Raw genomic sequence first — 72,089 nt, forward strand, 5'->3', positions numbered from 1 at the left:
CCTCCTCAGAGCACTCTTAATATCCCTGTTCCTCAGGCTGTAGATGAAGGATTCAGCATGGGAGTGACCACAGTGTACATCAGAGAGGCCACTGCACCCTTTCTAGGAGAATGTGATACAGATGATCCAAAGTACACTCCAAAGGCTGTTCCTAAAAATAAGCAAACAACTGCCAGGTCAGACCCACAGGTGGAGAAGGCTTTGTACTTCCCACCTGAGGATGAGATCCTCAGAATGAAGGAAATAATTTTTTTAGTAAGAGAAAAAGATCCCTGCAATGGGGAAAAGGCCATAGATGACAATAAGAATGTATTTGAAAATGATATTAGAGTAGGTATCCGAACAGGAAAGATTCAGAAGTTGAGAAGGTTCACAAAAGAAACAAGAAATTTCCATATTCTTGAAGCTGGTAATTTTTAAGATCATCAAATTGTGCCACTGGAAGTCCAAAAGACTCAGCAAAAATGACACCAAAACTAAGAAGCCACAGAGACGAGGATTCATAATGACTAGATAATGTAGGGGGTGACAGATGGCCACAAACCTGTCATAGGCCATCACAGTCAGAAGCATAAAATCCATACAGACAAAAATGGCAAAAAAGGACACCTGTGTCAGACAGCCCACATAGGAGATGACATCATTGTGAGTCTGAATATTTACAATCATGTTAGGGACTGTGGTGGAGATGAAACCAATGTCAGCCAAGGACAGGTTGGAGAGGAAGAAGTACACGGGGGTGTGGAGGTGGGGGTCAGAGCTGACAACCAGAATGATGAGCAGGTTCCCAAGCACTGTGACCAGGTACATGGATAGGAACAGTCCAAAGAGGATGGGTTGCAGGTCTGGATCCTCTGAGAAGCTCATGAGTAGGAATTCAGAGACACGGGTTAAATTTTTTGTGCTGTATGTTGCTTGGACATCATTTGGAAAGCAAAGAGGGTGTTAAAAAAAAGAAAAAGAAATACATTAAACAGGCACCCCTCATCTGGAAACATTTGAATCCAACTATGCACAAGCAAGATGCTCACACATGAAGTCCACATACCTTCAACATTAATTCTCAATAGTGAATCACCTGGTCTCTACATGCACTTTCATTATTACTTTCTCCATCATTCACCCATCTTTCCATACACACTTTGGAGACATTAAACTGAGCAATGTTAGAAGTCCAGGAGAATAGGAGAGAAGGAGTTCATGATCACAATAAAATACAGCTTACTCTTTAAAGAAAAATTAGGGAATAAATAATGACCTTTCTACAAAGGAAATTAAGAGGCGGTTTGATACGCCTCATTTTTCTCTCAGGACTTTAGTCAAAGTCTGTTGACAAGATATTTAAGACTATGTTAGAAGAGCATGTCCAGACAACTAGATCAATGGTGATGGATCAAAACCAGAAAGCTGTATGTGCCCATTTTCTGCAAGGGTTCTCATCACTCTTTGATCTTTTCATTTGCCACTTGTATGGATTTAAGTCTTCTCTTCAAAAATTATGTAACATAAAATAAAAATCCTTGTTTTGGTGAACTTCAAATTTTGATATGTATGATTGAGTCAGTGCACATAATCAATCATAGCATTGACCACAAATGTGGCATTAGTGTATACTGTACCTGTCAATGATTTTTAAATCATAGACTTTTAAAAATCTCCTTTGAATCACTTTATTATGTTCAGGTTTATTGTATCAACCCATATAATAAAAGCTAAATGTCTGTTGTAGGAAATAGCCCTTAACTCTTTCTTTTTTCTTGATTCTGAATGCCATCTGGCCTGATAAAACTGCTTCATGGTTTTGGGATCTCAACCCATCAAGTTCATTTTTTATGATCTAAGCACCAAGGAAAGCCCTGAAGCTCTGGTTTAATTTCCATACTTTTTCTTCTTCATGGATTTTCTGGTCAGTCATTGATAACAAATTCATTTCAATTATATTATTTATATAACAATTGCACTTCTGTTCATTATTTATCATTACTCTTTGTGATTGAACTGCATATAGTACAAAATACAGCATAATAAGGAATAATATAACAACTTCTTGGAAATTTTATCATTTGTACAATGAGGTAATAATTACCTACCTTGTATGGTTATCATCAGGATTTTTTTTAACAAACCTTTCACATTGCATAACTTGTACTTCTCTCCCATTATTTAGTCTATTTGTGCATATTTTAGAATATTCATACTCAGTGATGTCAGACCAACACCAATTTTATCAGCATATCCACATGTAAAGTTCTTTTCTTATACCACACCTGAAATCCAATGTCTAACAATATCCTGGCATGTGGACATGCTTCATGAATATTACCTACTCTTATTGTCCATAATACCCATTACCTGTATTGAAACTTGAATCTGATAATACTTGTGGAAGAACTAACATTGGAGAGATGTATGAATCATTACCTTAGAAATTTGAGTCTTAGAATCTCTGCCTTTTTCCATTATCTCGCAAACCTGCCTCCAGACACACCTACTGTCTTGAAATGGTGAGCTATGATTTTCTGTTGCTGTTTTCATGTCATAATCATCTACCATACAGTTTTCCTTTACAAAACTGCCTTATGTCTGCTTTGAGATTGAGAAGGCTGTTTTCAAGCATGGAGGAGGTTCTGGAGGAGGCCCAAGAGCATGATCTGTGCTGAATGATCATCAGCCTCCCATAGTGTGACCTCTCTTGTGACCTGTGGCTGTTCTTCCATAGTTCATGCAACAGGTGTCCCCACTGATCTGCCCTGTGATCCCCATGAACCCACGAGAAAGAGCACAGTGGGAACGGCTCTCTTTCTGCAGTGACAGGGAAGAGTGGCTGAGTGGCTTGCTGATGGGACTGCCTGCCAGGATTCTGTGATACCCTGTGTCCATGGTCAGACAGCGCAAATGCAAACAAGGCTTCACTCCTATCTAACAAATGAGTACAAGTTTCATAATTGTAATGCACTTTTTCATTTTGTATAATATAGTAATAATGTGGACATATATAACAAAGGTGAGAAGGTGTTGAGAGCCACAGCCTGAGGGGCCCCAGCAAACTTCCAGCTGCCAGCAAACTTCCAGCTGCTGGCTGATGATTGGCTCACAGCGGCCCCAGCAACATCTAGCTGATTGGCTCCTCGGCCCCAGCAACATCTAGCTGATTGGCTCCTCTGCGGTGATGCTCATTGGACTGTTTCCCTGCCCTTTCAGACCACGGAGCTGCTCATTGGGGGACTTTTTTGGCTCCGCCCACATGACCCAGCCAATCGGCCTCAAGAGCAGGAGGATTGTGGGAGGTGGAGAGAAGCTTGGGTGGGAGAGAGAGGCTTGGGGAAAGCCGGTGGTGGCAGTTGAGGCTCTGAGGGTTTTTTCCTGAGAGACTATTTTGTTTGTCGTGTGTGGTTCTAAAAATAAAGTTAGTTTCTTTTGACAAGTGGCTCCTGATTGTGCCCAGCCAGACTGCGGCATTTGGTGGCCCGTACGGGGAGCGACTGAGGGTAAGTGAAACTGCTCGCCCCTGAGGGCAGGGCGAGAGGATGGGTAGCCATTTTAAGATTCTTCTTTTGTTATTTTGCTTCACTTTTGTTTTAAGTTGCCTGTCCCTGGAGATGAGTGAGACGGAAGAAAAACCGCTCACATCTGAGGAAAAACTATTTACGTCTGAGGAACAGATAGGGAGAAAGGATGGATGCACATGTCAGGAGGATAGAAAGGCTATAATGACTTTTTGTTGTTCCCTTTTTATTTCATTCTGTCTCGGTTTTGTTTGGCGTCATCTTGTTGGGTTGTATTATAGTAGAAATACGGGATCAGAAATTAGTAAAAAACAAACTGAAAGAGTGTTAAGTAAATTGTTAGAGGAAGGAGGCATCCCAGTAAAATCAAGAGCAGTCAGGGCATACGTTGATACAATACAAAAATGTAGCCCATGGCTTTTTAAGGAGGAGTTGTTAAATATATCACAATGGAACCATCATGGTGAAGATTTAAAAAGAATAGAAAAGAAAAGCCCAGGGACTCTGCCAGTTGGCACATTGCCATTGTGGACGTTCATATCTTGTTTGCTTAGTCCAAAGCCTTCAGTTCAGACAATGGTAGAGGAAGGAGAAGACATAATGATTCAAGTAAAAGAGAAGGTCTCTCAAGTTAGTCAGACAGAGAAAGAAAGTGTAAAACAGAAAAAGCCATCAGGGGGAAAGTTACAACAGGAGACTGCTACTAACACCTTTCTATCACCAGAGGGCGAAAGTGTCCAACCAACAGCGCCACCTCCATATGCTGGGAGGCCCCCAACCCCCACAGTTGATAGTTGGGATCCTGAGACAAGGTCTCAAATATTAACATGCCCTGTATTTGAGGCAGGAGGGCAGCGATTTTACCAAGTTTTAAATTTCAAAACAGTGAAGCAGCTAAAAGAGGCTGTAACAACCTATGGTCCTCAAGCACCCTTCACTGTAAGCTTGGTCGAATCCATTAGCAACTTGAACATGACGCCAGCAGATTGGGCTAATATGTGTAAAGCTGTGCTAAATGGAGGACAATACCTGTTATGGAAGGTTGCCAATGAGGAATTTTGCAAGGAGACGGCTAGGCGAAATGCAGCAGCTGGTTATCCTCAGAGAAATCTAGATATGTTGTTAGGAAAGGGACCTTATGAGGATCAGCAGCAACAAATTGCATATGATCCTGGCGTATACGCACAAATTGCTGCAGATGCAATTAAGGCATGGAAGACTTTACAAGGACATGGAGGTTTACAAGGTCAATTATCTAAGGTCATACAAGGAGCTAATGAACCTTATGCTGAATTTGTAGATAGGCTTATTCAAACAGCTACCAGAGTTTTTGGGAATACAGAACAAGCAATGCCATTACTAAAACACCTGGCTTATGAGCAAGCAAATCGTTGGTGCAGAGATATCATTAGACCATGGAAACATGAAGATTTAAACACATATATTAAATTATGTAGAGACATTAATGAACAAGAGCAAGTCGTGGCAGCTGCAGTAAAACAGGCTTTAGATGCCAGAGACATTAATGAACAAGGGCAAATTGTGGCAGCTGCAGTAAAACAGGCTTTAGATGCCAGGCCAAGAACATGCTACAATTGTGAACAAACAGGACATTTTAAAAGGAATTGCCCCATTGGAGGAGGGTTTAACAAAACTAGGTATCAAAGGAGTAGAATACCAGGTATTTGCCCACGATGCCGTAGAGGGAGACATTGGGCTAATGAATGCCGTTCTCAAACCACCATAGAGGGTACTCCATTATCAAAAAACGAACAAGGACCAGGTGTTTATCCACAATATCGTGGAGAAAGGCATCGGGCTCCATTGCCAAAAAACGGACAGGGGGGCCCAATGCTCCGGGGCCCAAAACCACAAATATACGGAGCACTGGAGGAACCCAGCAACCCCATCAGGGTAGTGCCCAGGACACATTGTCCATCAGATCCCTCATCAGACAAACCAGAGGGAGCGCAGGGTTGGACATCTGCGCCTCCGCCAGAGCAGTACTAACTCCAGAGATGGGAGTTCAAATCATTCCCACAGGGGTGAAAGGACCTCTTCCCAAAGGAACAGTAGGCTTATTATTGGGACGCAGCTCTTCTACTCTAAAAGGACTTATGATAAGTCCTGGGGTAATTGATCCCGATTATGAAGGTGAAATAAAAATTATAGCCAGTTCTCCAAAGGGTATATCAGTAATTTCACCAGGAGATAGAATAGCACAGTTACTAATAATACCCAGCCTACATGATAAATTTTCCAGTCGTACTGTAGAAAGAGGTTCCAAGGGATTAGGCTCCACAGGTGTAGATTGGGCTATGCTTTCTTTAAATTTAGATTCTCGCCCCATGCTAAAACTAAATATTCAAGGACATGAATTTAATGGGCTACTGGATACAGGTGCAGACCTTAGCATCATCTCTCGTCAAGAATGGCCAAAACATTGGCCATTACAACAAGCCACTCAAACGCTTCAAGGCCTTACCATCACCAACTTTAGTCCTTTTCTAAACCTCAGAAAACACTCTTGAAGGACCCATTTTGTACTGTTGTGGGTGGAGAATTCTGTGTGAATTAGAACCAGTGTGGGTGGAGAGCACATTTTGAATTTCTGATCTCCCCACCTGAAACAAAAGCTTGAACCCCACAACCCCAAGGTTGAAGCTGCATGCTGGTGTCCTCCCACCTGGCTACTCTGTGGTGAGTGTCCTTATGTGAGGTAACACTACTTCCCCAGTCCTTCCCACATCCAAGACCCCCTCTGCACTTACTGGACCATGCTGCTTCCCTGCAGGGTCATGACCAAGAAGTGCAGGTCCTGAGACCCTACCAAGTGTGGAGCCCAGGGAAGGCTCAACTGTGTCCACAAGAACAGATGGTGTGTTCAGGAGCTTCCTGATGCAGACACCCCAGGAGGAGAGACGGCTACACAGGTCACTGGACGATGCCATCAACTGAAGGACTACAAGCACAGGCTGAGTGAGGACTATTATATGACCTTGGAAGATCCAGGGATTTCCGATCATTAATGGGGAAGCAAAGGAAAAATGAATGCTCATATAAGTTTCTGGCCTTAACTCTAATTAGGAAGAAGTTTATATATTCTATTTTCTTTTATTTCTTTGCTGTTTAAGATACATCTGTGATTAATGTCCATTTTATTGGGGTAAAATATAAATACAAAAATGACCATTTGAACCACATTAAGTGCATTTTTTGGTGACATTAATTGCATTTGCATTACTGTGCCATGATCACTATCATTCAAATCCAGAAATTTTCCATCTTCTAGAATTTAGCTGTGTACCCAGGTGAAAAAACTCACCATTCCTCCCACCCCAACCCAGTGATCACCACTCTTCTGTGAAGCATTATGAGAAGAGAGTCATTCAAACAAAAAGCAAATACTCAGGGAAGGGGCATTTCCATGACTGGATTTAATTATGTTGTATTTTCCAGCCTGCATTACCATCGGGTGCCTCAGATCCTGAGAATGCTAGCAGCCTCCTCAACGGTGGAGTAATGACTATGTTCCTCTGGCTTAACTGAAGTATTCTGAATACAGGTGCCTACTGTACAACCATGGAGACCAGCACACCTTTTCTACACTCCAAAGGTGCTTGAATTTGCCCCTATTTTATACTTCCAAGTCATGGTAATGGGGAACAAACATTTTCTGTTTAATTTGTATTCAATTCAACTCTATGAGTAGAATCCATCTCAGTTGCTGGTTCTCAGTGACACTAACAACCTGTTCTGTGTTCAAGAAATGATAGGTAGATCTAGCAGCACTGATGCTAAATTGTGAATCTCTGGGTCTGATGCATGAATTTTTTTAATGTTTTCCTAATATTAGGAACATTCTAAGCAGAGCTCCAGAGACCTCAACTGCAGACACATCTCAGGTACACTCTGACCTCTCATCAGTTTCTTGAATCATAATAAAATCCAAGTGTGATTCTGGGTCTTCTTTTCATGTTGAGTGGGCTCATTGTAAGAATGCAGAGGATGTGGGCAGCTCCAGGGACACCCTGTGGGGAAGGTCTGTGTCCAGCTATTCTTACCTACTTTTTCACTGATTCTTTTTCCTCTTTGAGCCATTCGCCCATGTGCCCTGTGTCTCAACTCCACAGTGCAATTCAAATGTGGCTGCAGTAATTCAACCTAAAAACCTAGCATGAGTTACACACACAAAAAAAAAACTGTGTCCCATTTTTGTAAAATAGAATAAAGTGCCATGTAGACCTTAGGGAAAACCTTGCAGATGAATTCAGATAATCTGCATGGAACACTGTTCAACACCTTGCACTCAGGAATCTCTTATTAGGAATTCATGATGTTGTTTATGGTTGATCTCCTCATCCTCATCACCTTCGTACACCCGTATAATGCTTAGGAGAAGTATAAATGGAGTGTATTTACTCCCTTTGTGGAGGAAACTTTATGGGAAATAGAATCATTGAGGCAGGAAAAGAAACGCTTTGCATGAGATTTTGGTTACCATCACCACAACAGTCTCCCATGTGGCTACTCAAACATCATGTTCATCACTGTGAGGAGGAGGTAATGCTTAGGACATTCCCTTTTCAAATCGTCATCTCCCACAGAACTTACTGGTTTGCCCTGTGTATCTGGTAGGTCATTACCCAGGAGAGCAGCCCCAACACACCTCGCTAGCAGGAGTACCATGGCCCCACTCAGGATGAATGTTGATGCAGTTTTGGATAGCAAGTTCTTGATGCAAATAATCATTTGCAGAAAATAGATGGAATGTGAGAATATTAAGTTAAGCAAAGTAAGTCAAATTCAAAACGTCAAGGGTCACATACTTTCTTTCATTTGTGGAAGATAGAGAGGAAAAAGAAAAGAAATGTGGGGCATTATTGTATGAAAAGCAAAGGGAGGTCAGTAGAGCAGAGAAAATGAACCAAGGGGTGGAAGAGGGGAGAAGATTGGGGGAGTGCTGGGGAGTGACATCACAGAATTCTGTTGTTATATTGTGTGCGTGTACAAAAATGTCACAATAGATGCCAACACTGCATACAATTAAAATGCACCAATAAAAATGTAAAAGAAAAAACTACATAAATCCACTTCATCATCAAAAAATTATAATCACTGTTCTTGATAACTAAATCTTGTAGGAGTTTTAATGACTTCATATAAAATTTCAGTTCTTGGCATCTTTGCCTGATACTATTCTCCTGCACATCTCTGCCCTAAAAGCAACTACTCTCAGAAATTTTAAGGGTGGATTTTCCTGTCGTTGTCTCCATGTCTGCATTTATTTATGTATACATAAATAGTTTTCTTAAGCACATGCCTAAAGAGTACCTAAATCTCACCTAGGGAATATACAACAAAATACGTATTGCCCTGCAATGTGCTGATTTGTTTCAACATGTAGTTTAAAGTTTCCCTAAAAAGTACATACATCTACTTTGAAGGCTTTAAACTGCTATGCAACATTACCTGAGAGACAAACATTACTAGTTTTTTTTTTAGTTCATTATTACAATAAACATTGCAAAATCCTTGTGCACTGATTCATAGCATATAAGTGAGATTTCATATAATATGTGGATACACAAGAATTGTATGACCTCTATGTTAAACACCTTTCTGTTACTGTGACAAAATGCCAATGAAAAAATCACATAAAGGAGGAAAAGCTTATTTTGTCTCATACCTTCAGAGATTTCAGTCCATTGTCAGCTGGCTCCATTGCTGGGAGCTGGAGGTGAGGCACAGCATCACAGAAGAAGGGAATGGCAGGGGAAATCTGCTCACCTCATATCAGCCAGGAAGAAGAGACAGAGGAAGGGAGGGAGAGAGAGAGAGAGAGAGAGAGAGAGAGAGAGACGAAAGGAAAGGAAAGGAGGGACAGAGGGAAGGAAGGGAGGAAGGGAGGGAGGGAGGGAGGGAGGGAGGAAGGAAGGAAGGAAGGAAGGAAGGAAGAGAAATTGGCTAAGAAAAAGTTGCATGCCCCAAAGGCCCTCCCACAAGAACCCCCTCCCTCCAGATATGTGGCCCCTCCTACAGTTTCTCACATCTCTCTGAAGTCCACTGAGCTCTGAATTCATCAGTGGATTAATCCACAGATGAGGTCAGAGCTCTCATGGACCAACCATTTCTCATCCAGCATCTGAACACAGCCATGCTTTGGACCAAGCCTTCAACACACGAGTCTTTGGGAGACAGAACAGATTCAAACTGTACCCGTTTCCAAACAGATATTCATATTCAATGTTCACACAACTACAATTTTGAAAATTCCAATTAAAAGTCCCCATTTATCTCTCCCAAAGAATGACAGCCATCAATCTGCTATTAAATATCTTGATATATAAAATCCAATAAATTACAAAAATATTACTAATAATGCAGTATTTACAGATTTATTTGTTTCATTTTATTGCATTTTCCTAACTACTTATCAAATGGAGGCCAAAAGTCCTGAGATTAGACTATTCTACTGAGGAGCCTCCTCAGGGCATTTTTAATGTCCTCATTCCTCAGGCTGTAGATAAAGGGATTTAGCATGGGGGTGACCACACTGTATATCACTGAAGACACCACATCTTTCTTGGGTGAGGATGACACAGCTGAACCAAGGTATGCTCCAATGCCTGTTCCATAAAATAAGCAAACAACTGAAAGGTGAGACCCACAGGCAGAGAAGGTTTTGTACTTCCCACTCAAAGATGGGATCTTCAAAATGGAGGAAACAATTTCATAGTAAGATAAAAGGATCCCTAAGACTGGGAGAAAACCATAGATGGCACCAATAAAATACTTGATCATGTTACCAGAGAAGTTGTCGTAACAGGAAAGACTAAGGACTTGAATAGGGTCACAGAAGAAATTAGAAATTTCCACCTCTGTGAAGTGGGTAAACTCTAATGCAATCAGAATATGAAGCTGGGATTCAAAAAGAGCAAACAACAAAGACACCAAAACTAAGAATCCACACAGATGAAGGTTCATAATGACTGGATAATGCAGGGGGTGACAGATAGCCATGAAGCGGTCATAGGCCATTACAGTCAGAAGCAGATTATCCATGCATGCAAATATGACAAAAAGAGACATCTGTGTCAGGCAGCCCACATAGGAGATGACGCTGCTGTGAGTCTGAATGTTCGTGAGCATCTTTGGGACCGTGGTGGAGATGAAGCAGATGTCAGCCAAGGACAGGTTGGAGAGGAAGAAGTACATGGGGGTGTGGAGGTGGGAGTCAGAGATGACAGCCAGGATGACAAGCAGGTTCCCAAGCACCGTAACCAGGTACATGGACAGGAACAGTCCAAAGAGGATGGGCTGAAGGTCCGGATCTTCTGAGAAACCACAAAGATGAAATTCTGATATGATTGTTAGATTTTTTTCTTCTATATTATGTGTACACCTTTTGAAATAAATGGGAAAAAAGAAACATATAAACAGGCACCAACAGTTCTGTATGTATTTTGAACTCATATATTCACATATTAAGTATTCACACTTCTGGATTATACCCTTCAGCAGTATTTCTCATTGTGATAAACCCAACCATATCGGAACTCTCATACTATTGGTTTCTCTGTTTTCCTGTTCCTTCTACATACATCTGCTTTACAGACACTCAACAATGTTATAAGACCAATAATATAAGCCAGATGTGTTGGTGCAGACCTGTAATTCCAGTGACTCAAGAGGCAGAGATAAATTCAAGGGCAGCCTCAGCAATTTGGCAGGGCTTTAAGCAACTTTGTGAGACCTTGTCTTAAAATTAAAAAATAAAAATGGCTATTTATGTGACACAGTGGGCAAGTGCCCTGGTTTCAATCTCCAATACCACACACACAAACAAACAAACACACACACACACACACACCAAAAAAAAAGACTCATAACATTACACACAAGCTCCCAATCACAGTAAAAGACAGCCTGGATAAAGAATAATATCATTTATTCTCTGCTTCTTTTAAGAAAGAAATAAACAATAAGCAATAGCCTTTTCACTTTCAGAAGAAATAATCATTAAAAAGTAATTTAAGTAGCACTCAAATGTATCTATTTTTATCTAAAACCATGGCATGATACTCCTATACATAGAATATTTAGAAAACATTTACAAGACTTAAGACTGTAGATACTGATATGAAATTAAACTTGATAGCTCATAATCAAAACTGTGTTATGGGCCAATTTCCTCCCAGTGACTTCTCATTAATCTTGGATTTCTGATTTCCCTCCTTTTTGCAAGTAAATATCCACTCAAATGTAGTTTGCATTTTAGGAATACTTATTTGTAATTCCTATTCTTGGATTTGATGAATTTCAAATTTTTATAAACATTTTTAGAAAATACACAAATGTATAGCATCCCTGACAGCAAATACAGAATTAGTGCACACTGCACTGGTCACTGGTCAAAGCATAATGAAATGTCGAGAATCTTTTTGAACATTTTCATCAACACCGATTCACCTGCACCCCTCTATCAATGCAGCACCACATCGGTGGTAAGGACAGATATGTGGGACTTTTCTTTCTAGATTCTCTGTTCTTTAGTGAGCTGGCATCACTGTTTCTCTGATCACAAAGTGAATCCTTTTCAGGGAGGACTTTGACCCCAGGTAAAGCTCCAAACTCTAGATTTCATTATCAAACTTAATTCCCTGGGTTTTGATCAGATAGACATATTCATGACAATTCTTCCTGAAACATGGATTGCAGTTCATTTACTTCAACAACCTGAAGGAAACTCAGGTTCATTATTTCATCTCCTTTCATTATGATATAGTTTGGAAACAAGGCAAAGGAGAAAAATGCCCAAAATAATGTAAGCACATCTGACAATTTTCTCATTTATAACATGGTGACAATATTTTCCCATTTTATATACTTTATAATCTTTTTAACAAAACTTTTTAAATCCCTGGGTCTAGGAGTGTGACTCAATTGTAGATAACTTGCCTGCCATGTAAGCAGTGGCTTTTAATCTCTGAATTTTTTATTATATTTACCAAATATTAACAACATACAGGGCATCCTTTATCTGTTTAATCCTTTCTTGATGCAGTTGCCTCAATTACAACTCAACTCAGAAGATAAGGCCTAGGCTAAGAGAGTCCGTACCCTGTTCTTTATCACAGCAATGGAAACTTAGCCCTCAGGGCTCAAAACTGAATTCTCCACCTCTGGGTGACATGTACCCCTTCTGCTCATTGTTCCCAACAATCCAAAAGAGAGCAGAGGTACAGAGGTCTTAGCTACAGGCCCACCCCAGGTGCTCTTTAAAATTCTTTCTAGACTACTGAGTAGTAATGAAATCAAGACCTGAACTTCAGAATGCTTTTGAGATCAGGTTGATGTCAAGAATGAGGAACGTGTGTACAGCTGCAGAGATATCCTGGGGTGGTGAGAGAGGATCTATACTGAATGAGTGTCTGTCTTCTCTTTCTCTGAATTCACCCTGTGATTTCAGACATTCTTCCTATAATTGTAGCACCAGATGCCACCCACTGATCTGTCCTGTGCTCCACCAAAAACCTCCAAACTGAACTGCACAGTGAAGGAGGGTCTCATCCTGGAGTGACAGGGAAGCGGAATGTTCACAGGGGACAAGGCCACTTGGCAGTACAAGGCCTGCCAAGGCCATCCTGCCTAACCTGCTCAAATGCTCTGTCTCTAATCAAACCTCAATTCAAATAAGACTTCAGATTATCAACCTAAAATCCTACAACAAATTACATAAAAATATTGTGCTTCTTTCTTTCCTGAAAAATAAAAGTAATGTGGCACTTTTGACATTGGGAAAACTATGGGAAACAATGCTTCATACAGTTCATACTCCATCATAAATTGATACAATCTATATAGAATGCAAAGACAGAGTCTGGAGCTCAGAAATATAGCAATAATAAGAGAGACAGAGTAGAGGCAGAAGTCAGGAGAAGGGAAGAGGGGGGACTGAATGGAGGAAGGGAGGATTGACATTGATCAAATTATGCTATATACATGTATGAATATGCCACAATGAAACCCACTACTCTGTGTCATTAATATATGCCAATAAAAATATTTAAAAAAATAAATTTTGATCAGATAGACATGTATTTGAATCCTGGATATTATTTTTTTCCAATTCTGCCAGAGGGGTTAATTAGTTAAGAAGATTTTATCATTTAAAACCACTCAGCATGTATAAAATGCCCACACCCATGACTGGCACACAACAGTGCTTAATTATTATTAAACAAAAAGGTGAATTTCAGTAGTAAATTTAATAAAGCTAAAAATTTGTAAAAGTCAATTAATATTGGCTCATGATGTGATGGACACTATCCTCATCCTCATCATCACCTTCATAAATGTCTTGGAGAGCTTAGGAAAGAGTTCAGTGAGACCTACTTTCTGTTATGGTCTGAGAGCTGTCCATGGGAAGTAGAACCAGGGTGGGAGGAAAGCAAGACTCTGAATGAGATTTCTAGGACCCCTCCACAACCAAGATCATAAACTTCACAATCCTGGTAACTGAAATTTGACCCATTTTTCCCCCATCTGCTCTCCCTAAATGCATGTCTGTCCTGGTGATGAGGAAACAATGCTTCATACAGTTCATACTCCGTCATTCGCCTCCCTCAGCACTTACTGATTTGCACTGGGACTCTGGTGGGTCATGGCCAAGGAGTGAAGATCCAGAGCCCATCTGATGCCTAGTACTCAATGAAGCCTCAGGCTCTGCCCCAGGATTTCTATCCATGCAGTCTCAGATAGGAGCTTCTTGAAGCAGAGCAACCATGGAAGGAAGAGGCACAGGGATGGAGCCCAGTGGACTTGGAGCCATCAAACTGAAGGGCTGCAGGCGCAGACTGATTGTTGACCGTTATATGACCTTGGAAGCCCAATGCACAGAGCTCTTAATTAGCCAAATTAGTCCAGGTTACCACAAACTCTAAAAGTCTCCTCATATCAGTGCCAGCTGAGGAAGAGAAAAATCAGTATCCACAAAAGCTCTTGGGCTCTTCCCCCACACCAGAGGAAGCTCCTGGGTATTATCATTTCTTTCATTATTTTTTTCCTTTGCCTTGCTCCATTTTTATGATGGTGAAATTTCATTCCCTCTAAAAATGGCAATTTTCCCCATTGCCAAAGGCACAGATCAGCAGCATTAATCACACTCACACTGTGGTGCATCCATCACCAGCATCTGTAGCCAAACTGAAAATTTCTACGCAACATAAAAGACTTGCCATTCCTCCCAGCCACAAAATTGGCTCCCAACATTCTCCCATCATAAAGGATGACAAATTGAAGTCATTATGCAATAATGTGACTGAAAGGCAGGCTAGATTTCCAGGTTTATTTTTGTAGTTTTGTTGCCTTTTCCACCCTACATTTAAACTGATTGCTTAGGTCCAGAAAGTTCTGCTGTGAAGCCTCCTTGAGACACTTTTTATGTACTTGCTCCTCAGGCTGAAGATAAAGGGATTCAGGACATGGATGAGCAACATGTAAACGACTAAGGCAATATCTCAGAGATTTTGACAAAACTGAACCAAGGAACACTCCAATGATGGTTCCACATTATAAGCCAACAACTGATGAAAGAGTCTTACAGGACAGAAGCATTTATGTTTATCAGCTGATATGAGAGTCTCAGAATCAAGGAAACAATTTTTTTTGGAAAGATAAAAGACTTCCTAAGATGCGATGCAAAAAAAAAAAAAAAAAACGTGGTACAAAAAATAATACCTGACAATGTTATTAGAGAAGGTATCAGGTCAGGTGTGATTATGGAGTTGAGAAGGATCACTGAAAAACCTGGAAATTTCCACATCCATAAAGTAGGGAAGTTATAATCAAACTGTGCATCTGGGAAACCAAAAGGTTAACCATGTAAGACACCAAACTAAGAAATCACAGAAGTGAGGGTTCCTGATGACTGGGAAATGCAGGGCAGACAGATGGCTACAGTTCATAGGCCATGTTACTCAGAAGCATATCTCATATGCTTTCAAAAACAAGGAAAAAAATCTGTATAATACAACCCACAAAAGAGATTATTCTATTGTGGATTTGGATGTTCACTGTAATCTTTAAGACCTTGGCAGACCCAGGACAGGTTGCAGAGGTGATGGCAGGATAAGGAGCAAGAACATGGACAATCCAAGGAGGGATGACTAAACATCTCAACCACCACAGGTGCCCAGGAGTAAGAATTTTGTGACATGTGTAAGATTCTCTGTTAATGCATTGTTTGACCATATTCTGGGAAAATAGAGAGTGTTGGATAAAAGAACAAATAAACAAACACCCACCACTCAGTATACATTTTGAATTCAGGTATTCAAAGAAGGTATTCACATACCGTGGTACATACACCTCACAATACTTCTCAGTTGTGACTAAACAAATCTTTTTAAAACCCTTGCATTATTATAATCTGGCTTGTACGAAGGTGTCCAAAAAAGTGCTAAAATTCATAAGGAAGAATAAAAGACCCAGAATTCCCAAAGCAATTCTGAGCTAAATGAGCAATGTTGGAGGTATCCCAATACCTGACTTCAAATTATATCACAAGACTATCATGACAAAAGCAGCCAGGTCCTGGCCTAAGAATATACACGCAGACCAAGGGAAGAGAAGACAGAAACAAACCCAGACAGATAAAGTCATCTGACCTTGACAAAGGCAAACAAAAGGGCCCTTGTAACAAAAGATGCTGGGAAAACTGGAAATCCGTACATAGAAGAATGAAACTGGATCCCTATCTCTCACCTGCACAAAAGTCAACTCAGAATGAATGGGAGATCTAGGAATTAGACCAGAGACTTTGCAACTCCCAGAAGAAAACACAGGCTCAGTGCTCCAACATATGGGTTCAGGGGTGACTTCCTCATTAGAACCCTAAAAGAAATAATACCAACAATTAATAAACAGGATGGCATCAAATGAAAAAGCTTTTACACAGCAAGGGAAATAATTAAAAATGTGAAGAGAGAATCTTCAGAATGAGAGAAAATCTTTGCTACTCTACCCTACTCTACTACTTAGTCTCACTCCAGTTAGAATGGCAATCATTAAGAATGCAAACAGCAATAATCACTGGTTTGGAGGTAGGAGAAAGGAACACTTGCACACTGTTGGTAGGAATATAAATTTTGCGCAGCCACTGTAGAAATCACTACAGAGATTCCCCCAAAAAAACTATGAATGGAACCACCATAGGACACAGCTATACCATGTCTTGGAATTTATTTAAAAGAACTAAAATAAACCAATAAAAAATTCAAAAAAACTAAAATCAGCATATATAGTGATATGACAGTGCAACAATTCACAGTAACCAAGTTATGGAATCATGTAGGTGTCTGTCCGTGGATAAATGGATAAAGAAAATGTAATGTATGTGCATGATGGAGTTTTATTCAGTCATAAAGAGGAATGAGATAAAGCCATTTTAAGGGACTTGAATGGAACTGAAGAGCATCATGTTAAGTGAAATATGCCATATATGGAAAGTCAAGGGTTATATGTTTTTCAATCATATATAGAAGCTAGAGAGGAAAAAAAAAGTAGAAGGGTGCTCTTTTGGAAATGGGAGGGGTTGAGAAAAGAGATTAGTGGGAGGAGGACGTTAAGGCAAGAGGAGGTACTGTGGAATGAAGTCTATGAAATCTACATTGTAAATAATAATGATAGCCTAAAAGACCAAAAACCACATAACCATTTTTAATAGAGGTAAATGCATTTGACGAAGTTCACATGCATTAGGATGGAAACCCCCCAAAATGAGATACAGAAGGAATGTACCTCAATGCAAGAAATGCAATATAGACGAACCATAAGTAATACATACTTGAACAGGAGGAGGTGAAAGCTTTTCCTGTCATTTCCAGACCAATACATGGATACCCACACTTGCCACCACCACTGAAAACACCTCCAGAAGGAAGTAAAGATAAAGAAAGAAAATCCATTAAAATTCTGGGGGGAGGGATGATAAATTATCCTGTGTGCAGATGACAAGATTTTATGTGCAGAAAGCTCAAGAGATCCACTGAAAGAATGAATATATGAATCCAGCCAAGTTACAGAATACAAGGCTAATATTCACCAATTGGTAGCATTTCTATACAGTAGCAGTGAAGTGCCTGGAAAGAAACCAAGAAAAAAATAACTATAAAATAATAAGTACAAATGGTCTCTAGGAAAGGGGAAAGATCTCTGTGTTGAAAAGCATAAAACATAGATGAAAAACACGGAAGTGAAAACTAAATAGAGAAATGCTATGTTCTTGGATTAGAAGAATTAATATTGTTAAAGTGTCCCTAATATCAGAAGTGATTTGAAATTTTAATGCAATCCCCATCAAAATCCAGATTATATTTTTCAATTCCATAGAAAAATATTTAAATGCTCTTAAAAATCACAATCACTAAAGCAACCTGGGGCCAAAGGAATGAAATTGGGAGTCTAATCACATCACTTGATTTCAACACATAATACAAAGCCTTGGTAACTTTTAAAATGGAGTATGCTACTGAATAAAAATAGATGCACAGACCAATGGAACAGATCAGAGGACCCAGAAACAAATCCAGCCACTTATGGCCAACCGATTATTGATAAAGTTGCTTAGAGTACACAATGAACACAGAAGAATCTTCAAAAGCTGGTGCTGGGAAAACTTCACAGGAAGAAGAACAAAACTAGACCTGTATACTATAGAGAAGAAATCAAACCAAGTGGAGTGAAAACCTGAATTTAAGTACTGAAAGCACAAAGCTCCTAGAAGAAAACAGGGGGAAGGCTCTGTGCCGTCGGTCTGTGCTGAGTTTTAAAATATGACCTCAAAAGCAGTGGCCACAAAAGTGAAAGGAGACCAGTGGGACTATGACAAAATGAAAACTCCAACACCCCCAAAGGAAATCAGCAGATCGAGGAGATGATCTGAAGAATGTGAGGGGTCCTTTGCAAACCATGAATCTGATAAAGGGTTAATATCCCAAATCTGTAAGAAATGAAAACAACTCAATGGCTAGAAAACAAACAACCCAATTTAAAAATGGAAAAAAGACCTCAGTGGTCTTTGCTTAAAAGAACACAGGAAAATGCCAATATCACCAGGCATCCAGGTAATGCAAATCAAAACCAGCATGAAACAGCGGCTCACATCTGTGACAATGGCTTCATCAAAAGATGGAAGATAACTGTTGATGGAGATGTGGAGAAAAGGAAAGCCCTGCAGGCTGTTGGTGGGGTTATAAATCAGTACAACCAACAACCAAGGTAGCTGGGAATGCAGAGGTCCTTCAGAAAGTTAAACACAGAATTGCTGAATGATGCAGCAACCCCACCATGGGATTTTTGTCCACAGGAAATAAATTTAACATGTCGAAAACACATGTGCTTTCACATGTTTATTAAGGCACAATTCATGATAGCCAAGACTGGGAATCAACCTTCGAGTCCATCTATGTATACATAACAGGATAAAGAAAACGTGCTGTTTGTGTAGACAGATAGACATACAGACAGACACACACACACACAGGAGGGTATCTCTCTCTCTCTCTCTCTCTCTCTCTCTCTCTCTCTCTCTCTCTCTCTCACACACACACACACACACACACACACACACACAATGGTATTCAGGCATTTGAGCAACTAATAAAAAAGAAAGAAAAGGGGGACTACTGGATACTGAAGGAGAGCAAATTATATTCCATGTTTTATGGTTATGTCAAAAGAAACCTGACTATTAAACACAACAATAATGCAATAATAAAAAAAAAATCAATAAGCTTTACTTTAGGGAAAATAAGAAATAAGATACCAAAGCATAAATTTTTAAAATTCATCTACAAAATTATATGTAACTTTAGCCAAAAACCTTTTCAATTACAAGAGAAAAAAAAGAACTTATCATGACCTACTATCCATATATATTGTGAAATTATCATCAAAGAATCACAATATAAATAAAATTCCTATATAAACACAAAATTGACAGAAAATTTTCCATTCTGCTCTCTCCTTCATATTACAAGGGAGCAGAATTATTTGGAGCTGGAGAGATAATAGAACAATCTATTTAATTAGGAGCTCTGAGAATTCCACACTTGAGAGGACAGAAACCTTAAACATGGCCCTGTTGGCCTTCACATGTGATTCTCAGATGCAGCCTCCTTGAAAACCCAAGTGGGCTTCCCTGGGAGAGAGAGGGGGGAGACAAGAAAGCATCAGCCTTATCCCTCAGAGCTGGTGGGTCACAGTGAGGCTGGGGAGCAAGGAGGGGGCGTGGGGAGGACCTGGATCCTGGGCTCTGCTCCAGAATCAGGATACTGGGATGTCCCAGACTTACCTACTCATTGAAGCTGTAATTTCTGCACCTTGAAGGAATTTTAGCCATTACCTGAGCCATTTTAACACAAAACATACCTACCCAAGAGCAGAAAGAGCAATAACACTCACGTATTCATTGTGTTTGAGTTTAATTGTGCTGCAGTATTATTTTCTCCCCCTATGTATGTGGTCCACATTCTTATTCCTCATGTTGGAAGAGTTCACCAGGCAGACATTCTCTGAAAGTAGGAGCCATGAGGATCTTCATTAATTAGGAATGCTGTACAGTGATCCTAAGGTAATAACTATTATATTTTGGGGGTGTGTATTTTTATTTTTTAAATTTTGTTGCATTTTAATTAATTAATTTCTTTAGTTTTGTTTTCAGGGACACTTACCTACTGAGCCACACCTCCAGCCCTTTTTATTTTTTTATTTTTAGAAAGGGTCTCGTTAAGCTGCTCAGGGCCTTGCTAAGCTGCTGAGGCTGGCTTTGAGCCTGTGATCCTCCTGCCTCAGCTGCCTGAGCCACCAGCATGACAGGTGTGTGCCACTGTGCCCAGCAGATTTGTTGTATCTATGATGATCATAATTTCATCCTGATGTCTGCCTGACTTAAGGGGATGTTGCTAAATGATACTCATGCAGGAAAAATGTATTGTGATGTTAAGAATAGAAGTTCACATTTAAGTGTCCATCAAATGTCTCAGAAACAACAATAGAACAATTATATCATCATGTCATTACATTTCTTTCTTGGTCCTATCATGTAGGAAATATTTACTACTACTACTGGAGAGATAAAGCATTCATAACTAATAGAATTTAGATGATTTTCTTAAGGTCATACATCATAAGATGGGTAGGCAAAAATCTACTCCAGGAAGTCCAACTCAAGAACTGAAGAATTTTGCCGATCAAGCTCTTTTCTGCTTGTTGGGAGAGCTACTTATCCAAAACAATGATCATAAAGTAGAATAATAAAAATGATAACAACTGGTATCACTTATTCAGAATTCTACTGAATAGGAATTTTAAATTTAAAAACAAGTAATAATAATAACAATAATGTTAATAGTATCTTTAGTTTAAAATAGGTAGTGACTTAGCAATCACACCATTAGGAATTACTAAGTCATAGAATAAAGATTGTTATTATTTCTAAGTCCATGCTTTATCACTATTATAGAGCTATTTCAATTAAGAAAATGTAGGGATTATCAATAAAATATGAAATTTGTTCAAATATTCTGGATGGGTCATAACAGAGACAAAATTATCTCATGTACTTAAATTTTAAAAAGGAATTAAAACAGGTGAGTATACATAAAATGAGAGATTTCTGCTAAATTAAAGAAAGTCTGGATTGGTATAGACATGCAAAAGTGAATTGAGTTACCATTTAGCCACATGAATCACTATGGGAAGGAATCAGGCATGCCAAAGGATGTCCACCTGAGGGTGACATTGTGAAGGGAGGATTACTTGATATCCAGTTGTATTGTCTGTGTTTTATTTGATTGATTTTTTAACTTTGCTTGTTTTTTTTTAACTTTTGTTGATTTCTCAAGGGGACTAGACAGCTACATGGAAGTGGAGAACCACACAGTCCTATCAGTTCCTCCTCCTGGGACTGACAGAGGATCCAGTCCTGCAGCCCATCCTGTTTGGCATCTTCCTGTCCATGTACCTGGTCACAGTGCTTGGGAACCTGCTCATCATCCTGGCCATCTTCTCTGACTCCCACCTCCACACCCCCATGTACTTCTTCCTCTCCAACCTGTCCTTTGTGGACATCTGTTTCACCTCCACCATGGTCCCTAAGATACTGGTGAACATCCAGGCACAGAGGAAATACATCTCTTACACAGAGTGCCTCACTCAGGTGTATTTTTTTATGTTTTTTGTTGGAATGGATAATTCCCTACTGACCATGATGGCCTATGACAGCTTTATGGCCATCTGCCATCCCCTGAATTACATGATCATCATGAACTCTCACTTCTGTGTCCTCCTGGTTCTGACGTGTTGGCTCATCATCTTCTGCAGTTCCCTGCTTCACATTCTACTGATGAAGAGGCTGAGCTTCTCTGTAGGCACCAAAATCTCACATTTCTTCTGTGAATTAGCACAGGTTCTCAAGGTGGCCAGTTCTGATACCCTCATCAATAACATCGTCTTGCTTGTAGCAACAGCACTCCCCTGTGTGTTTTCCATCACTGGGATCCTCTTCTCCTACTCTCAGATTGTCTCCTCCTTAATGAAGATGTCCTCCTCTGTGGGCAAGTCTAAGGCATTTTCCACCTGTGGGTCCCACCTGCCGCAGTCTGGCTGGGCAAAATTCATGAGCCACTTGTCAAGCAGGAAGGAACTTTATTTTTAGAACTCACACCACACCACCCGAGCTCTCCAGGAATTCCCTCAGAGCCCAACTGCCACCTCCGGCCTTCCAGCAAGCACCTCAACCAGCACTCTTCCCGCCCTTGAGGCCGATTGGCTGGGTCGCGTGGGCAGAGCCAAAAGAGTCCACCAATGAGCAGCTCCGTGGTCTGAAAGGGCAGGGAAACAGCCCAATGAGCATCACCACAGAGGAGCCAATCAGCTGGAAGTTTGCTGGGGCCACTTCGGCTGTGGCTCTCAACACCAACCTCTGTGTGGTCTCCTTGTTCTATGGAATGGCACTTGGGGTTTACTTCAGTTCTGCTGTGACCCATTCTTCCAAGAAGAGCACAGTCATTTCAGTGATGTACACTGTGGTCACCCCCATGCTGAACCCCTTTATCTATAGCCTGAGGAACAAGGATGTGAAGGGGACCCTGGGGAGACTCCTCAGCAGAGCAGCCTCTGGTCCTTGAGGGACCACTGACCTCAGAACTAGGTGGATGGTTGGGTCTCTGAGGCAAAGGCTGTGAGTTTACATAGCATGACCCTCCCCTGAAAAACATGCTTCTTCCTATTTCCATTCCAGAAGCACCTTTGACTTTGCTTGTATTTAAGAGTTTTATTGGTTTCTCCTCAACCACTTCATCAGTACATCCTTCTTCAGTTTTCTCCTCCCAGATGTCCTTAATCTATGGGGTCTTTAATCTAAAGATTCCTTTTACTTGGGTCAGTTTTTGTCCTGAGCATTCTAATCTGATATTTAAAGCCCTTATCATGACACATGCCGACACTCATTGCCCCACATTTTCCTCTTGAATGTGAAGCTTCTTCATCTTAAAGTGCTTGACCTCTTCTTCTTCCTGAAGAAACTGGTATGAAATCATACAACAGTCAAAGGAAAACGATTATCATTTCACGACTGTGGTTGTCACTTGACTTGTGTGACTTTATTCATTCTGAAAAGATTTGAGATATTTACTACCTTTCACATAGTTTCTGAAGGAAAGAGACTTGGATTAGAATGAGGTATTTGGAACCCTGAAACTGAGTACAGACTTCTGACTTTGTTGTGCTACCTTTTGTTACAACAGTGATTAGATTTTGAACAAGGAAACTGGAATCTAGGAATCTTTGAAAGCTGGCTTGGTCCTATGAATCATGATGATAAAATGCCTAGGAGAACACTGAGACATTGCTTCATTCTTTGTGATCCCCCGTTTTTTCCCTTCTTCCATATTTCCTTCCTTCCCACATTGCTTCTTTTCTTCATTCCTTTTGGCTATTTTACTGAGTAATGTTCGTTATCTCTCTTTTCTTTTCACGACTAATATTTCAGTGTAAGTATGCACCACAAATTGTTTATCCATTTATCCAATGATGACCATTGGGGTAAGTTCCTTGGTTCAGCTCTTAAGAATAGGGATCCCGTGGATAGCACACACACATATTTGTTTGAATACAGGTAAGTGCTGCATAATGACATTTCAGATAATGACAGACCCTAATAATGACAGTGGTCCCATTGCATGATATTACCCCAAATTTTGTATCTGAGTTTTTGTGAGAACACCTGATGTTTGTACAAAAAATAAATGTCCTTATAATGTCTTTTTCAGATCTATCCTCATTGTTAAGTTAAGCAACACTTGACAATATTGTTTTTAAATAATTTGGTCAATATATATATACAAGTAGGACCATGGGTTCACATGATAATTCGGTGTTTAACTTTTTGAGAAATGGTCAAACTCTTTTTAATATTACCTGGTACATTTTATATTCTAACATTTAAAGATCCAGATTTCATCATATCCTTGCCCACACCTGTTATTTTCATCTTATAAACTAAATAGCTCCCAATGTGTTCTCAAGTGCTGTCTCATTCTACCTTTCATTTCCATTTCCCTGTGATGTATTACCATCTTTCTAGAAGTTTGTTGGAAGTTTAAATATTGTCAGTGGAAAAACTTCTTTTCAAGTCTTCTCATTTGGTAATTATGTAGTTTGTGCTTGTGTTTCTGACCTAGAATTTTTTTCTTCTGGACACTTGATCTGGGTAAGTGTTTTCTAATTTTTCCCCATTGTTTTTTGGGGGAATTTCAATATCCATCTTTTGATATATAATAAATAAAACTAGACCAAAAACAATGTGTTTTTGAGTACAAATATCAATAGTCATGATCTATATAATATTTATACAATATGTTGCACAGAAAATGAAGAACACACATGGTCTTATTGCATCATGTTTTCTACTGCAATTTAAAAAACTACAAAACACTGTTGACAGGAACTAAACAAAACTTAAACAGGAGATTTGGTGAGTAATAAGGGCATATATATTATAGGTAGAGAATATTGCCTAGCCTTTGGTAATAACTCAACAAATGGTAACTGATTTTAGTATTTCCAAATAAAATTCTTTTGTATGTTTAATGTTTTTTTTTATTAGAGTATTGTAGTTACACATCACAGTGAATTTTATTCCAACATACAAGCATATAATATAAATAGCTCCCATTCAGTTCCCAATACTTCCTTTTCCCTCCCCTCCCCCCTCTCCCTCTTCCCCTTTCTCTACTCCTGGTCTGTCTTCTCTTTATTCATTGTTTTGTTAATTGGTGCTTCATAGTTACACATGAAGGTGGAATTCACTGTGATGTATTCATATGCACATATGTATACACACGCAGCATAATATGGTCAATTTTATTCCACTTCCTCCCTTTTTCCATCCTTCCTCTCTCCCTCTCAAATCCCTTCCTCTACTCCACTGATCTTTCTATTTTTATGGGATTCCCCTTTTTGCTTTATCGTATTCTAAATTCCACATATGAAAGAAAGCATTCAACATTGACTGTCTGAGGCTGGCTTACTTTACTTACCATGATGTTCTCCATTTCCATCAACTTACCAACAAATGTCATAATTTCATTATTCTTTAGAGATGAATAGAAAGCCATTGTATGTATACTGCAATTTCTTTATCCACCCATCTGTGGGTAACTACCTGGACTGGCTCCATAACTTGGCTATTGTGAATTGTGATGCTCTAAACACTGATGTAGCTGTGTCCGTATAGTTTGCTGATTTTAGGATCTTTGGTATATATGCCAAAGATTGAAACAGCTGGGTATGTTGTTTCATTCCCAGTTGTGTGAGGAATCTCCATCCTGCTTTCCAGAGTGGCTGTACTAATTTCCAGCCCCACCAACAATGTGTGAGTGTATTTTTTCTACAAATCTTTGCCAGCCTTTGTTATTATTTATGTTTTGGGTGATTGTCATTCTAACTGGAATGACATGCAATCTGTGTAGTTTTTATTTGTATTTTCCCTACTGCTAGGAATATTGAACATTTTTGCACACATTTTTTGGTCATTTGTCTTTCTAATTTTGTGATGTGTCTGTTCTTTTGCCCATTTTAATTAGTTTATGGTGGTTTTTTTTTGGGGGGGGGGAGTTAAGTTGTTTGAATTCTTTATATATTCTAGTTATTAATCCCTAGTCAGAGAAATATCTGGCAAAGAATTTATCCTCTATGTAGACTCTTTCTTCACATTCCTAATTGTTTCCTTGGCTGAGCAAAAAACTTTTTAACTTGATGACATTCCACTTAATCATTTCCTAGTTTTAGTTCTTGGATTTTAGGGGTCTTGCCTGGTACAGTCAATGCCTGTGGCAATATGTTGAAATGTTGACTATATGTTTTCTTCTAGTAGTTGCAGTGTTTCTGGTCTAATTCCTAGGTCTTTTGTTACTTTGATGTGACTTTTATGCAAGGTGAAAGATAAGGATCTGGTTCCATTCTTCTGCATATGCATATCTAAGTTCCTATCACCATAATTTAAAAAGGCTATCTTTTTAAAAATTTATATATGATAGCAGAATGTGTTACAATTCTTATTACACATATAGAGCACAATTTTTCATATCTCTGGTAGTATACAAAAGTATATTCACTCAAATTCATGTCTTCAAACATGTCCTTTAGATAATAACAATGATCTTTCCACCATCATTTCTAACCCCATTTCTAACGCCCTTCCCCTCCAACCTCTCTGCCCTATCTAGAGTTCATCTATTCCTCCTGTGCTCCCTCTCCCTATCCCACTATGAATCAGCCTCCTTATATCAGAGAAAAAATTCGGCATTTGGTTACTTGGGATTGGCTAACTTCACTTAGCATTATCTTCTCTAACTCCATCCATTTACCTGCAAATGCCATGATTTTATTCTCTTTTATTGCTGGGTAATATTCCATTGTGTATATCTGCCACATTTTTTTTTATCGATTTTTCTAGTGAAGGGCATCTAGGTTGGTTCCACAGTTTAGCTATTGTGAACTGTGCTGCTATAAACCTTGATGTGGCTGTGTCCTTGTAGTATGCTGTTTTTAAGTCCTTTGTGTATAGACCTTGGAGAGGGATAGCTGGGTCAAATGGTGGTTCCATTCCCAATTTTCCAAGAAATCTCCATATTGCTTTCCATATTGGCTTCACCAATCTGCAGTCTCACCAACAGTGTATGAGTGTACCTTTTTCCTCACATCTTTGCCAGCACTTACTGTTGTTTGTATGCATAATAGCTGTCATTCTGACTGGAGTGAAATAAAATCTTACAGTGGTTTTGATTTGTATTTCTCTAATTGCTAACAATGATTAACATTAAAGAGGCTATCTTTTAAACATGTTTTGACACCTTTCTCAAATATCAGATGCCTGTATATATGTGTCTTCTATTCTATTCCATTGGTCTTTCTGTCTGTTTTGTTGCCAGTTCTATACTATTTTTCTTACTATAACTCTGTAGTATAATTTGAGATCAGGTATTGTGATGCTTCAGCATCACTTTTCTTGGTCAATATTGCTTTGTCTATTCTGTATGATGGTTTTTCCATTTTTTCAAGTATATAACTTATTAACTATACTCATCATGATGTACAATATAACTTTTGTGGTTTTTCTTTTTGTTTGTTTTTGTATTGGAGATTTAACCTAATATGTGTTCTTCTATGCCTGGCTCCTTTCTCTTATCATAAGGCCACACATGTTCACCCAAGTGGAAGGTAATGACAGGTTTTCCTTCTTATTATTCCTGGTTCATGTTTGTTTGTGATGATGAATGCTTAGGTTGATTCTACACCTTGTTTATTGTGAATAATACTGTCATGACAATGGGATTGGACACATATTTTGAACATTGAATTTGGGTCATTTGGATATGTACACAGTAGGGAAATTGCTAGATTATATGGCAGTATTGTAACATTTTTGGGGGAACCTCCATACTTTTTTCTATTTTCTCCAACAGTGTTCAGAAGTATCCCTCTTCTCTATACATTCATCATCACTTCTTCTGTGTTTATAATAAGACAAATTCTAACAGGTGAGATGTGATAGCTCATTGTGATTTTAAATTAATTACCCTGGTGATGAAAGAAAATGAGCATTTTTTTCATATACTTGTTGGCTATTGCCTTCTTTTGAGAAATGTCTGTTCAGGTCTTTTGTCCACTTTTAATAAAGTTATTTATTATCTTATTAGTATGTTCCACATAACTTGAATATTCACCTATTGTCCAATAAATAGCCTCCAAATAAATTCTCCTATTCCATAGTTTGTTTCCTCACTCATTGGATTATTTCTTTGCTGTATAAACCACTGTATTGGTTTCTCACACGTTAGAATGGTTGTGATTAAGTTGTTAAAGATAAGAGATAATTATTGAGGAGGACATGGGGGATGGAAATGCTTGTGTACCATGGGTGCAAATATTAATTAGTATAATTATAAATTGGTACAACTATAAATTACTACAATTACTACAGAAAACAATAAGAAGTTACTTCAAAAAAGTAAAAATAGAACTACTGTATGATCCACTGATGCCAGGACAAAGTATATGCCTGAGGAAATAAAATCAGTATCTTTTGGTATTTTCACACCATGTTTTCATCCAATAACAACAGCCAAGCTGTAAAATCCACATGAATATCCATCAACAGATGAGGTGATGAAAAAAATGTGGCATACATATGTAATGAAATACTATTCCAACATGAATTAAAAGAAATGTTAGGGGGCTGGGGCAATAGCTCAATGGTACAGTGCTTGCCTCACACATGTAAGGCACTGGTTTGAGCCTCAGCACCACAAAAAAAAAATAAATAAATGAAGATATTGTGTCCATCTAAAATTAAAAAATAAATTTAGAAAAAAAATGTTGTTATTTTAAAACAACGTGGGTGACCCTGGAGAATGTATTTCATGTGAAATAAACCAGGCTAGAGGAATCAATACCACATGATATGATTTGTACATAGAATTTTAAAAAATTGATCTTATAAACATAGCAGAATGGACTTTACCCAAGATAAATAAAGTTGGGAGGCCAATGTGTAGATGGAAAATTTGTCAAAGAATTCCAAATTCCACATGGATAGGAGGAATAAATTAAAGAGATCAACTATATAACAGGGTGACTATAGTGAATGACTACGCATCATTTTTTTAGAATAAGTAGTGGATGTCAGTGTACTTAATATAAGAACAATAACAATAGGAGGTAATGCAGGTGTTAACTCTTCAGATGTTGTAATTTTACAATTTATAATAATTTAAAATATGTGTACATAGGGGCTGGGGTTGTGGCTCAGTTGTACACCACTCACCTAGCACTAGCGAAGCTCTGAGTTCGATCCTCAGCACCACATAAAAATCAATAAATAAATAAAATTAAGGCATTGTGTCTAACTTCAACTGAAAAATAAATATTTTAAAGATATGTGCACACTTTAAACATATACAATTTAATCTATCATTTTAAAAATAAATAGATTTGAAAATATATTAAGAAAAGTAATCACCAAGAAAGGACTTCTTTGCCTCCACAACATGGTGCACACAATGTGGTCCATGAAACCTTCAGCACATGTTTCAAGAGAGGCAAGTCACAGAGAGATGATTCCTGGTGCTACTAGCACAGGGCAGGGTCCCTAGAAGATCCAGGTTCCAGGTTCTTGATGTTAGCAAAGAATTGAGTGAAGTGCGAGAGGTTGGCAGGGAGACAGGGGTCCCTGAGAGCAAAGGAGAACACTCTGGGAGAGCTGGGGGCTGAGCTGTCAGGTAACTCCAGGCCCAGGCCTCACAGTGGAGCTGGCTTTTGTTGGGCTGTGCTGGTTCTCCCCCTTCTCCCCTGGTGGATCTGGGGTTGACTGGCATCTTGATTGACAGCTGAATTCTATATAATTTCTTTTCTGCTGCCCATGCATAAGTTTCTCCATCACACACAGAAAATGCACAGGGGGAAGCAATCTGCAATGCTAATGACATGTTAACTAGCAACAAGTTTACTTAATTTGAGAACTTGGTCTACTGTGTATCTCCAAGATTGGGGACTTTGCCTCCATGGTCCCAAATTCCCCTGGTGGTAGTCTAGCTTCCTCCTTTGAACCATAAGATGATCCAGTGTCCCCTCATAGGAAGGAGCTTGAGGTGGGGTGTTGTGAGGGCCTGGGAGGAACCCAGAGCCCTAAGGGGTTGATCTCTTCCCACCCTTATCTCCCACCTAACACTGGGAAGTGCTCCTTCTCGACATGAGACTTCTCTTTGAGAACTTCTGGTGACCTTCAATTCAAACCAGAAGGGGAAACAGTTTCTCCTTAGAGAAAATAGAGCTATCTCATCCCAGTGCTTCCTACATAGAAAAGAAAGTGAATGAAAATTTTCCATTCTGCTATCCACTTTTTAATCCGAGGGAACTGAAATATTTAGAGACCAGAAAGACAATAGCACAATTTATCTAATCAGGAGCTCTGAGAATTCAGCACTTGAGATGCCCAAAGATTAAACCTGCTCCTGATGCTCCTCAGTTACAATTCTCTGATCCAGTCTCAGTAGAAACCCAAGTGTTCTTTCTTGGGACAAAAGGAAAGATTCAGGGACACCCATCTGAGAGGGTTGGTGTGCTCCAGAGAGGCTGGTACAGTCAGAAGGAAAGCCAAGGAGGACGTGGGTACTTCACACTGCCTCTATGAGGAAGACTATAGAAATGACCTAGTTTTACTTAGTTTTTGAATCTGTAGTCCCTGTACCTTCAAGGGTCTTGAGCTTTCATTGACACCTCTCTCCCAGTTTATGTTCTGTCTCCTTCTCTTTAGAATCTAGAGCATCTTTCCCATCAGGGATAGATTCTGGAGAGACCCCAGTTCTTCTCCACTCTTTCCCATAAACTCTGGTCTCTTGTCAGGTTTCCTGAGTCTAACTGTTTAATTCTTGATTGTACCCCAGAGACCTATCATGCAGAAGACATTGCTTGTTTTGTTTCTAATTAAATTGGATTCTTCTGTTCTATTCCCTATTTCTACGCTCAGATTTGTTTTACAGATCGTCCTTCCTGTACTCCATACTGAGATGGTTGTCATTTCATCTCCATGTCCATAACAGCACCTACCAATAATGTGTTATTTCTGCCATTTGACACTGACTTCAAGTTCTGCTTCTCGTGTTAAAAGTCCCTTGAAATACTCTGGAAAATCTGAACTTGGAGGAGAATGTGTTGTCAGGTCCAAGAACCTAACAAAACTACTCTAGTGTTTTAATGAAGCTGGTCCTCTCGATTGTGGTTGGAAAATAACTTCTGTTTATTGGGTTAGGAAATGGCCTTTGCTTTCTTTGTTTACTGACAGGATCATCCCTGGCCCTCATCTCAGTGATGACAGTTACATTTTTTAAACTGCATTTTTATTATGATTATAATTTATATTCATTTGCCTATTTTTTTCTGATGAATTACGTTAACCAACATCCTTATGTGACTGGGCTTTCCTTCTTACTACTGATATTAACTGTTAGTTATTTGTTTGCTTTATAAAATCATTACTAAGGTCTGCAAATTATCCTTAAAACCAAATGCTGTTTACATATATAGGCATGTGAAATTCTTGAGGATTCATTTTGCAATATAATTGATTTTTTTAGCCTCAACTGTTGTTACACATGGAAACTGTGTTTTGATTTGTTTATCACCCACAGGACCCATGTGAGTCCCTCAGCCTAATTAGCACTCTCAGGCACTCACAATAACCACCCTTTGTCTATTGTGGGAACATAAACATTGATCTGTGAGAATTAAATTTGATTTTTATTTTTCTAGGGTGACTCTGTTTCAGTAACCCTGAATATCTTTTTTTATTGGTTGTTCAAAACATTACAAAGCTCTTGACATATCATATTTCATACATTAGATTCAAGTGGGTTATGAACTCCCATTTTTACCCCAAATACAGATTGCAGAATCACATCGGTTACACATCCACATTTTTACATGATGCCATATTAGTGACTGTTGTATTCTGCTACCTTTCCTATCCTCTACTATCCCCCCTCCCCTCCCCTCCCATCTTCTCTCTCTACCCCATCTACTGTAATTCGTTTCTCTCCTTGTTTCTTTATTCCCATTCCCCTCACAACCTCTTATATGTAATTTTATATAACAATGAGGGTCTCCTTCCATTTCCATGCAATTTCCCTTTTCTCTCCCTTTCCCTCCCACCTCATGTCTCTGTTTAATGTTAATCATTTCCTCCTGCTTTTCCTCCCTGCTCTGTTCTCAGTTGCTCTCATTATATCAAAGAAGACATTTGGCATTTGTTTTTTAGGGATTGGCTAGCTCACTTAGCATAATCTGCTCTAATGCCATCCATTTCCCTGCAAATTCCATGATTTTGTCATTTTTTAGTGCTGCGTAATACTCCATTGTGTATAAATGCCACATTTTTTTATCCATTCATCTATTGAAGGGCATCTGGGTTGGTTCCACAGTCTAGCTATTGTGAATTGTGCTGCTATGAACATCGATGTGGCAGTATCCCTGTAGTACACTCTTTTAAGGTCTTCAGGGAATAGTCTGAGAAGGGCAATAGCTGGGTCAAATGGTGGTTCCATTCCCAGCTTTCCCAGGAATCTCCATACTGCTTTCCAAATTGGCTGCATCAATTTGCAGTCTCACGAGCAATGTACAAGAGTACCCTTTTCCCCACATCCTCGCCAGCACTTGTTGTTGTTTGACTTCATAATGGCTGCCAATCTTACTGGAGTGAGATGGTATCTTAGTGGTCTTGATTTGCATTTCTCTGATTGCTAGAGATGGTGAGCATTTTTTCATTTTACTTGTTGATTGATTGTATGTCCTCCTCTGAGAAGTGTCTGTTCAGGTCTTTGGCCCATTTGTTGATTGGGTTATTTGTTTTCTTATTGTTTAATTTTTTGAGTTCTTTGTATACTCTGGATATTAGGGCTCTATCTGAAGTGTGAGGAGTAAAGATTTGTTCCCAGGATGTAGGCTCCCTATTTACCTCTCTTATTGTTTCTCTTGCTGAGAAAAAACTTTTTTTAATTTGAGTAAGTCCCATTTGTTTATTCTAGTTATTAACTCTTGTGCTATGGGCGTCCTATTAAGAAATTTGGAGCTGGACCCCCACAATATGTATATTGGAGCCAACTTTTTCTTCTATCAGACGGCATGTCTCTGATTTGATATCAAGCTCCTTGATCCATTTTGAGTTAACTTTTGTGCATGGCAAGAGAAAGGGATTCAGTTTCATTTTGTTGCATATGGATTTCCAGTTTTCCCAGCACCATTTGTTGAAGATACTATCCTTCCTCCATTGCATGCTTTTAGCCCCTTTATCAAATATAAGAAAGTTGTAATTTTGTGGATTGGTCTCTGTGTCCTGTATTCTGTACCATTGGTCCACCCGCCTGTTTTGGTACAAGTACCATGCTGTTTTTGTTACTATTGCTCTGTAGTATAGTTCGAAATCTGGTATTGCTATACTGCCTGACTCACACTTCCTGCTTAGAATTGCTTTTGCTATTCTGGGTCTTTTGTTTTTCCATATGAATTTCATAATTGCTTTATCTATTTCTACAAGAAATGCCCTTGGGATTTTGATTGGCATTGCATTAAACCTATAGAGAACTTTGGGTAATATTGCCATTTTGATGATGTTAGTTCTTCCTATCAATGAACAGGGTGTATTTTTCCATCTTCTAATGTCTTCTTCTATTTCTCTCTTTAGGATTCTGTAGTTTTCATTGTATAAATCTTTCACCTCTTTTGTTAGATTGATTCCCAAGTGTTTTATTTTTTTTTTTTTGAGCCTATTGTGAATGGGGTGGTTGTCCTCATTTCCATTTCAGAAGATTTGTCGCTGATATACAGGAATGCCTTTGATTTATGTGTGTTGATTTTATATCCTGCCACTTTGCTGAATTCATTTATTAACTCTAGTAGTTTCTTTGTAGACCCTTTTGGGTCTGTTAGATATAGTATCATATCATCCATAAATAGTGATAATTTAAGTTCTTCTTTTCCTATTTTTATGTGTTTAATTTCTTTTGTCTGTCTAATTGCTCTGGCTAGTATTTCAAGAACTAAATTGAATAGAAGTGGTGAAAGAGGGCATCCCTGTCTTTTTCCAGATTTTAGAGGGAATGCCTTCAGTTTTTCTCCATTCAGAATGATGCTAGCCTGAGGCTTAGCATATATAGCTTTTACGATGTTGAGGTAAGTTCCTTTTATCCCTAGTTTTTCTAGTGTTTTGAACATAAAGGTATGTTGTACTTTGTTAAATACTTTTTCTGCATCTATCGAGATGATCATGTGGTTCTTATCGTTAAGTCTATTGATGTGGTGAATAACATTTATTGATTTCCATATATTGAACCAGCCTTGCATCCCAGGGATGAATCCTACTTGATCATGGTGCACAATTTTTTTGATATGCTTTTGTATTCGATTCTCCAGGATTTTATTGAGGAATTTTGCATCTAAGTTCATTAGAGATATTGGTCTGTAGTTTTCTTTCTTTGAAGTGTCTTTGTCTGATTTCGGGATCAGGGTGATGTTGGCCTCATAGAATGAATGTGGAAGATCTACTTCTTTTTCTATTTTTTGAAATTACTTGAAATGTATTGGTATTAATTCTTCTTTGAAGGTTTTGTAAAACTCCGCTGTATATCCACCCGGTCCAGGGCTTTTCTTGGTTGGTACTCTTTTGATGGCTTCTTCTATTTCCTCCTTTGTTATTGGTCTGTTTAAATTGTGTGTATCTTCCTGACTCAATCTGGGAAAATCATATGACTTAAGAAATTTATCGATATCTTCACTATCTTCTATTTTATTGGAATATAGGGTTTCAAAATAATTTCTAATTATCTTCTGTATTTCTGTTGTGTCCGTTGTGATATTGCCTTTTTCATCCCTTATGTTAGTAATTTGAGTTCTCTCTTCTTCTCTTCATTAGCATGGCTAAGGGTCTGTGGATCTTATTTATTTTTTTGAAGAACCAACTTTTAGTTTTATCAATTTTTTCAATGTTTTTTTTGTTTGTTTGTTTCAATTTCGTTGATTTCCGCTCTGATTTTAATTATTTCTTGCCTTCTACTACATTTGCTGTTGTTTTGCTCTTCCTTTTCTAGGGTTTTGAGATGAAGTGTGAGTTCATTTATTTGTTGGTTTTTTCTTTTATTGAGGAATGAACTCCAGGCAATGAATTTCCCTCTTAAAACTGCTTTCATTGTGTCCCATAGATTCCGATATGTTGTGTCTGTATTTTCATTTATCTCTAAATTTTTTTTATTTCCTCCTTTATGTCTTCTGTAACCCATTGATCATTCAGTAACATATTGTTCATTTTCCAGGTGATGCAGGATTTTTCCTTCCTTCTTTTATAATTGATTTCCAGTTTCATTCCATTATGATCAGATAAGATGCATGGTATTATCTCCACACCTTTGTATTTACTAAGAGTTGCCCTATGGCATAATATATGGTCTATCTTTGAGAAGGATCCATGTGCTGCTGAGAAGAACGTGTATCCACTTGATGATGGTTGATATATTCTATATATGTCGGTTAAGTCTAGGTTATTGATTGTGTTATTGAGTTCTATAGTTTCTTTATTCAGCTTTTGTCTGGTGGATCTGTCCAATGGAGAGAGTGGTGTGTTGAAGTCACCCATAATTATTGTGTTGTGGTCTATTTGACTCTTGAACTTGAGCAGAGTTTGTTTTATGAACGTTGCAGCACCATTGTTTGGTGCATACATATTGATAATTGTTATGTCTTGTTGGTGGATGGTTCCTTTTAACAGTATATAGTGTCCTTCTTTATCCCTTTTGATTAACTTAGGTTTGAAGTTGATTTTATTTGATATGAGTATGGCCACTCCTGCTCGCTTCTGAGGACCATGTGAGTGGTATGATTTTTCCCAACTTTTCACTTTCAACCTGTGTATGTCTTTTCCTATCATATGAGTCTCCTGAAGGCAGCATATTGTTGGATTTGTTTTTTTAATCCAGGTTACTAGCCTTTGTCTCTTGATTGGTGAATTTAAGCCATTAATGTTTAAGGTTACTATTGATATATTGTTTGTACTTCCATTCTAATTTATTTATTTATTTTAATATGGCTCATTTTTCCTTTTTGGCTTTTTTTTTCTTCCCTTTACTGAGTTACATCCCACTGTTAGTTTTGGGTGCTGTTTTTCAATTCCTCTTCTTGTAGTGTTTTGCTCAAAATGCCTTGCAGTACTGGTTTTCTGGCTGCAAATTCTTTTAACTTTTGTTTATCATGAAATATTTTAATTTCATTGTCAAATCTGAAGCTTAAATTTGCTGGATACAGTATTCTTGGTTGGAATCCATTATTTTTCAGCATTTGAAATACGTTGTTCCAGGATCTTCATCTGTGATGAAAAATCAGCCGTTAACCTAGTTGGTTTACCCCTGAATGTAATCTGCCTTCTTTCTCTCATAGCTTTTAATATTCTCTCCTTGTTCTGTATGTTGGATATCTTCATAATTATGTGTCTTGGAGTTGGTCTATTATGGTTTTGTATGTTTGGGGTGCTGTAGGCTTCCAGTATTTGGCAATCCATTCCATCTTTCATATCTGGGAAGTTTTCTAGGATTATTTCATTCAATAGAATGTTCATCCCTTTGGTTTGAACCTCTATACCTTCTTCTATCCCAATGACTCTCAAGTTTGGTTTTTTTTTTTTATGAAATCCCATATCTCTTGGATAGATTGCTGGTGATTTCTTAGCATCCTTTCTGTGTTGACTATATTCTTTTCAAGTTGATAAACTTTATCTTCATTATCTGATGTTCTGACTTCTATTTGATCTAGTCTATTTGTAATATTCTCATTTGAGTTTTTAATTTGGTTTATGGTTTCCTGAATTTCTAGGATTACTGTTTGATTTTTTTTTTAATTTCTATCTCCTGGTAGAGCTCGTTCTTTGCCATTTGAATTTGTCTATGTAACTTGTTTTCAAAGTATACTTTCATTGTTTGGACTTGCTGTCTAATGTCTTCTCTAAGATTCCATTCCATCTGAGTTATGTATGCCTTGAGTTTTTTCTCTGTCCATTTTTCTGATGCCTCTAGGTTCTCCTGTGAATTTAAGTTGTCCTGCATTGTTTGTAATCCTTTTTTCCCTTGTTTTTTCATGGTGCTCACGTTACTTTCCAACTCTGTTTGACTGCTATGTTTCTGTTTTCTTCTTTAAATTTGTTTTGGTTTTTATAGTTCCAATATCTCTCCTTTGTGTTGGGAGATAACTTTTAGAGATGTTGGATTTAATGGTGGTTTAAGGTAAATTCATTAGTTTCATTAAAGGCCTACAGAATTTGATGGCATATATAGAATTGAGGTTTGAACTTAGGATTTTATGTTGAGGTCGGGCGATTTGATGGTATGGAGGTTAGTATATATTAGCTTCTTTAGGGGGTTGCTCAAATGCAGGCGGATATTAACTAGAGAATAGACAGGAGTACTTGGGGGTAGTTAAGGGCTTAGGCGGACTATGGACTGATTCGTAGTATTCATCTATTTGCATTTAGTAAGTTGTACGTAATCTGGGTGGTCATGCTTAAGAGGAAAGATGGGGAAAAGGTAAGGAAGCAAACTAAGAAAGAGAGAGGGAGAGAGGAAAGAAAGAGAAAAGAATATAAAAGAAAAAAATAATAAAAATAGTAATAAAAATGCAGTAAAATAAAAATTACATTTAAAAAATAATATAAAATTATAGAAAAGAAAAAAATTAAAATTAAAAAATTAAAAAAAAAAAGAAAAGAAAAAAGGGACACTATTAGGCTTCTATTTTCTTCGCTTCCAGTAGGTGGTGCTGTGCCTTCCGGGCCAAGATTTTGCCCTCAGGCTGTAGGAGACTCTTCGTGTGAGGCCGCTCCCTCCCCCCACCCCCGGTGTCTCTCAAAACCTGTTAGCTTAGGTTTATTCCTGGTTTCCAGTCCCCTGGCTTCTCTTGTCAGCCAGGCCTTTCCCAGTGTGATACCTCTCAGCAGTTCAAGCTACACTCTGGGCCTGCAGTTTCCTGGATGTGGAGCATGGCTTTTGGGAACCGGCACCTTATTGTTTTGATTCCTCTGCTAGCCCCTCCTCAGAGAACAGGCGAGATAGGTTTCGTTTTCGCAGCTGGTGGGAGGGGGGAGTTGGAGGTCAGGTGCCTTTACCTTTCCCCACACCTCTCTTCATGCTCACTCTGTTAATCACACACTCAGAAAGCCGGGGAGAGACTTTATGTGATTTATGTATGGGAGATGGTCTAAATGACACAGACCTGTTCTATCGCTGGATGAGCTGCAATCTGTCGAAAACTGGCGATGGTGATGTCAGCTCTCCAAGATGGTGGCCGCTGGCTTCCTCGGTGGACTGACCGGTGTGGAGGACAGAACTGGACCCCTTCCTTCCCCCTTCTCAAACCCAGAACCCAGCCCAGAGCACAGTGAGGCCACAGCCAGCAGGAGCCCACAGAATCTGCAGCACCATTTCTCTGCATTGCTAGCTCGCCGTTTCTAGGGACGCCGTTTCCCAGTGCACTGCAGTCTCTAGCAGCGGGGCAGGCTGCTGAAAAAACAGCTTGAATCTCCGGGCGGACAGTTCACTCTCGGTTGAGCCCCAGTAAACGATCCTCGGGTGATGGAAATCCTTCCTCTAGGTTTCGGTGCACCCCAATTTTGCTGGAAATTTCTAACAAGATAGCTTTTGGCCGTTCTAACTCGTCATTCACCAGCGCAGTTACGTGGTACATGGGGGTGATGCACTCCATTCGCCGCCATCTTCCCGAGTCCCCCTTCCAATCCTTCCTGCCAATCTCTGCATCTCGCCGCTTCCCATTGGCTGGTTTTGGCGTCCAGCGGCTCCTCCAGAAACTGTTCCTCACCGAGCCCGGGAGGACGTGGCTGGTGGAGAAGGGGCGGGGGGAACCCTGAATATCTTATTCCAATGCATCTGTTCGGTGTTGCCCACGAGCTCTGCTGCTCTGCGCACTCCCTCCCCAGTGGAGAGCATGATTGGTCACCTGAACACTCTCACCTGGCAGTGAGTTTGGTTTTAATGGCAGTGTCCTTCTGTTTCCTCCCTTTATCTGTGTAGTCTACAAGCTTTTTCGTCTCCTAGGAAGAATTCATGGAGCAGGAATTCCCTGAAAGAAGCAGCAGCAGGGATCACCATTAATTAGAAGTGTGCATGCAGTCAGCAGAGGTAACCTACCTGCTGTATTTATGATCATCCAAATCCTCAGAATACTGGCCTTGGTGGCTGCCAGTGCCTAAAAGGGAAATTGATAAATGAGAGCCTTGAGGACAGATTTGTTGAGATGCTATAAATAAAACCTCACATGTGTGATTATGTCACAGGAACTACATTAGGAAAAGTACCAGCACCTTCTCATCTGATTTTGCTCTTAAATCCTCTTCTTAGAGAATATTTAATATTCCTACTGTAGAGTTGAGTATTTGTGTCAAAGAGACTTAAAATAAATTCTTAAAAGTCACACAGATGAAAAATGAGTGAACCAAAATTTTGTTCTAGGAAGTCTGACTCAAGGATTCAATTTCTAAGTCATACTCTCATGCTGTAATTTGGAGCTGCATATGTCTAACATAATTATCACACAAGAGGAGTACAATAATAGCATTAACAGTAGTAAGTTGTTTATCAAGATCTCACTATATAAAAAGGCATATCAAATTTGTTTGCTTAGAAAAATTCACATAGATAGGGGAATAAAAGCAGTGAGAAGATGATGAGACTTATTGATAATTTTTTTTTAAATGCTGGTAAGTGATACACATTTAAAATGGACACAGACTACCCCTGTCTCGGTGAATCAGTGTTATGAAAAACTCTCCTGGAGAGTGAAGGATGTCCATCCAAGCGTGATATTGTAGAGGGGTAACTTCTGGTGTAGCCTGCATGCTGTGTTTTGAACTCAGCATGTGTCTTTTTCTTAAGCAGAAAAATTGGTGACTTGGAAGCAGAAAACCACACAGGACTATTGGAATTTGTCCTCCTGGGCCTCTTTGATGATGCACAACTATGGCGCTTTTGCTTTGGACTCTCCCTGTCCATGTACCTGGTCACGCTGCTTGGGAACCTGCTCATCTTCCTGTCAGCTCTGACTCCCACATCCTGTGTGGATATTCTCATATGTTTCTTAGTATGGGCACCGTCATGTGCTTCCTAACAGATCTCCAGTCTAGGGCAGACTGTGCCTATGCTGCTCCCAGAATATTATTGCACTTTGTGGTGTCATAGTCACATTCGTTTGTGTAGCTGCACTCTGATGTTTGCACAGCATTGACATGCCTAAAGATGCATTTGACAGTTGTCCAGCAGGGCGTGGCTGTGATACTTTTCAATACTTCAGTTACTGTATCTAGGAATAGAACTGCTGGATATTATGGTAATTGTGTTTAACATTTTGAGTAATAGCCAAATTGTGTTTCATCATCCCTGCCACATTAAATGTTCTCACCACAAAAAAGGTAACTTTATAAGGTAATGCTACATTATAATATTTAACAGTTCCATGATGTATATGTACCTCAAAACATCACATTGAACACAACAAATACATAACACTTTATCTGTCAATTCAACAAAATAAATATGGAAAATGCAAAATTAAGACAAAATTGAAAAAGAAAAGGATCTCTTTGTCTCCTAACATCATGTACTCTAAAAGATCCATAAAATCTGCAAAGCTATTTCAAGGGAGACATATCATAGAGGGATGCTTCTTGGGATGTGTCCTCTTAGGTATTAAACTTTCCTTAGTAGATGGTTGTGACTTTTCAATCAAATCAAAGAGAAAAGGGTTTCTACTTGAAGGAATTATATTCATCTCCCACTAATGATGCCTTTGCAAACACAAATGTCATGGAAACTTACCATTCTACTATTTTCTCTGCACACAGAGGGACATGGATTATTGGAAGAGATGTAGGACTATAACATAATTTATTTAACGAGGAGCTCTGGGAATTCAACCCTTGAGACAGTGGAAACTGTAAACATGTTCCCGTTGCCCCTCACTTCTAATTCTCTGATACCAGCCTCTGTGAAAAGTCAGTGGTCTTCTTGGGGACAGATCATGGAGAGGAGACAGCCTCAGTGACAACCATTGGAGAGAGCTGGTGTGCCTCAGAGAAGCAGGTGGAGTGAGAAGGGAGGCGAGAAAGTGGATCCAGGCTTTGCTTCCAGACCTCTCTTTCTCTGTTTTTATTCAGTTTCCTTCTCTCCTCTTTGGAATCTAGAGCAGTTCTCTCTTGAGAATTGTTTTCTGGAGAGTTTTCAACTCTTCTCCACTCTCTATTAGAAATTGTAGGCTCCTGTCAGATTTCCTGCACCCAGTTATTTATTTGTTATCTTCTCATCAAACATCTATTATGCATGAGGTACTGTTTTGTTTTAAATTTGAACTTTTGTTATATTCCTATTTTTCCTGAAAGATTCCATTTGCTTGTAGGCCTTATTACTTCATTACTGTTGTTATCATTTCACCTTCCTGCCTACGATAACATCTACAAACAAAAGTTATTTCTGAGGTTCAATCCTCGGTCTAATTTACTTTCCTCATATTACCATTCCCTTTAAATGTTCAGGAAAATATCAAATGATTGAAATCTCAGGAGACTGTCTTGTCATGTTCATGATTTTAACACAAATACCCTAGTGTTTTAATACAAGCTCTCCTGCTGCCTGTGGTTTGCAAACAAACGTTCTTTATTGGGTTAGAAAAGTATCCTTGATTTCCTTGTTTGCTGACAGCCTCATCCCTGGCATCTAAACACAGTAGTGGATATTAAATTTTCCCAAATTCATCTTTTCTTTTGTTATTATGGTTAAATGTATCTTCATTGTCCTGTTTCTGTGATTAATCATGTTACAAACACCCGATGTCTAACTGGCTTCCATTTCTAGAACTGATGTCAATTGCTCATGGTGTGCTATTCTTTTTGTGTCTATGTTGTGTGGTGCTAGAAATTGAACCCAGGGCTTTCACATGTGGGGTAAGTGCTCTACCCCTGAGCTCCATCCCAGATCTTAAAAAGACATATAAAGGCACTTATTTAATTTTACTAGTTTTTGTCTAAACGTGGGAATGTGACAAGCTAGGAGATTCTTTTGATCATAAGGTTGACATGTTGGTCATCACATTTATTATACACCCAAGCCTTGTATTTGCCCAGCACCTAAAATGTGACAGACACCAGGTAAGTCCCTGGAAAAACATGTGATAAGCCCAAACTGTGAAAACAGAGGGCCACAATGATCACGACTTTACCAATATGATGGGGACTCGGGAAGATGGAAGCAGGCTCTGCCTTGGACCGCACATGCTCTATCATCCCCTCCTCTCCAACAGGGCACCTGCCCATTCTGTTCTCCCAGCCTAGAATGCTTTCTCTTTCCTTCCCTCCTCTCATTAGCCATGGCCCACCCTTCTTGTGTTAGTCCAAAATTTCCTATGTCAGAGAGATTCTTCTACTCACTTTCCCAGAGTAGCGATCCTCAGTTAAATTTTTTAAAGTTTTTAGGCTATTTTCCTTTTAAGCATTGATAATATTGAGCCTTTTGCTACCATGGAAATGGTAAACATTTATTTTGGGTTTTTTTAAATTTGTTCTTTCTAGTTATATGTGACAGTAGAATGTATTTTGATGTATTATACATATATGAAGCATAACTTCCCGTTCTTGTGGCTGCACACAATGTGGAGTTACACTGGTTGTGTATTCACATATCCACATAGGAAAGTCATGTCTGATTCATTCTATTGTATTTCCTATTCCCTTGCCTTTATTCCCCTTTGTCTAATCCAATGAACTTCTTCTATTTCCTCCTACCCACCTTATTGTGCATTAGCTTCAACAGAGAATATTTGGCCTTTGGTTTTGTGGGACTGGCATATTTCACTGAGCATTTTTTATATATTTACAGGAAGGCAATAATCTCACACTTCTTTATGGCTGAGCAATATTCCATTGTGTATGTATACTTCATGAAAATATTTATGTTTAAAACTACATTTCTCTTTTAATATTCTCAAGGTAGTTTGATATATAGAAACTGTGAACAATGAAATAGAATCTCCCACATATATGTTTTGACAATTAACTTTGCTAATGGTGACACAGTGTATATCCACTCAACAGCACAGGTGCATGAGCACACACAATAGTATACTTCTTCTATTTTATTTTAATGGTGGTATCTTTTCTCATACCCCACCCCAATATACATTCCACATGCTTCCGACTCTCAGAGGAATTCACTGAGCAGCTTTTCTGAACAAAAGAACCATAGGGATCTTCATTAATTAGAAATGCTGTATGAAAGTCAAAAGGGGTAATAGACTTGTTTCATTTATAATGATATGAATTCCATTCTTGATAGCTGTCCCATTTTAATAGTAAAATTGATACATGATAGCGATGAAAGACAAATTTATTTTGATGTTTAGAAAAGACATTTACGTGTATCAAATGCTCATCATATGTTCCAGGAACCACAGTAGAAAAGCCTGTGTGTATCATCTCATTTATTTTAACTATTCCATTTTACTTTTCACCTCCTGTTGCAAAAGTGAAGGATTTTCATCTCAGAGAGTTCAAGAAAGTTTCTCAAGGTCATACAGATGATAAGTTGGTGGACCAATATTTTATGCTCAGAAGTGTGATTCAAGAGAAGAATTTCTAAATCACATTTCTAATCTGGATCTTGGGAAAGTTGCATATTCAAAATAATTATCATGGGAAAAGATGTCAATGAAAGTATCAATAATTAATAATAACAACTATCATTTCTTGAAATTCTAGTGTGCACAAGGCATTTTAAAACCTTACAACAAATGTAACGATCATCATCATCACACTTTTAGAAAGAAAACAACAAAACTCTGAGAATTACCTTGCACATGCTTGGGAAGTGTCAAGTCATAGGATAAAGGATGTTTGAGTTGAAAATGCATGTTTAATCACTATTATAGAGCTATTGGAATAAACATGAGGATATCCAAAGAAAAGATATGAAATGTTTTTAATTATTTTGGACAGCTCCAAAGAAGAACTTATGTAGGGCTATCAATTCAAAAGAAAAACCCAAAGTAGTAATCTAATGATAAAAGAGAGATTCGTGTTAAAGTAATGAAAATGGGAATAACTGTACACACTTAAAATGGAAATGCATTGCCCATTACTTGAATGCACCATTGTCTTTGGCAGGAATCAACAGGGATAAAGAACCTCCATCCAAGGGTGAAAATATAAAGTGACAACTGCCTGAGGTGCCACCTGGGTGTTCTTGGAGCATTGCTCTTGCCCCATCTGCAGCAGATACATGAATGACATGGAAGCAGAGAACCACACAGGAGTATCCCAATTCCTCCTCCTGGGCCTCTCAGGGGACCCAGACCTGCAGCCCCTTCTCTTTGGACTGTTCCTGTCCATGTACCTGGTCACAGTGCTTGGGAACCTGCTCATCATCCTGACCATCAGCTCTGACTCCCACCTCCACACCCCCATGTACTTCTTCCTCTCCAACCTGTCCTTTGTGGACATCTGTTTCACCTCCACCACGGTCCCCAAGATGCTAGTGAACATCCAGGCACACAGTAAAGACATCTCCTACAGAGGCTGCCTTACTCAGGTGTATTTCTTTATGATTTTTGCTGGTATGGATAATTTCCTTCTGACTGCAATGGCCTATGACCGCTTTGTGGCCATCTGCCACCCCCTGAACTATACGGTCATCATGAACCCCAGGCTGTGTGTCCTCTTGGTTCTGACATCTTGGTTCATCATTTTCTGGGTCTCCCTGCTTCATCTTTTACTGATAATGCGTTTGAACTTCTCTGTACACACAGAAATCCCACATTTCTTCTGTGACCTGCCTCCCCTTCTCAAGGTGGCCAGCTCTGATACCCACATCAACAACATCATCCTGTATGTAGCAACTGCCCTGCTGGGTGTGTTTCCTGTCACTGGGATCCTCTACTCTTATTCTCAGATTGTCTCCTCTTTAATGAGGATGTCTTCCACTGAGAGTAAGTGTAAAGCCTTTTCCACCTGTGGCTCTCACCTCTGTGTGGTCTCCTTGTACTATGGGACAAGTCTTGTGGAATACCTCAGCTTTACTCTGACCCAATCTTCCCAAGGAAGCACAATTGCCTCAGTAATGTACACTGTGGTCACCCCCATGCTGAACCCCTTCATCTACAGCCTGAGGAACAAGGATGTAAAGGGGGCCTTGGGGAGACTCCTCAGCAGAGCAGCCTCTTGTCGTTAATGGAACAGTGACCTCGGTGCAAAGTGGACATTGTGCTCCTAAGGCAAATGCTGAGTTTCAACATCTTAGATCGTTTTCTTTCCTAAGACAACATGCTTCATTTTCTTTTATTCAGAGGCAATTGGGAGTGACACTTGTATATATGATTTCGTTTTGTTTCTCCTCAACAACTCTAAGTAATTCCTTTTGGATATTTCTTACTTATATTTAGTCCTTAAAGTTTCATCTTTCATCAATTTGTTACAACTAAATCCTAGTATTTCTACCTTGATGTTTAAAGCACTTATCATATTATGTGCAGACATGGTTTACTCAAAATTTATCCTCTTAATGACATAAGTGATATCACTACAAAGAAATGATAAATATTAAGGTAAAGGATATTATCCTGGTTTGATCATCCCACAATGTATGCATGTATCAAAACATCACCTTGTTCTCTCTTCCGTTTTCATGAAATTCCACCAATCTTTCTTTTCCTTTTTTTTAACCTTTAGCTTCCATAGATGAGAGAAAACCTTCAACCCTTGAATTTCTGAGTGTAACTTATTTCCCTTAACATAAATTTTTCAAGTTCCACCCATTTTTCCTGCAAATGACATGATTTCTTTCTTCTTAATGGCTGAATAAAACTCTATTGTCCCTAAATATCTCATTTTCTTTATCCATTTATCCATTGATGGACACATACACTGGTTCCATAATTTGTCTATTGTGTGTTGGATGCTATAAACAGCCATGTATCACTGATGTATGATGACTTTAATTCAGAGAAAAGGGACCCAGGCACAGAAGACAGAGGGAAAAGAAATACTGGGGAATTATATTGGCCAAGTTATATTGCTATACTCTGTGCATGTACAAATATGTAACAATGAATCCCACCATTATGACAATGCTTCAATAAAATATAGAAAAGATCACAATTCTCCCCATAAATGTATATACTTACTATGTGCCCATTAAAATAAAATTTAACTGAAAAATGAGCCTCTTGAATGGTAATGCTGTTCTCCTTAACTTGATTGTTTTCCTGTTTTCACTGGATGAAATAGAATGAAAATCCTACCATAGTAAAGGCAAATTGATTGCCATAGAAAAACTGGGCTTATTGCTTGTAGATGTCTGATGTTTCAATCTTGAAAACATTTCTCTGAGATATTTTCTGTCATTCACTCCATTCTCAGAAGACACTGAGATTAAGATGGACCATAACCTTGCAAACGGACACTGAACTCACACTTCTAACTTGGACACTACTTTTTATAAGACATTGACTATATTCTCAACATGGAAGCCAAAAACTATCTTTGAAAGAGAGTTTGGCCATTTGGCTCACATTGATATAATGCCCAGGGTAGTCTGAGATATGTCTATATTCTCTGTTATCCTCCCTCCCTCCTTAACTCTCTTCCTTTCTTTTTGTCATACTCCCTTCTTTCTAACTGTTGCATTGGTCAATGTTCATTTGATTCCTTCCTTCTTTATCATAATAATCTACTATATTATACACAGAAGTATTCAACCATTGGTGAACACTTGGGTGATTTCCATCTTTTGCATATTATGAATAATGCTGCTATTAACATGCATTGATGCTTATTTAAGCATTTGTTCTCAATCATTTGGGGGATTTACCTAGGGGTGAAATTACTGGGTTATATGATGATTATATCTGTAAATTTCTGAGAAATCACGTCACTGTTTTTCATAGTGGCTGGCATATTTCACATTTATTGCAGGGTATCAGATGATAATGTCTTCACATCATTGTCAATATTTGACATTTTCCATTTTTTTAAAACAGCCTTCCAGTGGATATGAAGTGATATATCATTTGATTTTCACTTCCCTAGAACTAATTGAGCATCTTGCATGAGATTGTTTACAATATGTAGCAATTCATAGACCTTCAGTGGAGAACTATCTTTTCAGCCCTTTACTATTTTGTAATTGCACAGTTTGTATTTCTGTTTTTGACTTGTATATATTTTGGATACTTGCTTCTTGTTGCAACCCATGCAGCATCAACAAATATCTCAAGTAGAGGTGATAGGATATGGAGAAAAACACAGAGACAAAGAAAACACAGAGATATTTTCAATTAATGCTAGGGCCAGGTGGGACATTGCACTCCGATGGAGGAAGAATGACCCAGAACTAATTCCCCAAGTCTATTATAGCAGGTCTCATAATCAGGGAATTAAACTATAGGGGAATTATAAATTGTTCAAGGCTTGCAAGTTATCAAGAGCTTTTTTGTGTGTGTGCACTAAGAAGTTACAGAATTAGAAACATTTTTTTGCAGCTATCCTACTGTTGCAGTGCTAGGAACATCCTGCTATTATCCTGCTGCACCCAGGAAGCCCATTGTCTGGAACAGCTGATAACTGTTAGTCAGAGCCCAGAGTCAAGGCTGGTAATATCCTCACATTTTGGCAAGGAATGTTTTCCAGGCTTGATTTTGCTGACACAGCAGGATCTGCTCATCCCTCTCCACATCTTCTTTATGAGCTATATGTTTTAGATACTGCTATTTGCTGTATGTAAATATGTGCAGATATTTGCTCTAGATATATCATTAGAGTAGAGAAAAGGGAATGGGGGAAAGAGGAGAAGAGTGAAAGGGAAATACTGGGGATTGAATTAGAACAAATTATATTCCATGTTCTTATGTCAAAATAAATCCCAATATTATGTACAATTAAAAAGAGCTAATAAAAATTATAAAAAATTGCTTAATTCTGTGTGATATTTTTTCACTCTTAAAGTATTCAGATTTTTATTATTAACTATAAACATCATGATGTACAATAGATTATGGAGTTATTTCTTCTAACTGAATTGTTTTTCTTTCAACAACATCTATCCAATTCCCCACCTTACAACTCCGGTAGCCACCATTTAACTCTGTGTTTCTGAATCAGATATATTAAGATTCCACACATGGTAAGGTGGTGCAATATTTGTCTTTATAAACCTGGCTCATTTCTCTTAACAGTATCATATATACCTACTGGGTACAATGTGATATTTTGACACATGAATACATTTTGCAATGATCAAATAAAGGTAATTAAAAACCCATCACCTCAACCAATTAGAATTTCTTTGCATGTGAGAACATTCAACGTTTTCCCTTCTAGCTGTTTTAAAATATACATCATTGTCAACTGTAGTCACTTCAGTGTGTTGGAAAACATGAGGAATTATTCCTCCTCTCTAACTGACTCTGTTCCCACTGACCAACCTCTACCCTCTCCACTACTTCTCCCAGTCTCTGGGAACCATTGTTCTGTAATCTATTTCTGTGAGAATAACTGTTTTAGATTCTTCATATGAATCAGATCATGCAGCCTTTGTCTTTGTGTGTCTGGCTTATTTCACAAAATGTGATCTTCAAGTTTCATTAATAATGTTATAAATTACACAATTTCATCATTTCATAGTTTGAGTATCTAATTGTAAACAGTTTGAGGAGATTTCATACTTGTTCTTCTTTATGCATTTAGTGGAATTGATTAGTGAAGCCATCAAATCATTTCCTGGTCTTAAAAAAATACCAAATCTATCTTTTTAGTGATTATTGGTCTATTCAAATTATCTTTTTCTCCATAATTCAATCTTGGTAAGTTGTGTTTGTCTAGGAATTTATCCATTTCTTCTAGGCTAAAAAATATGCTGGCATATAATTATTCATGACAGCCTCCTATGATTTTTGGTCATTCTGTGGTTTGGGGTTTAATGATTCCTTTTTCCTCTCTGATTTTATTCACTTGAGCCTTCTCACTTTGGTCTTTCTTATTCTAGCTAAAGATTTGTGTAGCAATTCAAAGGAGAAAAATTATTTTCATTTACTCCTGATGCATTGGTTGTTCAAGAATATGTTTGTTAGTTCTACATATTTGTGAGTTTTCCCAAGATTCACCTAATTTTTATACCATGGTACAAAAATGGGTATAAAAAATCTACTAATTTTATACCATTGTGCTAATAAAAGATACTTAATATAATTCCAACCTTTAAAATCTTGTTAAGGCTCATATGATCATTCCTGGAGACTCCCCGATGTGTCATTGAGAATTACATGTATGGGGTAGCTATTAGATGCAATGATGTGATTCACAGACTTATCTAATGACCTCTTCTAAGAACAAGTTCAATGCAAAGGGAAGAATTTTTTACTTCTAGCCCACACAGTACACAAAAATTGACTCAAAAATAGTTAAACAGTTTTAATGTAACAGTGAAAAACATAAACCTCTCAGAAAAAAACAACACCTTCATTACATTATATTCTGCAACAGATTCTCAGACATGACATTGAACCCACAAGTAATAAAATAAAAAAATAGTTATGCTGAACTTCATCAAAGTGAAAAAATTCCATGCCTCAAAACACATCATCAAGATAGTGGAGCACAGTAGTGGCATAAAATAAGACACAAATAACAGTGGAAAAGTACAGAGAGCCAAAAACAAGTCCACAGATGTATGGATCAATTAATGACCAACTGATTTTGACAATTTGACATGAACACACATTGCACAAAAGAGTCCCTCAGTTAATTATGCTAGCAAAACTGGATATCAGATAAATGAAATCAACCATACACATAAATCAACTAAAAAATTATACCAACTCAAAATCACATCACACACACACACACTTTAACTCAAAATGAATTAACACTTTAAATGTAAGACCTGAAGCTTGGAATTACTAGAAAAGACCTTAGGAGAAAACTCCATGATATTTGCTTGGGCAATGATTGTCTTGATATAAACCTCAAAGCACATGCAGCAGAGCAAACATAGAGCAATGAGGTTGTGTCACACTAAATAACTTCCCCCAAGCAAAAGAAATAATTTTCAGAGTGAGGACTCAACTTAAAATTAAGATAATATATTTGGAAACCACACAATAGATGAAAGGGAAATATCCAAAATAGGATCCTCATATAATTCAATAGTAAAAAAAATAACTTGATTAAAAGTGGGCAAAGAAAACTAAGCATGATGGTACACGCCTGTAATCCCAGCAGCTGTGGAGGCTGAGGCAGGAGGAATCCAAGTTCAAGGCCAGCCTCAGCAAATTAGCAAGGCCTTAAGCAACTTGGTGAGATCCTGCCTCAAAATTAAAAAAAAATTAAAAAGGGCTGGGGATGTGGCTTAGTTATGAAGCCCCCCACCAAGTTTCAATTTCTAGTACAAAAACAAACAAAAAACCAAGCAATCAAAAAAAGGGCATAAAAGTAGTTAATAAGTATACAAAAATGCTCATCATCTTAACCATCAGGATAATGCAAATTCAAACCAAGAGGAGATGACCCCTCACACATGTTAAAATGGCTATTAATATAAAAGATAACTGGTGCCCTGAGGATGTCGAGAAAGGGGCACCCTGGCACACTATTCATGAAAATGTAACTTACTTATCCATTATGGAAAGTGGTATTGAGATCCCCCAAAAACAAACAAAAAATATATAGAACTACCATATGATCCAGCAATTCTAAATCCAAATCATTTCGCCAAGCACAGCAGCATTATTCACAATGCTCAAGATACAGAATCAACCTCAGTGTCTAACACTGAATTAATAGATAAGGAAATGTGGTGTGTGTTCAATTTGGAATACTACTCATGCTTAAAAAGGAGGGACTCCTATCATTAGCTACAACATTGGATGAACCTGTATGATATTATATTAAGAGAAAGAAGCCAGAACTAGAAAGACAAACACCATACGAGCTAACACATGAGTGGATTTTTAAAACTAGAGCTCTTCCCAACATTAAAATGTGGCTCTGGTAACCATGTGGTAGGGAATGGGGTAGGCCTTGACAAAGCACACAAAATTTCATTTAGACAGGAGGACTACCAACAGAGAGATCTACTGTATATCATGATGCCTGTAGGTAATATCCATAAACCGAACACTGAAAAAAAGTTAAGACATCATACAGAATGGGGAAACATTTACAAAACACTTAGTTGATCAGGGCCACGACCAATATTATACATAGAACTTCTCAAGTTTGAAATAAGTATAGAATTACAAAGTGAACAAAAACTTTTTTGCACAGAAGATTCTACACTACCGATGACCACATGGCCAGTTACTCAGAAGGAAATGAAAACAACACACAATGAGAGAGGTATACTTCACACCCAAGGAGGCTCTGCTTGTGACAGACATACAATAACAAGTATGGGCAGGGTGTGAATATGTTAGTATTTCCATTAACATTTACATTAGCATGTAAAATGTGGCAGGGATTATGAGACAGTCTGGCTGTGGCTCAAAATGTCTAACACACAATTACCACAATATGTAGTAGTTCCACTCCTAGATACACTAACCAAAGTATGGAAAGTAACACAGCCACGCCCTGCTGGACAACCCTGCAATGCATTTTGTGCAAACATTTTAGAGCACACCTACACAAACAAGCACAGCTATGACACCACAAGGTGCTATCATGCTGTGGGAGCCTCGTCTGCCCTTGACTAGAGGGTTGTTAGGTGGCACATGACTTTGCCAAGACAAATAAACATGCCATGGATATCCACCCAGCACTATGCCAAAGAGCCACAGGGTGAGATCACCCAAAAGCCATCAGTGGATGAATGATAGCTGGTGTGCACACACACCAGGACCACACTCAGTTACAGGCAGGGATGGAGTGAGTTACAGTTGTAGAAATTAAAGAACAATAACAAAGAATCAGAAGTGGGGAGACAAGGAAAGAAGGTGGGAGTGAGGAGAGAGAGATAGACAGCAAAAGAGCAGGGATCACAAGCAATGCAGCAGTGACAGTGGTTCCGGGGACACTGGACCACTGGGAGACACATGAAGGATCCCTGTCAAAGGTGCATTCTGGCTCTGGTGGTGACAGTCTAATCATTCTTATTAGAAGAAGTGGGACACCAAGAGGAGTGCAGGAATTTCTCTGCCTTTTACTTCAACTCTCTAAGGAGACTGAGATCTCAGTCTTCTTTGCACAGAAGATTTCTAAACTACCACCAGATTTGAAGTAAAAGGCAGAGAAAGCTCTGGGAAATACTCTCATGATTGAAGTCACCCATGTGGAGTGACAAGCAGACCTCACATGCTAAATGGTTCATTTTGATGATTTTATTTGCAAACAAAGGATGAAAATCTGGGAAATAAAATTTTGGTAAATAGCGATACTTTCAGGAAACCATGTCAATACTTGATACAAGTTCTTTACTTGAATTGGGAAATCAGGAATATCTGTAAGAAAACATTCTGAGTTTTTAATTACATTGATCTTGTAAAAGAAAAAAAAAGTTAAAAGAGGAATTCCTAAGGCTGTTTATAAAGGAAAAGTACAAAACAATAAAATGCAAAGTGAGTTCCTTTGTGAACACCAGCAATTAGGCACACCTTTTAGAGAGGAAAAGCCAGGATATTAAAATTCACATTTGCCTCAGGGGACATGACATGCTCTTATTTCTGAGGTCAATGATCCATCGAGGACAAGAGGCTACCCTGCTAAGGAGTCTCCCCAGGGCCCCCTTCACATCCTTGTTCCTCAGGCTGTAGAAGAAGGGGTTCAGCATGGGGGTGACCACAGTGTACATCATGGAGGCGATCATGTTTCCCTGAGAAGGATGGGTCATGGCATAACTGAGGTGAACCCCAAGACCTGTTCTGTAGAACAAGAAGACCACACAGAGGTGGGACCCACAGGTGGAGAAGGCTTTAGACTTGCCCACAGAGGAGGACATCCTCAGTATGAGGAGACGATCTGAGAGTAGGAGTAGAGGATCCCAGTGGCAGGGAAGACACCCAGCAGGGCAGTCACCACATACAGTAAGATGATACTGAAGAGGGTGTCAGAGCTGGTTGCTTTGAGAAGCTGAGACAGTTCACAGAAGAGATGAGGGACTGCAGTGCCACTGGAGAAGGTCAGTCGCTTCAGGAGTAGAATGTGAAGCAAGGACACCCAGAACATGATGAGCCAAGACAGCAGCACCAGGAGGACACACAGCCAGGGGTTCATGATGTCCGTGTAGTTCAGGGGGTGGCAGATGGCCACGAAGCGGTCAAAGGCCATCACAGTCAGAAGGAAATTATCCATACCTGCAAAAATCATTAAAAAATACACCTGAGTAAGGCAGCCTCTGTAGGAGATGTCTTTGCTGAGTGTCTGCATGTTCACCAGTATCTTGGGGACCGTGGTGGAGGTTAAACAGACTTCCACAAAGGACAGGTTGGAGAGGAAGAAGTACATGGGGGTGTGGAGGTGGGGGTCAGAGCTGACGGCCAGGATGATGAGCAGGTTCCCCAGAATGATGACCAGGTACATGGACAGGAACAGGCCAAAGATGAGGGGCTGCAATTGTGGATCATCCGAGAGGCCTAGGAGGATGAATTCCCATACTCCTGTGTGGTTTTCTGCTTCCATATCCATGGATTTTCTGCTTAAGAAAGAGATGCATGCTGAGTTCAGAACACAACAGGCCACTCCAGAGGTGACCGCTCTACAGTATCACCCTTGGATGGACGTCCTTCACTCTCCAGGAGAGTTTCTCATGACACTGATTCACTGAGACAAGGGGTAGTTTGTGTCCATTTTAAATGTGTATCACTGAGCAGTATTTAAAAAAAATTAACAATAGGTTCTCATTTATCATCTTCTCATGGTTTTAGTCCCCCATCTACATGAATTTATCTAAGCAACCCAATTTTTTGTTGATATGCTTTTTTACATGGTAGGATCTCAATAAAGAAGAGAATTCACTACTGTTGATGCTATTATTGTACTTCTCTTGTATGATATTATGTTAGACATATACAGTTCCAAATTATAACATGAGAGTATGAGTTAGAAATTGAGTCCTTGAGTCAGACTTCCTAGAACAAAATTTTGGTTCACTTATTTTTCATCTGTGTGACTTTTAGAAATTTATTTAAATTCTCTTTGACACAAATACTCAACTCTACAGTAGGAAAATTAAATATTCTTTAAGAGGAGGATTTAAGAGCAAAATCAGATGAGAAGGTGATAGTACTTTTCCTAATGTAGTTCCTGTGGCATAATCACACGTGTGAGGTTTTATTTATAGCACCTCAACAAATCTGTCCTCAAGGCTCTCATTTATCAATTTCCCTTTTAGGCTCTGGCAGCCACCAAGGCCAGCATTCTGGGGATTCGGATGATCATAAATACAGCAGGTGGGTTACCTCTGCTGACTGCATGCACACTTATAATTAATGGTGATCCCTGCTGCTGCTTCTTTCAGGGAATTCCTGCTCTGTGAGTTCTTCCTAGAAGAGGAAAAATTATGTAGACTGACTATGCAGATAAAAGGAGAAAACAGAAGCTCACTGCCATTAAAATCAAATTCAAGGCCAGGTGAGCGTGTTCAGGCGACCATGTTCTCCAGTGGGGAGCGAGTGCACAGAGCAGCAGAGTTCATGGGCAACACCCAACAGATGCATTGGGATAAGATATTCAGGGTTACTGAAGCTGAGTCACCCTAGAAAAATAAAAAAAAATTAATTCTCACAGATCAATGTTTACATTCCACACGATAGACAAAGGGTGGTTATTGTGAGTGCCTGAGAGTGCTCATTAGGTTAAGGTAGGGTTCCTGGAGAAACAGTTTAGCCTGGAATGTGGGTAAGATATACCTCCCTGAAACAGAAATATTTGGACAGAGAGAGGAAGGATGGGTTACTGTCACCAGAGGGACTGAGGAGAGAAGAACTGTTCTAGGCTGAGAGGACAGAATGTGCAGCTGCCCTTTCCATGGGGCTGGTATAGCAGGGGAGGGTGGGGTGGGGGCAGGAGGGTGGAGTGTGTGAGGCCCAGAGTAGGGCTGCCTGTGGTCCCCCATGAGGTCCTTCCCATATCAAGATTTTCTATTCACTTGTGGGTCTGATGGTGTGAATGTTGGGGCTCATCATGGGTCCTTCCAGGGCCTCACGTGGGTCCTGTCACCTTGTGGGTGATAGAGAAATCAAATTAAAGGTTTCGTGTGTAACAACAGTTGAGACTAAAAAAGCAATCTATTACCAAAAGAATCCTCCAGATTTTCACGTGCCTATGTATGTAAACAACATTGGGTTTTAAGGATGATTTGAAGATCATACTAAAGATTTTAAAAAGCCAACAGATAACTAGCAGTTAATATCAGTAGTAGGAAGGAAAGCCCAGTCACAGAAGGATGTTGGTCAATATAATTCATCAGAAAAAAAGGCAACTGAATATAAATTATAATCATAACAGAAAAATGCATTTGAGAGAATTTAACTGTTCTCATTCTGCTAGGAGCCAGGGATGATCCTGTCGGTAAACAAAAAGAAACCAAGGACAATTTCCTAACCCAATAAATAGCAGTTATTTTCAAATCACAGTCAATAGGAACACATTCATTAAAATACTAGAACACTTATGTTAAATTCTTGGATGTGCCAATGCATTCTCCTCCAAGTTCAATCTTTTAATATTTTCCAGAGTATTTTAAGGGATTTTTAACATGAGAAAATGGAACTGGAGTGTATATTGAATGTCAGAAATAATCACATTATTGGTAGGTGCTATTGGGGACAGGAAGATTAAAGGACAAACATCTCACTATGGAGGACTATCAGTAAATCAAATTTGACCATAAAAATAGGAAATAGACCAGAAAGATCCAATTAAACTAGAAACAAAGTAGACCATACCTTCTTCATAATGTTCTCTGGTGCATTGTTAATAATTAAATAATTAGATGCAGGAGACCACAGTTTATGGGAAAGAGTGGAGAAGAACAGGAGACTCTCCAGAGTCTAACTCCGATTGGAAACATGCTCTAGATTCTAAAGGGAAGGAGACAGAATTAAAACTGAGAAGAGGTGTCAATGAAAGCTCAAGATCCTTCAAGGTACAGGGACTACAGATTCAAAAACTAAGTAAAACCGGGTCATTTCTAGAGTCTTCCTCGCAGAGACAGTGCTCAGTGCCCACGTCCTCCTCTCCTTCTGACTCTGATGTCCTCACTGGGACACACCAGCTCCCTCAGATGTCTGTTGCTGGAGTTTGCCTTCTCCACATTCTGTCCTGAGGAAGACCAGGAAGGAAGCTGGAACAGAGAACTGTAGCTGAGGAGCATCAGGGGCAGGTTTAAACCTTGGGCATCTCAAGTGCTGAATTCTCAGAGCTCCTGATTAGATAAATTGTGCTATTGTCTTTCTGGTCTCTAAACATTTAAACTCCCTTGGGGTAAAAAGAGGATAGCAGAATGGAAAATTTTCATTCAATTTCTTTTCTATGTAGGAAGCACTGGGATGAGATAGCTCTATTTTCTCTAAGGAGAAACTGTTTCCCCTTCTGGTTTGATTTGAAGGTCACCAGAAGTTCTCAAAGAGAAGTCTCATGTCGAGAAGGAGCACATCCCAGTGTTAGGTGGGAGATAAGGGTTGGGAAGAGACCACCCCCTTAGGGCTCTGGGTTGCTCCCAGGCCCTCACAACACCCCACCTCAAGCTTCTTCCTATGAGGGGACACTGGATCATCTTATGGTTCAAAGGAGGAAGCTAGACTACCACCAGGGGAATTTGGGACCATGGAGGCAAAGTCCCCAATCTTGGAGATACACAGTAGACCCAGTTCTCAAATTAAGTGAACTTGTTGCTAGTTAACATGTCATTAGCATTGCAGATTGCTTCCCCCTGTGCATTTTCTGGGGTGGGGGGGAAGAAACTTATGCATGGGCAGCAGTAAAGAAATTATATAGAATTCAGCTGTCAATCAAGATGCCAGTCAACCCCAGATCCACCAGGGGAGAAGGGGGAGAACCAGCACAGCCCAACAAAAGCCAGCTCCACTGTGTGGCCTGGGCCTGGAGTTCCCTGGCAGCTCAGCCCCCAGCTCTCCCAGAGTGTTCTCCTTTGCTCTCAGTAACCCCTGTCTCCCTGCCAACCTCTCGCACTTCACTCAATTCTTTGCTCATATCAAGAACCTGGAACCAGGATACTCTAGGGACCCTGCCCTTGTGCTGGTAGCACCAAGAACCATCTCTCTGTGACTTGCCTCTCTTGAAACATGCACTGGAGGTTTCATGGTTTCATTTTGTGTGCACTATGTTGTGGAGGCAAAGAAGTCCTTTCTTGGTGATTACTTTTCTTAATTTATTTTCAAATTTATTTATTTTTAAAGTTATAGATAAAATTGTATGTTTAAAGTTTGCACATATTTTAAAGTATTATAAATTGTAAAATTTCAACATCTGAAAAGCTAACACCTGCATTATCTCCTATTATTATTGTTCTTGTGGTAAAGTACATTGATATCCACTACTCATTAAAAAAAGATGCATAATTATTCACTATAGTCACCCCTATATACAATTCATCTCTTTAATTTATTCCTCTCATCCACCTGGAATTTGGAATTATTTGAAAATTTTCCATCCACACATTGGTCTCCCAACTTTCCTTATCTTGGGTAAAGTCCATTCTGCTATGTTTATCAGACCAAGTTTTAAAATTCTACATACAAATGAAATCACGAGGTATTTACCCTTCTTGCCTGATTTACTTCACACGATATACTGTTCTCCAGTGTCACCCATGTTTTGAATGACAACATTTCTTTCTGTTCATGCTGGAATTGTATTTCATTATGTGTGCATGCCACATATGTTTTATCCCCTCATCTGTTGATGGATATTCAAGCTTAGCAGTTGTTCATGGCTTAAAACATGGAGTGAAAATACCTTTTAAAAGTACTGGTTTTATTTTTTCAGGCATATACTTTGTTCTGGGATCATTGGATCATACAGTAGTTTTATTTTTAATTTTTTTGAAGAAATTTTTTATTGTTTTCAGTAATGTTTGTATTAATTTATATCACCACCCACAATATCCTTACCCAAGAGTACCCTTCCCTGAATATTTTCATCAAAATAATCTCTTAACAACCATTCCATCAAAAGACCCCCTAAAGTACAAGAAATACCATCAGTAATTCATAAATGGGATGGATTCAAACTAAAAGCTTCTTTTCAGCAAAGGAAACAATCAATAACAGGAACATAGAGCCTACAGGTTGGGAGAAAATCTTTACCACATGCACATCAGATAGAGCATGAATTTCCAGGATATATAAATAACTCAAAAAACTTAACAACAAAAAAAAACCCAATTTGTAAATGGGCTACAGAAATGAACAGACACTTCTCAGAATAAGATATAAATTGATCAACAAATATATGGAAAAATGTTGAACCTCTCTAATGATCAGAGAAATGCAACTTAAAAGTACTCTAAGATTTCATCTCACTCCTGTCAGAATGGCAGTGATAAAGAATGTGTCCCAGCCTGAATCCGACCCATGTCCCTGCTGTTCTCCTTCTCAGGACCCTCTCGTGATCTCTGACACACATGACTCTCAAAGAAAGTCCCCAAAGACCACATTAGTCTCCATACCCATCTAACACAGCAGTGAGCACCACTTAAATTATTATTGTGTAATTATCCAGTTAGTGATGGCCTCTTACAAATCCCCTCCTGGGCTTTCCATCCATTCCTTTGGTAAGTGCTTCATGTATTGAGAGGTTTCTGTCTACCTGATAATCCCCTTTCCCTGTGCTCACTCTCTCCTCACCTAACTCACAGGAAGTCTTCATTTCTAACACAATAGTTTGCCCTGAGGTCTACAGGGACCACATGTATCCATCCCCCACCATGAGGAAGGGCATTTCTAGTCTTCTGATTCTGGAATATGCAGTGGCAAAGTCAAGAGTGATGACTTCATGTCAGTCCAGCAGGACACTCAGAGGCAAGTCTAAGGGAGCCCCTGTGGAACTAACACAGCCCCCAGGGAGAAACTCCTGTCTGTGAAATTAAACTCTGTGAAGGGAAAAGCACAGTCAGAGCAGCAGCTTAATGGGCCCTGGGAGATGGTTTGAAGACAGATAAAGAACTCTCTTTAAGTCTCCAGTAGAAGGAGCTTATTGATGGCAAGCAGTTGAGCAGACCCGAGAAAGGAGACAAACAATTGGAGAACCAAATGTGCCTCCAACAGCTGTCTTAGGGAGAAGGAAGTGGCAGAAAGTCTCCCTTTCTACCCTGTGGGAGCAGAACTGTGTAAAGACCAGGAAGCTGTTAGAACAGTTAATTGAATGAGGTGCTCTGAGGATTTTGTAAGGTCCTGAAAAGTTTAAGTCAGCTTCCAGAGTCCCAGGGCAGAGCGTCTTTGAACCTAACAAGAGAGGCTGGGAATTCCCTGAATGGAAGGTCTCCCTGTGCCTTCTGGGAAAACCCTTGTGGAAGAGCCAGGGCCGCAGGGGCTTCCATGGGGCCATCTGAAACAGCACTGTACCCAACAGGACTGGGATTAGGGGACCAGCAGAAGTCAACAGTGCAGGACAACTTTTACTAGACTCAAGCTCTAGGGACACAGAGAACAATGGATCTCAACTCATTGTCACCAGATGAGCAGAGTCAGAATCACCTGGGAGCTTGTTAGAGTGTGTATTCTTGGCCTCCACCCCAATCTATGCAATCAGAAACTCCAGGGTCAGGGAGCTCTTTGTGTCTAATAAGCCCTCCAGGTAAATCTTATTTCTCCACAGTGAAAGTTCAGAACAACTACTGTAGGATTTGTTAAATGGATAAGGAAAGACCCACACAGAGCTGTGTCCTCAGAGAGGCTCTTGCTTTCAAACCTCACCCACACATCTAAAGAACTAATGATGTACTCATATTTGACTTCATAAAGTTATATCTCCATTTGCTTGTTCATCTTATGCATTTATCTGAAAGCTTTTTGGCAACAGTTCTTTGCATGATTATAAGCTCTAATTTCCTAATGCTTCATGTTCAGTCAAATGCTTTCTACTTAAAATCAACATTACATATAATTTTAAAGGCGAATCTTCATTTTTCTATCTGAGAATGTGCATCCCTCTTCTAACACACACACGCGCGCACACACACACACACACACACACACACATTTGTTACTGGCTCTAAAGCTGTCAAATTCATTTTGATTTCTACCGATCTGAGTTAGAATTATTCATGTGCTAAGTACTGCAAACAGTTGTTCTGAAAAGGAAGAGGATTTAAATCCCTGGGAGAATCATGACTAGCTTATGTTGTCTTGTCTTTAACCCACTGACCAAGGTGACCTTCCCTTTCTCATCATTTTGAATGAGCTTTATTTTAAACTATTATATCTCATTTTATTGTTGTTCTTTGAAACAACCAAGTTGTTTTGTTTCATGTTAATTAAATCTATGTCTTTAAAAGAATTTCAGCTTTAAGTAAAATGCTTTAATTCCATTGAGACTTTCTGGGGGTGGTGCATTTAACATTTCCAATTCCCTCCCTGCTAGTTAGGGTCATGGTGAGTTTCCCTGCTTATTTCCACAGTGACCAGATATGGCAGGTCCCCATGCTTTCCTCACTTTGACATCCCTTCATTTGTTTGCTGTTTCTACTCTTTATCAGCTAGGATATTAGACACTATGAGTGTTGGAATTGTCTGTAATATAAAATTAACTTGGCTGAGAAAATGGTAAATAGGGTTCTTTATGGGATGAAGTGTTTCAAGTTTAGTATAATGAGTTTTTATTCAGCATCATCTTTTTTAATATTTATTTTTTAGTTGTAGATGGAAACAATATCTTTATTTCACTTTTACGTAGTGCTGAGGATTGAACCCAATGCCTCATGTGTGCTGGGCAAGCACTCTACCACAGAGCCACATCCCCAGCCCTTTAGCATCATCTTTTTGTGATCACGGACACTGACATTTATTTCTGGGTTTGCAACTGGATGATAAAGACAAGTTTACTTGTAATTGCGTTTTGGGGCATTTCAGCTATTGCTAAAACACTTGACAAAAATTAGATTTTAGCTGGGCCTGGTGGCAAAATCTGAAATCCCAGTGACTCAGGAGGCTGAGGCAGGAGTATCATAAGTTTGAGGCTAGCCTCAGTAACTTAGTAAGGCTGTAAGCAACTTAGTGAGACCCTGTATCAAAATAAAAATAAAAAGGGCTGGGAATGAAGTTCACTGGTGAACCCTGAACTATATCAGTATACATAGACATGTGGGTTCAACCCCCAGTGCCATAACAAAATAAAACACAAGGGGCTGGGGTGATGGCTCAGTGGTAGAGAGTTTGCCTAGCATGTGTGAGGCACTGGGTTTGATTCTCGGCACCACATTTAAATAAATAAAATAAAGGTCCACCCACAACTAAAAAAATTCTTTAAAAAGATTAAATTTTAGGGATTTTAAAACTGCGTGCATTGTGATATTTTTCTTTATAATCTCCTAAATTCTTTTAAAAGTACATTCTAACTTTAAATTGTTTATTTTTAATTGACATCAAAATTGCAAATATTTATCACATAAACATAATTTTTTGAAATACACATATTTTATAAAATTAGTATATTAAATATACTAACTTATTTCATATCACATTCTTTTAGTTTTTTTTTTGTGGTGAGAACATAAATCTCTTGTTTCCAATATTCAGGAGTGTAATACATTGCTGTTCACTGTGTTATAAAAATGCACCTGGTAAACATCTTCCTCCTTTCTGCCTGGAATCCTGTACCTGCCTGTGCTTTGAGCTGAGCACACTCTCTAGCTCCTGCCTCTCACCATTTAATAACCAACCTACTCTTTATCAGCTAGGATATTAGACACTAGGTGTGTTGGAATTGTCTGCTTCTGTGAGTTCCACTTTTCTGGATTCCACACGTAGGTGAGATCAGGTGGGATTTCCCCTTTGAGAACCTGATTATTAGAGGTCTCAAAGGGAAGACTCAGTTGAGTTCAATCTGACCAGTGATCTTTGACCTGGATCTGTGTATCCTTCTTTAGCTTCAGATAGATTTCTGTTATTGTATTTTTGTACATGGTTTCTAGCCCTTTGGTATTTACAAGACTCTTCCAATCCAATAATCTTAATATTTGCTCACTTAATACTGCCTAAAAATTCCTAAAGGCTTTCTTCATCTCATTTTCTCCTCCAACTCTGTATTTTCACATGGCCTGTCTTCAAGATTACTAATTATTTCTTCTCTTTGATCTGTACTCCTTTTGATGCTTTCTATTTCATTTTTATTTTTGCAAAGTATTTTTTTTCCATACCTTTTCCTTCCTTTCTTTCTTTTCTTTTCTTTTCTTCTTCTTCTTTTTTTTTCTTGATACTGAGGATAGAACCCAAGGGTGCTTAACCACTGTGGCACATCCTCAGCCATTTTTTTGTATTCTATTTAGAGACAGGGTCTTGCCAAGTTGCTTAGGGCCTTGTTAAGTTGCTGAGACTGGCTTGAATTGTGATCCTCATGCCTCAGCCTCCCAAGCTGGTGGGATTACAGGCATGTACCACTACGCCTGGCACTAACTGCATTTTTCAGATCAAGGATTTCTGTTTGATTTTTAAAAAAAAAAAAAACTGTTTCAATCTCTTTGTTAAAGTTTCTCTGTGATAGTATTCAATCATTTCTCCATCCTTTTTTCAAGTTCATTGAGTTTCCTTTATTTAAATTCTCTGAGAGTTTTCCCACACTAATTGCTATGTGGTTGATTTCTGGCACATTATTATTATTATTAGTAGTAGTAGTAGTAGTAGTAGTACCAGGGGTTGAACACAGAGTTGCTTAACCACTGATCCACAGACAGGGTCTCGCTAAGTTGCCTAGGGCCTTCCTAAGCTGCCTTCCTGAGGCTGACTTTGAACTTTGTAGTCCTTCTGCCCCAGCCTCCCAAGTCTCTGGAATTACAGGCATGCACCACCACACTGACTGGCACCTTATTTGGACTGTTTAGTGAAGTTACATTTTCCTGAAAGCTCTTGACACTGTGTTAGGTTTTAGCAGCCCAGTACAAGTACTAGGGCAAAGCTTTGTGTTTACTACCCTGTCCTACCCACAGGGGATGGAGGTCTTACACCACACTATGCTTCCTGGAGTTGAGGTTGTGTTGGTGGAGTCAGTGTCTTGGCCAACTAGGCTGATGCCAAACTGGGTCGCACTTCAGTCTCATGGCTACAGAGACCTGTATAGCATTGGTAGGAGGGCAAGTATGCCCCAGACCCAATCCAAGGGTGAAAATGATTCTGCTGAGGCTTGAGTCTGTCCCACTGGTTCACTTATCTCTGCCTGATACTGGGTCCAGTTCAGAGGCTCTGGGAGGTCTAGCCTGTGTACAGGGTCTTCTGTTTTTACTGGATGCCAGGTATCACCAGAGCTGACCTCCAAGACAAAGCCCTATGTAACTTCTGTGCCTGGCTCCCAATGTATGGACCCCTGCTCCCTTCTGTCACCTGAGCTGGGTGGAGCAGTGTTGATGGAAGTCTCTTTGCCACCTGGTCCATGAATTTCAGCAGCTCACTTCATGGTTATTGGCATGATGGTTAATGAAGCAGGGCTCTTCCTAGCACTGGATGTCCCATGGCAAGCCTGGTACTGGATTTCAAGTCTAAGTCATTTACTCTTCCTCCCTCCCCCGTGGGAGGCTGGAAGTTGGGAGAGAGATTACATAGGCAGCTAGTTCCCTCCTATTTTCTTCCATATGTCTTTTCATTTTTAATACTAAAAGTAGGCACTTAGTGCTCTCACTTGATTTCCCCAGCTCGTAGGAATGTAATATGCTGTGTGACTTTCCATGCAACTGGTTGTGTCTATAGGGAGATGAAAGCTGGCAGATCTCACTCAACCAATGAAAGTCTTGCTCTGCCTCCTATGCCTACTTCTGAGATTAAGTCAGATCATTATAATACTGATACTGGATGTGGACAGGTGCAAGAATTCCCTGGAGGGAGAGCAAGAGAATTCTATACTGACCTAGTGTCTATTCATTCTGTGATTTTTTGCCTGTGATTCCAGCTGTCCTTAATACAGTTGATGCAATTGGTGCCAAACACAGAGCAACTCTGGTTAACCCAAGGATGCCCAAAGGGAAGATCACATGATTAGCAGGTCTCTTCCTTGAGTGATGGGGGAGGAAGTAGTTATCAAGGAGACAAACCACTAAGATTCTCTTGGAAAGATGTGCCACGTCTCTAATCAGACAGGCTGAAAAACAAAACATGTCTTCCCTGCTTACTGCATAATGACCTGGTAAAAGTTACATAAAAACATCATGCTCCTTACTTTGCTGTAAAATAGCAATAACATAGGTGCTCATGATATGGGAAAGAATTTACATATAAAATGATACAGACTACTTAGAAAATAGCTCAGGCCCAGGCATGGGGAAGGTCTTAATTATGGTTTGTGATGTTACAGTTACTATCATTCTCATCATCCTCATCATGACCTTCAGTATTATTTTGGAAGTTAAGGGTACACATGAGAGGGACAGATTTTATGTTATGTTAACATAAATGAGATGTCTTTGGGAGGAAGAATCCATGGAGGGGAATCAAAACTTTGAATGAGATTTATGAAACTTCCTCCAAGATTATAGGTTTCTCTGTCCCCATACCTGAAATTCTGCAAACCAGTAACCTACCATCTTGCTACCCAAACTGCAATGTTTGTCCTGATGAAGAGTAAACAAAATTAACACCCATAAATCAAATGCATTCCTATATATCAGTGATGAATCCACTGAAAGAGAAATCAGGAAAACCATCCCATTCACAGTAGCCAAAAATAAAATAAAATATTTGGGAATCAGTCTAATAAAAGAGGTGAAAGACCTCTACAATGGAAACTATAGAACACTAGAAAAAGAAACTGAGGAAGACATTAGAAGTTGGAAAGACATCCCATGCTCTGGATAGGCAGAATTAACTTTGTAAAAATGGTCATGCTAACAGAAGACTTATACAGATTTAATGCAATTCCTATTAAAATCCCAATGACATTCTTCATAGAACTAGAAAAAGCAATCATGAAACTCATTTGAAAAATACAAGACTCAGAATAGCCAAAGCAATCCTTAGTAAGAAGGGTGAAGCAGAAGGCATTTAAGCAGAACTTCAATTTTACTATAGAGCCATAGTAACAAAAATGTCATGGTATTGACAACAAAACTGATATGTAGACAAAAATGGAACAGAATAGAAGACAGAGACAAACCCACATAAATTAAGTTTTCTCATACTAGACAAAGGTACCAAAACATAAATTGGAGAAAAGATGGACTCTTTAACAAATGATTCTGGGAAACCTGGAAATCCACATGTAGCAAAATGAAATTAAATCCCTCTCACCCTGCACAAAACTCAACTCAAAGTGGATCAAGACTTAGGCAATAGAACAAAGACCCTGTGCCTAATAGAAGAAAAAATAGGCCCAAATCTTCACCATGTGGGCTTAGGAACTGACTTTCTTAACAAGACTCCTAAAGTGCAAGAAGTACAACCAAGAATCAAGCCTGGTGCAATGGCCCATGCCTGTAATTCATTCCAGTGGCTTAGGAGGGCGAGGTAGGATGATCTCAAGTTCAAAGCCAGCCTCAGTAAAAGCGAGGTGTTAAGCAATTAAGTGAGACCCTGTCTCTAAATAAAATACAAAATAGGGCTGGGGATGTGGCTCAGTGGCCGAGTGCCCCTGAGTTCAATCCCCAGTATCACAAAAAACAAAAACAAAAACAAACAAACAAGCAAACAAACAAAATCCCCAATCAACTAATGGGATGGAATCAAACTAAAAAGTTTCTTCACAGCAAAGGAAACAATAACATGAACAGGGAGCTGAAAGAAGCCTCCACGCAAGACAATTTGCTGGGGAGAGTTCCAATTTTATTGCAAAAGGCTGTGTGCTTATATAGATCTAAGGAGAGATGGCAGGGCTTAGATAAATGGCAGGCCACCTGTTTATTGGCAAGTTCTTCCAGATATCAGTTCCAGAGCCCAGGAATTAGTTCTTATTGGGGCTAAGGTTCCCGCCAGCAAGATTTGAAATTGGCGCCGGCGGGAGAGTTCACACCAGTGGGAACTTTTTGCGCCAATGAAAAAAGGGTAAAGTAGGAAGAGAAGGTCCTTAGGTGCCATGTTGGGTTTTTTTTTCCTCTGGGGTGCGGCTGCCATTATACTTTTCCCAACATTCCTCCCTTTTTGTTTTCTTAGGAACTGGGGCATCATTGGTCAGATCTGGCTGCTTCCTGCTGTGCGGGGGCGGTGTGGGGCCTAGAAGGGGAAGGGGAGGAATGTTCAGGGGGCAGGTCTGGGGATATCATGGCAGCCAGAGATAAAACCCAGTGGCTATAGACAGCTACTTCTGTAGGGGTGAAGTCTATGAAGATTCCCTGAAGCCACAAGTCATCGATGGCATTGAACCAGACCTGGATGGAGGAGATTGTTGGTGTCAGCCACTGGTTCTGTAACAGAGACTCTAGGAAATATTGGAAGCATTGCCTTGACATGGCGTCACCAGCACCTGAAGAAGATCAGAGCGAACAAAAACAGGATGAAGATAAAAATTAAAGCAAAGTTCAGTTTTTAGCAGAAGTTCCATGTTGGGGGACTGACAGAGAAGAGGCCAAGGGCCATGAGGAGGCTTAAAAGGACATAAAGGCTCAAGGATCCAGGGTGGCAGATTAAGAGGCTCTCCAGGCTCATTGTCTCCTGCTGTCCAATGTCCGTTGAATTCCATCATGTTTGGTAGTAAGCTTCAGTACTGAGTGATATGTTCTCTTGAAGATGTTAGGGGTTCATCGGTCATCAGAGGCTGGTAGTGCCTTGACCCATAAACTGAGAGTGGGTGGTGCCATCCTGTTGCCATGTCGCTTGGATGTAGAAGCTCCATCTGTGGGTTGGGATAGAAGCTTGAGAGAGATTAATGATTAGTAACAGGAGAGGGTTGGCAAGAATCTTTGAGTTTGGAGGGCCCCAGCATGGTGGAAATATGACTGTATGGGGTCCCATCCAGTGAGGTTTCAATGACTGAGAATGTAGCTCTCGAAGTAAGACTGCATCACCCGGTTGAAGAGGGTCCGATTCAATTCCTGGTTGTGCTGGAACAGAAGTAACAGATGGTGCAGGAAGACATGGGTCTATGTGTTCTCTTAGGAGTTTGTATAGAAGCATGAGATAGGGCAGGTAGGACACAAGGGGAGGAGGAGTGACAGGAAAGTTTTAGTTGATTAAGAAAGGGTGCCCATAGGACGGCTCAACGGGGCAAAGGCCTGAGGGGACTCTAGGAGTTGCCCGAATTTGGGTGAGGGCCAATGGCAAAAGATTGGGCCAGGACAATCTGAGTTCAATAGCAAGTTTGGTGAGATGGTCCTTGAGAATGCTGTTAGTCCTGTCAACCTTACTCGAGGATTGAGGTCAGTGGGGGATGTGGAGCCTCCAAGTGCTTGTTAAGGCCTTTGGAAACTAGTTGAACAACCTGAGAAGTGAAGGCTGAACCATTGTCTGACTGGATGAAGGCAGGAAGTTCGAACCTAGGAATGATCTGCTCAATGAGGATGGAGGCGACAATGTCAGCAGTTTCCGATGGTGTCAGCAGTTTTCCTGGAGGTAGGGAAGGCTTCTATCCAATGGTAAGAGAGTGCTATCCCCAAATCACAAACAGTTAAATCCTGTGTTAAGGCCTGATCAAAGAGGTAGGGACTGTCCCTGAAGACTTGAGGTAGGCCTATCCATGTCAGCTGTTGAAACCTAAAGAATGTAGGGTCTTCCCATGTGAAGGCAAAGGGATAATAAGAGTCAGGATGCAGAGGCACTGGAAAGAATCCAGCTTTGAGATCCAGGACAGTAAAGTGAGTGGTCAAAAAGGGGGGGGGGGTTGAGTAAGAAAAGTGTGAGGGTTGGGAACCACTGGGTGGATGGGAAAAACTGTCTCATTAATTAGGCGGAGGTCCTGGACTAAGTGATAGGCTCTAGAGGGTTTGCACAACAGCAATATATGAGTATTACAGGGGGAGTCAGTAAGGATTAGGAGTCCCTGGGCCAGCAACTGGTCTATAATGGGTTTAAATCCCTCCCTATGGGTTTTGGAGATAGGAAATTGGGAACACAAGGAAGTTTAGTTTGGTGTTTCAGCTGGGTATGGACTGGCTTGTGGTGGGAGGCTATAACCAGTATGGAGATGTCCCAGATCTGGGGATTGAGTAGGACAGGGGGCAATGGCACAGTAGGTACTGTCGGGTCATTAGAGAGGGTAAGAATTAAAGGCAGAAGGAGATGGGTGGTAGTGTTCTTGGGGTATAGTTGGAGGGTGGCTTCTAGTAATTGGAGAACATCTCTGCCTAGCAGAGGAACTGACAGGATGGAATGACCAGAAGAGTGAGTGAATGGGTGTCCCTCCAGGGCACAGGCAAGCTTTACAGTTCTGTTTGGGGAGAAGGGTTTGTCACCAATCCCCATAACTAAGACCTGGGAAGAAAACAGAGGCCTAGAATGGGCAGGCAAGACAGAATAGGTAGCCCCCATGTCCACAAGGAAGCTTATGGACTTACCCACTGCCTGGAGCACTACCCTGGGCTCGGAGAGGGTGATGGAGGATCTTTGAATCTGGGCTTCTTCAGTCTTCTGTGAACCCCAAAAGTTCAGGAGAAGGGACTGCCTGACTGGTCATACCCCTGCGTAGAGGCGCCAAGGAAGTGCCAGCCATGGGGCAGTCACTCTTCCAATGTCCTGTCTGAATACAGGTGGGGCATGGCCTGGAAGGAGGCCATGGGTTTGGACATTGGCAAGCCCAGTGACCTTTGCATCCACATTTGAGGCAAGCCTCTGGTGGAAAGGAATGCTGGTTCCCCTCTGAAAGTTTTGCTGGAGACATAGGCCTCAGGGCCACTGCCAAGGCCTGGGTTTGGGCGTTACCTTTTTCTGCAATGGAGCCTGCTTTAAAGGCATTTTTCACCAGATTTCAGATAGAGGTCTGAGGGTCCTCCTCAGCTCATTTGAGTTTTTTTCTGATGTCATGAGCTGATTGGATAATGAAATGGGTTGCTAACACTGTATCCCTGGTGGGAGACTCGAGATCAAGCTTAGTGTATTTGGTTAGGGCCTCTGTAAGGTGGTTTAGCAATAAGGCTGGATTTTCATCTGGATTCTGGGAAAGATCTTGAAATGAAAATGGGATGTATTAGAATGATCCTTTCAGCAGCAGCCATTTCCTTGAGAAGACAAAGGAGCTTTGTGTTACCTGGTGGGAGGGCCTGGCGAGACTGGGTATAGAACTGACAGGAGAAGACAGGCGAGAGTGGGAGAAAGAGAAAGGGCTTATCAGTAGAAGAGGTAAGCAGAGTGGGGAAGGAGGCTCAGAGGGATCTGGAGATCCCACCCATTGCAGCCAGTTGGGACACATCCTTTCTGCCCATTGGAACCGGGTGGCAAAAGGGAGGTGTGCGCGTGCATGTGCGAAAACTGCCATGGCACAATGAAGGTGAAGTCCTGCGAGGGAAGGTGGAGCACGACTGCACGTGTCTGGTGGCTAGGCAGACTGGAAGCGTGCAGACAGGGCCACAGGTGGTGGCTGCAGCAGGGAGGAGGAGGGAGAGGGTGTCTGGTCAGAGGAAGAGGAGGGGAAGTGCACAGACAGGGCCGCGGGCAGCGGCTACAGCAGGGAGCGGGAGAGGACACGGTACCTCTGGGAGGGAGAGCAGATATGAAGAGTGGAGGGAAGGATGCAGAGGGAAGGTTGGGAGCAGAGAGCAGAGGGCAGGATGGGAAGACCTGGGAATCTCCTTCCACTTTTTCAGATGCTAGCAGTAGTTCCTGGAGAAGATTTTGAATCTCATGAGCCTTCTAGAGACCAATGATTGCCATTATGCAGAGGATATGGAGGCCAATCTTGGGTACAGAATTTGATCAAGAGTTTGGGCTTGATGTCTGGTGTGAGGGAGAGTGTGGCCAGATTTTTTCATTAGACATTTGAGGGGCGAGGTCTCAGGTATAGATGAGGAGGCACCCAGGGTAACAGGAAGAGATGGAAGAGAGGGGAACAGAGAGAAAACCCAGACCGGAATAGCTTCCTGGAAGCTCAGGGCAAACGGAGGATCAAGTGGGCATCCCCAAAATGACTGACCATCACGAGAAAATACAGAGGGCACTACCCGGTCATCACCAGTAAAGTGCGATCTGTGAGACCCAAATAGGGCCAGAGCCACGGGCAACCTGACATCAGGAAAGTTTTTTGACTGGAACGAAAGAGTCAGGAATGAGAGGAATGGAGCTCCGGCGGAACACAGTGCCGGAGGAATGCAGCTCCGGGCCGGAAGGCAGCTACGGGTGGAACGCAGCTCCAGTGGGATGCAGCTCTGGCAGAGGAGAATGAAACCGAGGAGTCTCTCGTCTAAACCCAGAAGCCTCACACCCCAAAGGGAAGCAGGTCACCAGAGGATCCACGGCGGCCTGTGAAGATCTTAGTGGGGTGAGTTCCCTCCTCCCTACCAGGAGTCAGGAGTGTGCCGGACGATCACAGTCACAGTTCCTGCTGTTAGCCCAAAGAGAGTTGGTGAGCCAGGGAGCGGGAACTTACCTAAGCCGGATCAGTGGTGACTGCAGAGAGCCAGCGTCTGAAAGAGCGGACGAGGGCGGACTGTCTTGGCAGAGCCGAAGACGGAGGCTCTGTTAACATGAGCTCCTGCTTGGGGCAGGGGGAACTAGAGATTGAACTCAGGGGCATTTGGCCACTGAACCACATCTCAAGCCCTATTTTGTATTTTATTTAAAGACAGGATATCACTGAGTTGCTTAGGGCCTCACTTTTTGCTGAGGCTGGCTTTGAATTTTCAATCCTTCTGCCTCAACTTCCTAAGCTGCTGGTATTACAGGTGTGTGCCACCACACCCAGATCCTGATGGTCATTTCTTACACCAGAGTTACCAACAGATGCCTTTGATTATTCCCTGGCATTTAAACAAAGGTCCATCAATATTAGTCACCCCTGATAATAGTACTACTTGCAAGAACATATAAAACTTTAATATTTGCATAAAACTCCTACTTTGTGAAGATGTGAATTATCCTCTAGACATTTGAGTTCTTGGTATCTCTGCATGGTTCCATTCTCTTGTATATCTGTCCCCCAGAAACAACCACCATCATGAATTTAGTTCATATATTTTTTTCTCAATGTTACCATAGAAGTATTGGTTTAGGTATCTATGGACATTTTTCTTTCAAACTTACCTTACAGTTTCTAAAGTTCATCTAAGTAGTAATACCTATTGTCCCTCAAATACACTAGTGTCCATTGACATGTGGTTTTATATCTCCTTGTATAATACACACGATGACCTTAAAAGCTTTGTATTTTACACACCATTACCCAGGGAAAGGACATCATTTAGTATGTCAATTTATTTTGACAATAATCCTTTTAAACTTCCTGTGACTCTGTTTGTATAACACAAGTTAGAATTTGTATGTGTTATGTTTATGGGAGATAGTTGTTTGACTTCCAATAATTGATGCGTGTTCAATTTTAATATTAGTTATCTACATTTGATACTCTGATCAAATCAGTTATTATCAATTACATCATTGTATTCTTCAGTTATACTATCAAAATATCCCTGCATTCTGTTTTGTGATAATCCTTCCACAAGAACTCATGAAGACATTTCATAATGCAATGGGAATAATATTTCCATTTTCACTAGTACAGGACATAGGAGCCTGGAGCACAAGTTAGAAAATGAAAATTTTAGTTCTGGATCTTGGAGTTGCCACTATATACAGAATGTGTGTAAAATATCTGTAAAATTCCACAAGCTAGGCAAGCACTCTACAACGGAGCTAAAACACCAGCCCTCTGATATTTTTTACACTAACTTTATGCCATGCAAGGTAGAATAGAGAATCAGAGGTGAAGAGAGCTAATCATTCTTGTCCAAATATCTAGCATATGATTATCAAATATAAATTTTATCTCAAAACAGAAATTGGAGAAAATTGGAGAATGGTAATTTTAGGCAACAGCGTACTTTGGTTGAGTGGTAGGAAGATTACCCTTATAATTAATAATTAGTTTAAATAATAATATCTAAATTTTATTTTGCATTATTTAATTATTTAATAATAGCATTCATCACATGTTTATCACATGGGAGCATCCATTATCTCTTTATAACTAATTCAATGCAGTTGCATCACCAGTAGATCAACTCAGATGACAACATTGTCTCAGAAATACTAACAACCTTCCCCTCTGAGAAGAAATAACAAATTCAATAGATAGTGATCAAAATTAAACAATCAAGGGGAAGACAGAGCCCCCATAGAATGGGAGAAAAATATTTGTCATTTTCT

General features: G+C 39.7%; 2 protein-coding genes and 3 pseudogenes across 2 annotated transcripts; 2 read left to right on the top strand and 3 right to left on the bottom strand.

The window, feature by feature from the left end:
• Positions 1-894, bottom strand: part of LOC124092254 (olfactory receptor 7E24-like) — a 924-nt pseudogene extending 30 nt beyond the window's left edge.
• A 9,074-nt stretch (positions 895-9,968) lies between these two features.
• Positions 9,969-10,913, bottom strand: LOC124092629 (olfactory receptor 7E24-like). Its single transcript, XM_046444470.1, has one exon. The coding sequence runs from the start codon at positions 10,797-10,799 to the stop codon at positions 9,969-9,971; it is 831 nt and encodes a 276-aa protein (XP_046300426.1). The 5' UTR covers positions 10,800-10,913.
• Positions 10,914-21,431: 10,518 nt separating this feature from the next.
• On the top strand, positions 21,432-22,699 carry LOC124092213 (olfactory receptor 7D4-like; annotated as a pseudogene).
• A 21,249-nt stretch (positions 22,700-43,948) lies between these two features.
• On the top strand, positions 43,949-44,887 carry LOC124092255 (olfactory receptor 7D4-like). The gene has a single exon (XM_046443722.1). It carries the CDS (start codon positions 43,949-43,951, stop codon positions 44,885-44,887), a length of 939 nt encoding a protein of 312 aa, XP_046299678.1.
• A 7,446-nt stretch (positions 44,888-52,333) lies between these two features.
• On the bottom strand, positions 52,334-53,325 carry LOC124092326 (olfactory receptor 7D4-like; annotated as a pseudogene).
• Positions 53,326-72,089: the final 18,764 nt, after the last annotated feature.

The sequence above is a fragment of the Marmota monax genome, unplaced genomic scaffold (assembly GCF_021218885.2).
Source record: "Marmota monax isolate L192 unplaced genomic scaffold, Marmota_monax_Labrador192_F-V1.1 WCK01_AAM20220418_F8-fsc00102, whole genome shotgun sequence".
NCBI classification, from domain to species: Eukaryota; Metazoa; Chordata; class Mammalia; order Rodentia; family Sciuridae; genus Marmota; species Marmota monax.

Bases quoted from the DNA above. Each gene is read 5' to 3' on its own strand.
- LOC124092629 (XM_046444470.1), bottom strand. From the start codon at position 10,799: ATGTACCTGGTTACGGTGCTTGGGAACCTGCTTGTCATCCTGGCTGTC.
- LOC124092255 (XM_046443722.1), top strand. From the start codon at position 43,949: ATGGAAGCAGAGAACCACACAGGAGTATCCCAATTCCTCCTCCTGGGC.